Source organism: Lactuca sativa, chromosome 5 (assembly GCF_002870075.4).
Source record: "Lactuca sativa cultivar Salinas chromosome 5, Lsat_Salinas_v11, whole genome shotgun sequence".
In the NCBI taxonomy this organism is placed as follows: domain Eukaryota; kingdom Viridiplantae; phylum Streptophyta; class Magnoliopsida; order Asterales; family Asteraceae; genus Lactuca; species Lactuca sativa.
The window spans coordinates 370160402-370232490 of record NC_056627.2 but is presented as its reverse complement, the minus strand read 5'-3'; positions in this window follow the sequence as shown (position 1 = coordinate 370232490).

Below are 72089 nucleotides of genomic sequence, written 5' to 3'. Positions count from 1 at the left end.
CCTTGGATCCGTCTCATAAGTTTATAGTGTCCTCGACCCATTCTTTTATTGATGTTGGGTATCTTATGTGTGGGGATTTATCTACTCGATGAAATTCTTGGGTTCCTATAAAACTTAATGTCTGGTTGTGGAGAATCAGTCTAGGGAGAATCCCAACGAGAGAAAGACTATCGACTAGAGGTTTGGAGATTGACTTGATTTTATACCTAGTTTGTCATTCTCAATTGGAGAGTATTTTCCATATCTTTATCAATTGTCAGATGCTTAAGGATATTTGGTTGCGACTAATTGGTGGAGTATTGATCTTTGGGGGATCTTACGGTCTTGAGTTTTATCACTCGGGCGGATTCTTTTGTGGGCGCCATCCTAGTCCGCAAGTCCTTTGACGCGGTGGTCATTACAACTTTTTGGTCTTTATGGAGCGCTCGGAATAACTTCGTTTTTTATTCGGTGTTACCCAAGATATCTTCTTTATTTGATGATATTATTAGCATTTTTATTTCTAGGTTTCTAATAGGTGTAAAAAAGCTGAGATCTCGTGGACTACATGGATGTTTGATCCTAATGTAACTTGTATTACTTTGTAATGCTTCCCTAGCTTCTCTCTAGTATTGTTTTTTAATAAAATTATGTCGTTAGAAAAACAAATTAAACTCTAAATGTCTTATTTTAGAATGAATATTGTACTCGTGATGTAATAAATGCCCCTTCTCTATCGATGAGGATAATCTTAAAACGACTCATCTCTAAATATTATTAAAAAAGAACTTTTAATTCTAAACTGAAGAAATCAGAGTCATTGATTGCATTTCAATCTTATATTTTCCACCATTGAATTATTTGCTAACATCATCTTTGTCAATCATTTTACTTTTGTCCACCAAATTTATAAAACGTATATTACGTTTTAAATTAGGAATTTTATTAATGACAATTAAATCTCATCAAAAGTAAAAGTAATTAAATCATGAATTCTAATAATAAAAATTAAATATCACCAAAAATAAAATGAATTAAATTAGGAATTCTATTAATGACAATTAAATCTCACCAAAAATAAAATGAAAAACATACCCCACTGCACCCCTTATTACTAGTACCCCTACACTCTCTCCTCATTTCTTTACATAATCTATCTAACCTAAGTTTTGTACTGGAGAAGAAAATAGGGGAAATAAGAAATAGAATACGTGTGGGTTTCGATCTGTATGGATCAATCTTGTGTTCGATCATCATTGAAGAATTAGGAATGATATAGAGATAAATTTTATTTGGATTCTACTTTAATTTGATTGTAGTTTAGATCGATTTTGGTTAAGTTTTAGATTATGTTTATTTTATTCTATTTCAACTATGAAGTTTCAATCAATAAAACCTTTCGATTTAAGTTTAGATCGATAATGATTACGTTTTCTAAATCTGCTTCGATTTTTCTTCTTATGATCGGTATTGTTGATTTTGATTTTTTAAGTTATAGGTATCTGAGAGCAAAAATATGGACACAATAGCACCACTACCTCTCATCCATTGTTTCGATTTTGAAGATATGCCCACTAGGTAGTGAATTTGTATATGTCAATTTTGTATATTTGTTTAGTCAATGATTTTTTTGTGGCTTATGAAATCGTGAATGGAAGATAACAAATGTCTATAATGCTTTACCCATTTGATCCCTTCCTGGATGTAGAGATGAAATTCAAACGCTTATACCTGTGAGTGATCCACATATCCTACAACTCAGCAAAACCCAGTAGTGATATTTGTTTTGATTTATCGTAAAAAAACATCTTTTTGTAAAAACACAAATTGGGCTCTCAGAAAGGAGTTATTCACCGATCCCTTTTTAATGTTATAAAACATATTTTAGACTCAATAGCAAAGAAAAGACAAAGTTTTAGTATACCATGTAAATTTATTACCTCGATAAACCTTATTGGGAAATGTTTATGATTGATTACTTTTGGTTACTTAGTAGGGTTTTTTTTTGGAAAAATTGTCTTCTAATTAATCTATTACATATTATTCTGTTTTTTCAAATGAGAGATACATAGAACTCAGATTGCTAATTTTCGTTTTGTGTTTTTGGAATACATTTTAGTTGTGAACTTGATGTTATGCAAGTACTTGCGTTGTCTGGGCATGCTGAGAAGTATAATAAGAACCTTGCACAACCTTATTCTTTCGTTTAAGTGGTTTGAATCTTCATATTGAGTTTATTTTTTCAATGATAAATGGGTATACCCTACACTCTTGAAAATATGGTTGAAAACATTGTGAGTATCTAGGTTTTTTCAGCAGTAAGATAAGACATTAGTATAAAAGTTGCAATATAAACCTTTTTTAATTATATAATAATAACTAAACAAAGATATGTGAAAGATTATCTTTATAATTTAAATTGCAATATATAACATAAAAATCGCATTAAATTTTCATTATGTTTCGTTCCATGCCTCACAAACATGTTTCTGGAACGGAATTACTCGTTCTATTATATGGCTTTTATGATTACCTATCATTTCCATTTCTTTGTTGTTTTATTCTTTGCAACCTCACATATCTCAAAAAAAGTAATTCTAAAATCCATCACAAAATAGAAATGTTTTATAAACTCCTATAAGGGAAGAAGAAAGATAAGACTAAATGAGTGTATGGTGTTAATCTAATTATGATGTTCTTTCATCTCTATTTGCATGTTTCTAGCTTGTTCGTAGTATTGTTTATAAAATATTGTTGTTATATTTGAAAGTTCATTTTCTTCTTTTCAACTTTTTTGTGTATATTTTAATCTTTCAAGTTTTTTAGAGTATTTACGGGACCGTTTCTACTTGGGTTTGGGGTGAAGTCGAAAGCCTTAAATCTGGAGGGTAGTTGTATTCAGAACCACTTGAATATTGAAGATTTTTGTTGGCATTAATTTCAATAATCATATGTACCCTAGAAGAGATATAAGAACTATAGTTTATTTTTTTATAACGTTTCTTGTATTTTTGTTAAATGTTCTACAGGTGATGACTACAAGGTATGATCAACCCTATCTATGATCAAGGGTAATTTGGTAAATCTTTAAATATTGCACTTTACTAAAGAGTACAAATGAATATTTTTGACTTTTGGTTCCTTATGAAAGAGGCAAAGGTATAATGGCCCTTTTAATATAAATTGTTTATTTTATTGTTTATTACCTTCTATGTCTACAACATAATTACCACCTTTTGATTATGCTTATTCAATATGTCATAATATTTTGTTTGATCTAAATTTATGATTTTCATTGTCTGGAATTGTAAGTTAGAGACTGTTTTTAGTTTTTTAACGCCATCGATTATTTCAATAAATTTTGAGTTGTAAGTGCTTTAAATGGACAATCGAAGCTTTTGATTATATTTGATAGTGTACTTAAAGGGGGTGTTTTTTTAGATTATTGATTATTATATGGAAACATTTTTTTTAAAATTAATAACATTATCTTTACCATTCAATATGGAAACCATCATTCACGAACCCACTACCATATCATCTTTTCCCTCTCCTTTCCCGTCCATCTTTCCCAACCCACAACACATTAAAACCTTATCTTTTTCAACCCACTCAATTAAAAAAAACAAAAAACTAAGGTATAAGTTTCAAGATACATAGTACAAAAGGAGAGAGAGAGAGAGAGAGAGGGAGAGAGAGAAAGAGAGAGAGAGAGAGAGAGAGAGAGAGGATGAAGTGGGTTAGTGAAGCTACATAAACAACCCACTACTCCTGGCCCACTCAAGTTGGAGTGGTGTCTTGGAGGTACCAATGGTACCTCCCAATTTTACCATGACTCCATCCTCCCTAACCAAAATATATTAATGTGCTTTCATTCTAATGTTTATTAAACGTGGAAAATAACAACATCTGAAAACCGAGTTGCTTCTTTCATTCTTTTCTATACGAATCAAATTTGTAGATTTAATCAGCATGATGGAAGCAACATATGTTTTGCATCCATATTTAATGACAATGAGATTATATAAACAATAAACGATCATTCAGTTATCGTCCATGAACAAAAAAAGCTCAAAGAAGAGTGTGTAAGTATAGAGAAAGGGAGATCGGTGAACTTATTGTTAACGCTATGGAGAAATTGACAAAGAAGGTACTCACTCTATACTATTGTTATCCATTATATAGTATCTTATCTTCTAAAGAATGCTAAAATGTTAATTTTTAGTTTTTTTTTTTAACATTTTGACTATTTTTTATAGTTTCAACCTGACAATTTAGCTGATGATGCTAAAGTCTTTTCAAGTGTTGGAATTGGTTATCGTTTGAATGTATCTTGATGTAAATTTTAAGTAATTATTATTTATAGTCATTATTTTACTTAGAATTTTCTTTCAGGTTTTAGAGACATTGTAGCACATATAATAAGTACTATTAAATGAAAAAAAAAACTTAGCAAAATTAAAACAAAAAAATTGGTGTTGATGTTGTCTATACCATGTAAATCACACTTACAAGAATCAATATCAGTACATATATATGATTAAGATTACAATTTTTAAACAACGTTCTTATCTTCGAAACATTTTGCATGATTAGTTTAAATTAATAATTGTACATTTATGTTATATCAAATATCCACACATACAAAACGTCGATCAAATATTCCAATGTATATATTAATTTTAACTAATCATTATAATTTTGCAAATAAAACATCTATCTTTGTAAATTAATAATTTTTTTGAAAACATTAATTATTTATTAGGATTAGTTTTGCATTTATATGTATTTTTTTTATATGTCCCCCGCGTTATACGCGGGTTATAATCTAGTTGTTTAGGATAATTTAATTTAAGTAGTTTATACTTATACAATCCATTAGAATTTCTTTTAAAAAATGTTTCCAAAATGTTAATCATATGTAGGAGTTTTGAATTTGATTTCTTTTTTAAGTTTAACTTATGAAATAGAAGTCATCTGAGATTTGTCTTCCATGGAGTTGAAGACTTTGCATTATAAAGTGTAATAGATACAGAAGTGCGAACGTGTGTCCAATTGTAGTTGTGAAAAAGAGCTATTTTGAGTGAAGGATAAATTATTTAAAATTATAAATAAAAAAAATTAAAACATAATTATTTATTTGGATATCAAAATTAATATAATGATAACGTGATATCAAAATTAATAGAATGATAATGTGATATTTACCAAAGGGTTTCTAACCCGGTGGTATTCGGTGTTGCCTTTCCTCCTTGTGGTTGAAGGTTCAAGTCTCACATTGGACATAAGTTGAATTAATGATTAGTTTAAGAATTGATTAGATTTTCAAATAAGAAAAAAGATAATGTGATATTTATTTTAAGTGATGACATGGTTTAACGTCGGTCAAAATGGAGACCCAACGCATCATGTGGTTGGTAATGTGTCACCGTAGTGGGTGCAGTGAACACGGTGATGTCCTCCCTCCTTGAGGTTGAGGATTCAAGTCCTAAAATGGATATTGGTAAAATTAAGGAGTAGTAGCAGAGACCCAATGCATCCTGCGGTTGGTAACGTGTCAGCGTATCAACGTAGTGGGTGCAGTGAACATGGTGTTGATCTGGGGTGTGGTGGATTGGTGGCTTGTGCCTACAGAAGATGTATATCACACAAGAAAAAAATGGGTGTTAAGCTCTCAATCTTGATCTTAAGATCTTATTATTTTAAGATCCTACAAGCGTAAAACGATCTCAATCTTAGTAGGATCTATCTGAAGCAAGATCTATAGTGAGATCTTAAAATCTCGGCTAGGATCTTAAGATCTTACACACTCCGATCCCACCTCTTCTTTATTATATAGTCGAGCCTCAAAAATTCGTCTATTCAACTTGAAACTGAGCATTATAGGTTTCAAGAAGCTTCATAGAGTCATCGATTCATTTCAAATTAGGCGGGTTATAGTCATGATATTCATTTTATGATGTTAAGTCTTTAGTTGTATATGATCATAATTATCTTATTTATTTTTTACAATTAAGATGTTTCCTTCCTAATTTTTAGGGTTTGAAACAACAAAAATTATATCTCTAGTTCAAAAAGTTAAAATTAACTTCATATTGATGTCTTAATCAACATCAAACATAAACATAAGGCGGTCCTTGGTAAGATCCTGATCTTAACAATCTTAAGAAAAACATTTCCCACCTTAAGAAAAACATTCAACATTTTGACTATTTTTTATAATTTCAACCTGACAATTTAGCTGATGATGCTGAAGTCTTTTCAAGTGTTGGAATTGGTTATCGTTTGAATGTATCTTGATGTAAATTTTAAGTAATTATTATTTATAGTCGTTATTTTACTTAGAATTTTCTTTCATGTTTTAGAGACATAGTAGCACATATAATAAGTACTATTAAATGAAAAAAAAACTTAGCAAAATTAAAACAAAAAAATTGGTGTTGATGTTGTCTATACCATGTAAATCACAATTACAAGAATCAATATCAACACATATATATGATTAAGATTACAATTTTTAAAAAACGTTCTTATCTTCGAAACATTTTGCATGATTAGTTTAAATTAATAATTGTACATTTATGTTATATCAAATATCCACACATACAAAACGTCGATCAAATATTCCAATGTATATATTAATTTTAACTAATCATTATAATTTTGCAAATAAAACATCTATCTTTGTAAATTAATAATTTTTTTGAAAACATTAATTATTTATTAGGATTAGTTTTGCATTTATATGTATTTTTTTATATGTCCCCCGCGTTATACGCGGGTTATAATCTAGTTGTTTAGGATAATTTAATTTAAGTAGTTTATACTTATACAATCCATTAGAATTTCTTTTAAAAAAAATGTTTCCAAAATGTTAATCATATGTAGGAGTTTTGAATTTGATTTCTTTTTTAAGTTTAACTTATGAAATAGAAGTCATCTGAGATTTGTCTTCCATGGAGTTGAAGACTTTGCATTATAAAATGTAATAGATACAGAAGTGCGAACGTGTGTCCAATTGTAGTTGTGTGTGTCCAATTGTAGTTGTGAAAAAGAGCTATTTTGAGTGAAGGATAAATTATTTAAAATTATAAATAAAAAAAATTAAAACATAATTATTTATTTGGATATCAAAATTAATATAATGATAACGTGATATCAAAATTAATAGAATGATAATGTGATATTTACCAAAGGGTTTCTAACCCGGTGATATTCGGTGTTGCCTTTCCTCCTTGTGGTTGAAGGTTCAAGTCTCACATTGGACATAAGTTGAATTAATGATTAGTTTAAGAATCGATTAGATTTTCAAATAAAAAAAAAGATAATGTGATATTTATTTTAAGTGATGACATGGTTTAACGCCGGTCAAAATGGAGACCCAACGCATCATGTGGTTGGTAATGTGTCACCGTAGTGGGTGCAGTGAACACGGTGATGTCTTCCCTCCTTGAGGTTGAGGATTCAAGTCCCAAAATGGATATTGGTAAAATTAAGGAGTAGTAGCAGAGACCCAATGCATCATGCGGTTGGTAACGTGTCAGCGTATCAACGTAGTGGGTGCGGTGAACATGGTGTCGATCAGGGGTGTGGTGGATTGGTGGCTTGTGCCTACAGAAGATGTATATCACACAAGAAAAACATGGATGTTAAGCTCTCAATCTTGATATTAAGATCTTATGATTTTAAGATCCTACAAGCGTAAAACGATCTCAATCTTAGTAGGATCTATCTGAAGCAAGATCTATAGTGAGATCTTAAAATCTCGGCTAGGATCTTAAGATCTTACACACTCCGATCCCACCTCTTTTTTATTATATAGTCGAGCCTCAAAAATTCGTCTATTCAACTTGAAACTGAGCATTATAGGTTTCAAGAAGCTTCATAGAGTCATCGATTCATTTCAAATTAGGCGGGTTATAGTCATGATATTCATTTTGTGATGTTAAGTCTTTAGTTGTATATGATCATAATTATCTTATTTATTTTTTGCAATTAAGATGTTTCCTTCCTAATTTTTAGGGTTTGAAACAACAAAAATTATATCTCTAGTTCAAAAAGTTAAAATTAACTTCATATCGATGTCTTAATCAACATCAAACATAAACATAAGGCGGTCCTTAGTAAGATCCCGATCTTAACAACCTTAAGAAAAACATTTCCCCCCCCCCCCCCCCCCCCCCACACCCCGCTCACACACACAATAGTACTTTCTGCATAAAAATGTACACACTAAAAGAAAAAAGGTGGTTGTGTGTTACAACTTGCTATTAGTTTTGTGAGGTGATGAAAGGATGAAGAAAAATATAATTAACGTCAGGTGACAGACCAAAAATATAACGAATTGTAATTCTACATTCATCGGTCTACGTCACATACCAAAAATATAATAAGTTGTAGTACCACACTCAACGGTCTAAGATATTAATATTTAATTCTATTTGTCTTGTTTGAATGTAATCGCAAGTTTTTATAACTTTTTTGTTTATATTTTATCTTAAATATTTAGTTAAAGAAACTGATCTTTGAAGCGGCAACAGACCAAAATGTATATTTAATTGAACCGGATGGAATTGATACATAAATATATAGTTAAAGTAATCACATGTTTTGTAACTTTTTGTGTGTGTTTTTTCTATTTTGAACTTAACGGATATAAGCGGCAACATATCAAAATGTGTATTTAATTAAACCGGAAAGAATTTGATTTGATACTTAAAAGGCCTATGTTTCCCATCACCATTCAATTTAAAAATAAGACAAAATTTCTAAATGATCCCTATGGTTCTCATAAAGTTACACTTTCAGAATATCTTTTAAAGTGTTACAATGATGGTCATTGTAGTTTCAAAATCTTGCATCGTCAGTCCTTTTGACTAACTGGTTAGTCAATTGTCAAATGATGAGTTGCATGTTAGTCCTTTTGACTAACATGCTGATTAACCTCACACAAAAAACTCTCTTATACTCACATCTACTCAAAACCCATCGGCCGCCTGCTCCCCTCCTTTCTTTAGATCTAACTGTGTCTATCCGCCACCACCATCTCTATTCCAGTGTCGATCTATCACCACCATTGTTATGTAGTACCCCCATCATATTGGGAATGGATGAAAACATCAAGATTGAATTTATGGAGAGTGGAGGTCTGATCAAAAGTGACCTCCCCCCCCCCCCCCCCCCCCCTCTTTCGCACTGATCAGGGGTGATTTTTGGTGTACTGTGTTTTAGATGGCATCGGTTCAAGAGGGGCGACTGCCCTTCCCTTTCTCTTTCCACTGTAAGATGTTTGCAAATTAGGTTTTTTGTGTGGCTAGTTTGTGTAATTTATATTGTATAATGCTTTCTTGGATCAAGGTTTGATTATTCTACTTTTAGTCATAGAATATAATTTAGTTACTTATATTTGTAAGTTTTCTTTTAGATAGGAAGGTAAGAAGTTTTTTTTTATATATTTTTAGCGAATAAACGAAATGAATCATTAGATGATTCAAAAGATAGATGATTCACAAGAAAAAATTCCCAAAAAAATTATTTTCTTGATTCATTTTTAAGTAAATTAAGAAAAAAATTCATATTTATGACAATTTTAGTGAATACAACAAAATTATTGTATAAATGAATCATCTAGATGTTTTTTTGACAATTTTTTTTGTAAATCATGTTATTTTTGATGCATCTAACGATTCATTTGTTTTGTTCGTCAAAAAAATATGTAGAAAAAAAACTTCTTACCTTCCTACAAATTTTTTTTTACCGGATCTATATATATATATATATATATATATATATATATATATATATATATATATATATATAGAGAGAGAGAGAGAGAGAGAGAGAGAGAGGGAGCAGAGAGAGAGAGAGAGCTAGGTTCAAATGTTTCTTACATCGATTGTGTGCTAAAATGCACCAATAAGAATTTAGTAAAATTAAATTATTATTTAATCAAATAAAAATAGATATTAAATGATTTTCATCGTTATATGTATATTAAATTATACCTATAATTATAATTCATTTTTATGGAAACAAATTAAATTCATCATTAATATCAGCAATAATATTCTTTTAGAATGAATGTATGAGTTCGTATTTTGTTTCATGACTCACTCAATTAATATACAACAAAGCTGCCTAGAACATGAAGAATGAGAGTGTATTCTAGTAGAATGAGAATTTATTTTAGAAGAATGAGAGCATAATCTAAGGGAATGAGAATGTATTCTAGTCAAATAAACTCTCGTTTTTCATATTCCATGCAACTTTGTTGTATTTTAAGTGAGTGAGTCCATAATCAAAACACGAACTCATATATGAAAACCTATATGCAAATTCATTATGAAATAATGTTATTGTTGACATTAATGATCAATTTAATTAGTTTCCATGAAAATAAAATTATAATTATGGACATCATTTAATATACATACAATTATGAAAATCATTTAATATGTATCTTTATTTAACTAATAATTATTTAATTTTAGTAAATTTCTATTGGTGTATTCTAACACACAATAAATATAAAAAAACACATTAACTTAGCCATATATATATATATATATATATATATATATATATATATATATATATATATATATATATATATATATATATATATATATATATATATATAATAACCAGGTGGTGTTCTTTAGTGATGGGTTGGTTTGTGTGGATTAATTTAATTTTCTTCCTTACTTTGAATTAATTCTCTTTGACAACTTTGTCATAATATCCGAATGGGAATGACCCGGATTTGTTAGGGTTGTACGTTCTTAAACTAATTATTTGATAGATAAAAAGTTGCAAAAAATTGATTAGATATAATTAGGTAATGTTGCATTAAATTGCCACACTTTCTTGGTGTCTATAGATTATTAGCAAATATGGATGGTCAGAACATGTGCTAAAAATGGAATCCAACTATTGATAACAACAGAGCAAGAAGATCAACAAATTGTGAATGATTCCTGAAATTATATGTATTTTTTTAACCCTTCAATCATTCTTGTTTCTTTTCACAGTTTTGATATATGTCATGAGGCATTGATGGCATTGATCGAGATCTTTGTTGGTAGCTACTAGTTTGACTTCAAGACTCAAAATAGTCCTTTGACATTTTCAATCTTTTCTGTTTATTTTACCATTTTGTTTACTACGATGTTTTCGTAATGATTACATTGTTAGTTTATTTTTCTATGATTTATAGGGTCAATTGGTTTGAACGAAGTAGATTTGGAACGGACGATTTGCCTAAACACTCATTTAACACAAATATCATAGTTAATAAGACCACGACCCCTCAATTTGCTAGGAGCAAACAACAATCAGATCTTTATGGTAAATGAACAATTAAAAAAAAGACCCTACAAGAACATTTGGTATGATAAGTAGTTGAAAAAAAAGTTTCACCTTTTGCAGTAGAGTTTTAAACTGAGATAATTTCTTGACGACGTGAAAGTACCATATGAGTTTATCGTTGTAGATATTTTATGTTTTATGTTTTATGATTCTTTTGGGGTTTGTTTATATTTTGATCATTAGTAGTTATTGCACTAATTTGGTTGCTAAATTTCTTTTATGTGATATTGATTGGATATTATATGTTGGTGGTAGTAAATTACTAATTTCGTTATGGAAATATTGTAAGAAAATGATTTTTCCTATTTATATTTTGAAAGAAAAATGTTGGTAAATGAAATTAAGCATTGCTGTATTAAATTGTGTTATCAAAAAACCTTGATGTATTTTACTTTTGTTGAAATGAAAAAATCTCGAATTATTAAACTATCAAAAAAAAAATTTGCTATTAAAAATCCTTTTATTAAACTATAAAAAAGAATTTTGAGCTTTAAAATATTAATGTAGTTGCAAAAAAATAAAAACAAAATTGAAAATAAAATAGTGTCACAGAGAAGGTCCTTGTAGTACTTAAAATATTTCAAATTCAGTAAATGGCAAACTTGACATTTTAAAAAATTTAACTGGTTAAAAGTTTGTTTTAACGACCGAGAGACCAATTGTTTGATTTTCAAACCATAGATACCAGCCATGTAACGTTTTTAAGATATTCTGAAAATGTTATTTTCTAGAAAGTAAAGAGACCATTTATAAAATTTTGTCTATAAGTAAATATTGCTCGAAAAGTGGGAGGTTTTAACTTTGGAAACTGATTTGTACACAATAATTTTTCACTACACATAACAATTGGTGTTTTAAAATGTTATATTATACAACTATATAATACATAAATTGTTATGTATGGCAAAAAAAAACTATTATATACTAATCACTCCTCATTTTTTATTATCATCAAGACAAAATAGAAGGGTTGAATGACGACTCCATACTTGCTTTGTCCTTTTTGGAATATTCACGCCCTCTCATTTTCTCACAAATTAATATATGTTTTTATTTGTTCTTTTTCCTATTATAATAAACCGTCTTATTATTAAAGATAAATAGATAATAGACACGTACAAGCCGGATGGTTTATATATTGAGGGGGTGTTTTTTTTGTTATTTATTTCATGTGTTTATTAAAGTATTATGATTATGATTTATTACAATTTGGTAGTATTAATAGATATTTTTAAATGATTTTCTAACATAAAATTGAAAATACATATTAATTTAAATAAAAACTTTACCACATGGCTTCTAGCCCAACGATATCAGGTGTTGTCCTCCCTCATTGAGGTTGAGGGTTCAAGTCCCGTCTGAGACATATGTAAATTTAAGAGTAGTTAGGAGCAGTTTAAGATTATATTATATTTGCCGTTCAAAATTTCTTTTTAGTAAAAACTTTAATTGTTATCCCAAAATTTATTTCAAAGTACTTAGCAAAGTTGAAAACGAAATTACAAAATTATCCTTATTTTAATCCTAAATTAAAACTCATGATCATCGATACACGCCACAACCTTACGTTCTCATAAATTTAGCATATGGTCGGTTGAATTTAACTTGAATGATTGTGTGGTTTGCTTGGTTACGGATATTAAAATTCCGGTGATGCACTCACATTGAAATTGAAATTTTGAGTTTGTGAATATTTTATGGTAAAGAGAAAGACTAATTTCGAGATAGTTCCATGTGCTAATTCCAAAAGATCCATGTGTTTCTATTGTTAATTGAAGGGGCATTGGATGCGAAGCTGCCTAGACTATCCGAAAGATCTTAGAGATAGTAAAGTCAAGATGTATGACTCTACTTCAAGTACATCCACTATATAACTTCATTAAGTTCCTATTCACAGATTCTTAATATATGATGCGATAGTCACATTTTGATGTTTTGCAGAATTTAAGAGAAAGAAGGAAGCTTAAGAAGAGTAAGTTGGATATGATCGTGAGAGATGGATTTCATTCGCATAGTTCGATGATCAGATTTTTGAGCTGTTGCTTAGGAGTTATGATAGATTGTTTAGGAAATATCTAGAAACATAGTTTTCATATATTTGTATTGCAAGGACAAAAATTTTCCGCTCATTATCAATAAAGTGAATTTTTGTTTTTATCTGGTTTACTTTATGTTTCCTGGTAATGGCATTTATGAAAATTGGTGGTTATATTTCTATTATTAGCAATGTTAAATATGAATTTGATTCTTAATTATGTTGTTTGTGGAAATGTCATAATCAACCAAGTGAAAAGGAATTCTCATCACCTAAGTTTCAATTAGATAGAAATTTAGAGTCATACAATTCGTATTGTGTGATGTATGAGAATCTTGATCATTGGAAGGTCATGACTAATTCGTTGATCACATGTTTATGTGAGTCAAGTGAAGGACTAAAGGATCTAGTACACATTGATGTGGACTATTTAGATCCACCACAAAGAACAATAACTCTATTCGTCATGTTTTACTGATGTTTCGGTGAACATGGTTGTGTTTATAAGATTAAGCATAATTCTAAAACTTTAAAAAGTTTTCAAAGTGTAATAGAAAGAATATTAACAATATATTAGACAGAGAGATAAAGGTTTCTCCAATCTAAAAGAAAAGAGAGTACTTTAGTATCATGTTTTACTGATCATCTTAATGATTATGGAACCATGTCACAAATTGATCCTCGAAGAACATCTTGGTAGAATTGTTTGACTAAGAAGACGAATCAGATATTGTTGAAATGGTTCAATCGAGAGATGAGTCATACTTTGTTTCCAATCAAGTTCTAGAGTCATACTCTAGTTACTTCAAATCGTAACTTGAAGCTTATTTCAAACTAAGTAGGTTATAATACCTCATGAAATGTAGAGTAATAATGTTTTCATACTCTGGCACATTTGAAATTGGTAGTTGTGATGTTTGGTTAAAACAAAGGATAAACTAAGACCAATTATATGAAATGTTCTCTTGTCAAGAATCCATACTAACTTTTGGATATTTGTTTTGCTCATCAAAGAATGTTCCTTGAAGAGATAAAACATATATGTCAAGAAGTCAGTGGGAGCCTTACTGATCTTGAAAAGTTTCAGGAATCAATCGAGAATAAACCCCTTTTAGTTATCACTAGCACACGGCCTAAGGTCGATAACCTATCGTTTTCAGTTGACACATTCTTGTTTCTGTGCACCTTCTTGTTGTGTTGGCAATGCTTATGAGTTCTATGGTTCTCATTCGAATGCAAAAGGCAGATCACGTTGGTTGGTGATTGTACATTGGTCAATATAGGTGAGCTGCTTAACAACACGAAAGCATTGATAGGCCCTTGTGCTACCAGAGAGCAAGAAATTAAGAACAAGCAAGTCGAGTCCATGAAAGGAAAAACCTAAAATTGATTTTGGTTTTGTCCTCTACCTTATCTTATGATTGAAGGTTGAAATTGATAAATTCACATGGATAGGAACGCATACACCATAAAATCTAGGTGGAAAAAGGTTTCACTACAATTCATGAAAATGATTATGAGGAAACACTTTAGCTATTAGACTTTAAAGATTTGATAAATATCATTATGATTAGTGGTTGTGATAATTGCATTCTCAAATTCGCAATATGATTACGGCATCCCTTTTCATTGTTCAAATTGTAAGAAATGGCAAGAAATAGTTTGAACGTTCAGGACTTATTGCTATAAGTTATGAAATGGTTTAAACACACACATATGCTATCTAATGAAGGTGTATAAGCTTGAGAAGTCTAGTTGAAGACTTATCGAAGCATTACGTATCAGAAATCTGCACTTTAATAAGAAAGTCAACAAGTATTGATTTCTGGAAGTCCAGTTGATTTATGGATACATGTCAAAGCTAGTGGGAGCATAATTGTTATGCAGATAGAAGCATAATTGTTATGCTAGTTGAAGCGTAATTGTTATGCTAAGTGTTGCAAGTTGGCAATACTATTTATAGGAAACTATTTAAATCATTTAAAACCAATAATTATTACAAATTTGTTTTCAAAATGTTTTCGTGTTAGAGTATCCTATAATCAAATCATAAAAATATGAGGAGGTGCATGAGTACGCCTTCACCTTCCCGCGATCATCAGAAGTACATGAAACAAAATCAACAATTATAAGCCCGAAGCTTAGTGATTTCCCCCAAAATACCAACTCCATACAATCATAACCATATCATAGCAAATAAACAACATGTATAATGAGCCATCAGCCTGACTGGACCGCCTCACAGGGCCTTTAGTCTATCCGAACCGCTCGCCGGGCCTTCAACTTGACTAGTATGCCCTAACCGGGTCTGCAGTGTATTTGGTCCGCCCTGTGTATATTGGTGCATGAACAAATCATGATCACCTCAACCCAACCCCCAATCAAACAATCATTTGCACATAAATATCATACGCTAGCTAGCATGTACAGATAGTCATACAGATCTAACAAATCACTAACACAATATCATCCTATAACCAGGATACCGACCTAACTGGTCACTAACATGGCATCATCCTATATACCAGGATACCGACCTAATTGGACACTAAGCATATCATCATGCAATAAAACCGTATACAAATCCGAAAAGGGTCTGCATTGGTGCCTTCGACCTTGTTAGTATAGTGAGGACAATTCACCTCACAAGTAGCTCGGGATGATAATGTCAAACTCCTCAAATACGGCTCCAAACTCCAACACCTACATCCACCAATGATCCACTTCCATAAATTTCCAAATTACTAAAATACCCTCAGAAGTCAAATTCGTCAACCCTTGGTCAAAGTCAAAGTCAACGATCAAGGTCAGCAGTCCATGTTGACCCAACTTGACGAGTGTAGCCCACGGACTCGCCGAGTTCCTTCAGAACTCGAGAAACCATGAAAACCCCAGTTGACTTGCCGAGTTTCAAAACAACTCGTTGAGTCCATGTGGTGTCCAAAATGTTGGGAAAACCCTAACTAACTCGTTGAGTCATCTCACCGACTCGCCGAGTCCATGTAGAAACCAAAAACATGATGGGTTTTGAGCATTACACCATTCCTATGCTGCACATGCAACCCTAAAGCTTTGGATCTAGGTTTTCACCAATTGTACATGCAATAATCATCCAAAGCCATAAAACCTAATCTAGCATGCTTATTTCGAAATTGACATAATAAACAAGTTAGAATGATACCTTCCTTTGTTGATTGAAGATCTTTAACCTTTGAGAGCCTTAGTATCACAAGTGTAATACCTCTAATCAATCAAAAACACCAAGATAAAGTTGGAGGAATGAGAGAGAGGATAGGGATACTAATTTTTGGCTGGAACTCTTCTTAGGGTTTCAAGTGGCTGAAAATATGATGCCCCAAGGGTTCCTTATATAGTTGAGGTATTAGGTTTTCGGTCAAATACCTAATCTGGTTGTTTATGCCTTAAGCAGCCCATAGGATCCTTCTAGAACACCCTATGGACGAATTCTATGTGAGTTTCCACAAGAATTTCGTACATCACTTAACTAAGGGATCCACATCCCATTTTGCAATTATCTTATAATTACAATATTAGTCCCATTATTTTAATTAATCTCTTTTGATCACAAAATTAATTCTAAATTAATTCTTGACCAATACTAATTAAACAATATGATTTCTCTTTTAATATACTATTCCTATAATATATTAATAAATCATAATTAACCTCATTCTCCATAATTCATCCAGTCATGTTGTTATGGTGAAGGCAACCCAAAAGGACCATGCTACTATTGGGTCAAGTACATACCGAATATAGTTATGGGTTGTGCATTGATAATGTGTAAACGTATCAGTATATCTCGGGTTTAATCCAATCAAGTTTCTATGGGTTGTACATACCAAATATAGTTATGGGTCTCACAATCACTCGTGATTAATTCCATGAAGTGATTCGTCTGATCGTGGGTTTAATCCAATACTCAAATCTTATTTCATGAGCACTCATGAACGTTGCAACAAAATTTTGCTATGTCTAAACGCTTAGACAATCTACAAACCAATTCATGACATTCTTGCCTCAATACTTACTTCCAAAGTATGAACGACTGTGGATAGTTTGAATAATCTTAATATTCTGGAAGTCAAAACATGCAAAATTGAAACAATAGAAAACTGTGAGAACAAGATCGATGTGCAAGGACAAGGTTTGAAAACTCAAACCTTGAGTGAATGCTTGAGATCAATGCTTGCTTGCTAATCGAAGTTCAATTCAAGACTGGAAAGACCAGTCAAGTCTTAGATAATAAGTTCAACAAATGATCAAGACATTAATTTAAGAATGAGAATAAAAGATCAAGGTAAAGTTAATAAATGAATAACAAGAAGAATGTTTTAAATATGACAGAGTCAATGCCAAAAGTGATTGAAAGATCAGTACTTAAGTTGTATTGAATGTTCCTTTATATAGGAGAGTATGTTACAGTGAATTAACTAAGTAACTTACATAGGACCAGACAATAGAACTATTTCTGACATTCTGATTGTCTAATATAACAAAAGATTGAATCCTATGAAATGTTACATCAATACAAGGATAATACATGACAAAAGACAAAATATCATTCTTCCGGATCAGCATGCATTCCGGACGTTAAGATCACTCCAGAATGCATTCCTCTTCCTCTTCAAAATACTCTTCAGCTCCGGACAGGTTCCGGAGCACTCTTTCCTTCGGAACCAACACCCTTTGGAATATGTACTTAGGATTGCTAGAGGTTCACTTTTAGGTTCCAACAATCTCCCCCTAAGTGAACTTAGCAATCCAAGAAGCTTCGATCTTTTCTTCATTAATGAAGGTGTAGGCCCGGAACAACCATTTGCGGACTTCAATGTACCATGCCAGCTGACTTACAAACTTCGCCTTCACATGTTCCGGAGCATCAGTCTTGGATGTACGCGAAATGAACTTCTTTAGAGCTTTGGTAGGAATGAAGTGTTTGTCTAGGACTCGGAAGCAGTCCTTCTTGTTCGTTTTTCTTGTAGTGTAGACATACCCTAGAACATGCTCTTAAATAGGACCATCGGCAAGGAATTCAGCTTCCGGAAGGATGCAATCGATCTTAGGAACAAATTACTTAGTTCCATAGAGATGGGCAAGTTCATAATCTCTTCGGCTGAATTCTGCAACATAATCTTTCAGAAAGCCCAAAGCAGCGTGATAGGCTCCTATACTGAGGTCATCCTTGTGATTCTCTCTGAAGTAGGCGACCAAAGTGAGTATATCATTTGGATTCATTGAAGGGAAATCCGCATCAGTAACTGTCCGGGGAGTGGGCTTGTTCCGGAGAATGTGAAAACGGAACAATGGACAGTGTAGTTCAAACTTTACCATAATTTTTCTGCTGAAGCCATTGACCTTAGTAATCTTCTTCTTCGACCACACTTCCTTGAATGGTATTGCGTTCTTAGAGTAGAAAGTGTCAAGTCTTTCTCTTTCTGTTCGGATGATAACTTCCGGAGGATATGTGGGATGAAGTGAAGCGAACTTGGTGTAGTACTTGCAGAAGGGAGAGAGAGAGAGAGGAAGATCTAGTTGATCAAATTCACTTGTAGGAATGTCATAGGACATAAATGGAACGATTTCATGACTCTGGAGGATGCCTTCACGGCAAAGAGGAGATATCCCACGCATTGGGTCAGGATTATCTTTCAGAGCCTGGATCCAGATGCTTTCTTCAAGAGCTTGATTTATTTCCTCCTGAGACCATCCATGTTTTTGTTTGAGAGGAGGTCCGGAATGCATAGTTGGTTGTTCGTCTGTCATTGGTTTCTTGCCTTTGTCTCTTTGAAGTGCAGAGATGACGAGCTTCATGTTCTCATCGATCGTGAATTCTGGAGTAGGATTTAGAAGTGGTTCTACCGGAATGTCATCAGGGGTCCGGAGAGGAGAGCCTTGATCGATTGGAGCGATTTTTGGTTCTAAAATGGGAGCGGGAGACATCACAGAAAGAGTGGCTCGGAAAGCTTGAGATGTAAGGAAAGATTTGGCCTTAGCCATTTTGACGGTTCGCTCAAAAGCTTCCGGAAAAGAGGATGACCAAGAGACTGTGGACCAGATCCTCTTTTGTTCTTCCGTAATAACCTTCGGAGTGGTTAGTTTTGGAGCTTGAAGACCAAGCACTCCTTTGGGAGCTTCATCCGGAGTATATTCTTCATCGTCTTCACTTCCTTCAGTGATTCCCAGTAGACCAGAGATGATTTGAACATCTTCTTCTTCGGAATCTAGGTCCTCATCCTGGAGTGAGAATTCTGAGGCTGGTTTCCATCTTCTACTTGGGCCTTCTCCCCCTCTTGCATCGGTGAATCTTGAGACCAGTGCAAGCGCTAAGTCTTCCCTGATGTTATCAAGTTTGGAGAAAACTTTCTGAAGACCTGAGGAGAGTTGAAGAGTGAGAGTGCCATAGGCTTCGATAATGGGAGCTTATAGGGAGAGATGCTTGAAAGTGCTGCTAAGGATGGCAATCATCTCATCAAACTTCCTGTTTGGAACATCAACAATGTTCCAAGTTAAGCGCAAGAGTTTAATGAGGACTTGTTGAATGATGAGGTTCATCTCATCTTTTTGCTTGATCTCCTTTTCGAGCCTTTGGATCTGTTTCTCATGGCGAACGTGAGTCTGCTTTATCAGGTCATTGGTAGCAGACACCAGATCATCATGGACCTTGAGCATTGAAGTGATGGTTTAGAGGTAGTTTTCCACTAAGGCGTCGTATTTCGAGTCAACTTGCTCCATCGTATGTTTGAGCCGGATGGAGACAAGTTGATCAAGGTGGGCTTCTCTTTAAGCAACTGATGGTCCGAACTGCTGAGAGAGTGTCTGCAGAATAGTATTAAGTTTGGAATCCAGTCCGGAGACTTTTTGATCCAACTTGGAATTCAGCTCCATTACCGATGTTTCCACAGACGCCACTTTTTGCATCGTGTCAGAGATATTGGTCCGGATCTCCAAGAGGGCGAAGGGGTCAACATAATCACCAATAGATGATTTCGAATCAGAGTCGGAATGTTGCGGAGGAGAGTTGTGAGAGTGAGGATGAGTTGAAGGACCAGGTTTGGTGGTAGCATCATCTTCTTGATGTTTAGAGTTTAAGCCTCCGTCCGGAGTGGTAGAATATGAGGATCCGAAGTCATATACAGACTTAGAACCGGATGGCTTTGATGTAAAGTGAGCAGAAGCCTTGAACGTGTATTCCGGAATGACCCTTGCTTCTTCGTCCAACAGTAATTCTTCGGAGATCTCTTCTTCTAGATCAAATTGAAATGCACTTTGATGGGTGGTGACAGGTGGTTGTTCGGAGTTTAGCTCAACATCTGCATCCTTGTCAGTGGGAGGAACATAGGGCATGTTGCTCTGAATGGCCCTATACCTCATGTAAACTACAGTGGATTCCACCTGAGCTCTAGTTAGGTCCGAACGCCTAGATGCCGCCATGTCAACATAATCTTCCCAATCGGGATCATCAGCACCTGGTCATCCTTTACTCCTTCCGCGTATCAGACCAATTGAGGCATCGGAAGTTGGAGGGACTACTCCTCCTTCCAGATGATTGGGGTCCAGAACAGTGGTTCCAGAGTGTGTACGTGTAGAAGAGATAATAGGAATATCAAATTTGACACGTGAGTGTGTTCCAGGGACTGCAAGGAACTTTGCTCAACAACGACATCACCCTTTTAGGAGGGTGAGGGTGGATTATGTGGAGACTCCCTGTGAGTGTGTGCGAGTGGTTTTGAAACATTGAGGGGTACCTCAGATGAGTGGGTAGATGGGGTGTGCGGATGATGAGAATCACCTGGAATGTCATGGGTGCCCTCCTGTTGAGAGGAGGCACTAACTTTGGTTTTCTTTTTGGCCTTGGGTTTGGTAGGAGAAGCCTTTCATTTGGCTGATTTCTTAATTTTGGGTCCGGAGTTGGCAGGGTCGGCCACTTCCGGAGTAGGCTCAACAGAGACCAGGGCAGGTTGTGTTGGGTCAAACACAACCAAAGTCTCAAGATGTTGTTTTAAATGGGGAGAGCTGGAAGGGATGATGGCTAACATATTGTCCGAAAGACGTCTGACCTGACTAAAAGATGATTGGTCCGGAATTCTATATGACTTAACTGTTTTAAAGGAGATACATACCTCCGGAGGAATGACGTTAACCGAAAGCGGTTCTGAAAGCTCTTTGAAAATTTGTTGAATCGTCAGAGCCCAAAACCTAGGGCTTGAAATCTCGTTCGATTTCCTTTTGAAGTCAAATTTACAGAAGTCTTGCCACAGGACTTCAGGAAGGTCTACAACATTGTTGCGCCCAGAGTAAATGTTGAAGACCAGATTAAGCTAATCCTTGCTCAAAGTATCGGTACCTCCATGCTTTCCCGATAACCCTCGGATGATAAGATGCATAAGAACTGTCCATAGCCCAGAAACAACAGTTTTCGTGAAATCCTTTGCCCTGCAATCTTGCGTATAACCAATGAAGTTCAAAAACGTCTGAAACTCTTCAGTTGTTGATTCAAACACTTTGAAACTAATGGGTTTAGGTGAGACCCCAATCGCCTTGAGAAAGGTCGATTTGTAGACAGGAATGATGCGATCGCTGATAATGGTGGTTTCCAGAACTCCATCCTTAATTTTGATGCTTCTGAATGCTCGATGAAGATGATGAAGTTGTAGGGGTGGATCTGGGACTTTGGTAAGTGGAACGGAGATGGGATGGTTTGCAATGAACTCGATCATCACCCTGATCGATTCATCGTAGTCTAGAGGGTTCAGCCAGAAGAGTTGGGTTGTATCTCTGAGAAAGGGTTCTTGATCGGCATAAGAGGATGAGCCCTTTGACCCTTTTGAGGATTTCTTCCTTGCGATTGATTTTTTTGGACCTGATGCAGTTTGAGTTGGGTTCTTTGAAGACTCCATTGTTGAAGACTTGATGAATGATTGATGAACACGAAGAACAGTGAGAGATTTTTGGAGGTTTGAGAGTTGAGAGAGCGTAAAGAGGTAAAAGGGAATTTGAAAGGGTATTTATGGGTAGGGGAAGGTGGGTCGGGTTGAAAAGGTAATGATGAGGATCCGAACTCAAATGGGTCGCATTGAATGAAATTTTACCTTTTTAGGGTTGATGGGACGGGAAGGTGAAAGGTTGAATGGTTCAAAGCTTAAAATGGAAATATCATCCGGCGATTCGATGTTTGCTTTTAGGAAACATGCAATCGTGGCATGGGAATCAAGGTTGATAGGATAGGAATTGCCACAGGTAACCATGGTGAATGGTTCGTCTTAAAACCCTTTGGTATTCAGGATGAGTGAGTCCGGAATGGTTATGATCCGATTGGCACATTGATGAGTTATGAATATCTTCTTTTGAGATAGTTCCGGAGTGAGAAATAGTTAGGTGTAAGATTTGAGATTCCGGAGCAGTTTTGAAAATTCCGTAGCAGTTTGAAAATTCTGGAGCAAGTTCGAAAATTCCGGAGCAGTTTGAAATTCCGGAGAAGGTTCGAAAATTCCGGAGCATTTTGAAATTTCGGAGTACAGAAAAATTACCTTTCCGGAGTGGAATTTCGGACTTCCATTATGAAGCCAGTTCTGAAACAAAGATTTGAAGATGGTTTGAACTTTGATAATCGTGATGAATAAGATAAGATGTACAACTTAAAACTTAAGTGAAGGTCAGAAAACAAAGATAAATAAGACAATCCTAAGTATCTAAGAGAAAGTAGTTCCGAGATGAAGAGATTTTCAGAGCGGAAGTAGATTTCTTTCAGACACGTCTATCAAAGAGAAAAAGTCTCTTGAAAGAACTGAGGATCTGGTACCATCATACCCATTTTGTTGAGAAAACCATTGAATTTGTTTTCTTCCAATTCCTTGGTAAAGACATCAACAATCTCATCGTCAAATGGAACAAAAATGAGTTCAATGTTACCATTAAGTACTTGATCTTTTATGAAATGGTACCTTATGTCAATGTGCTTGGTCATGGAGTGTTGAATTGGATTATGAGAGATGGAAATGGCACTTTGAGAGTCACAACAGATAGGACTGCGTTGGAAGCAGTAACCATAATCCAAAAGTTAAGACTTCATCCCCAGAACCTGAGAAGTACAGCTGGCAGCAACAATGTATTCAACTTCGGCTGTTGAGAGAGCAATGCACTTATGTTTCTTGGATGACCAACTGACCAAACGACCACCTAAGAATTGATATCCACCTGAAGTGCTTTTACGATCGAGTTGAAGACCACCATAGTTCGAAGCAGAGTAAGCTTGAAGTAGGTGTTGGATTAGATGTCTAAGTCCATAACTATTATTGGTATGTACTTGACCTGAGAGTAACATGTTCCATTTGGGTTGCATATCATCAGGGCAATTTGTTAGGATGGACTTTTGAGAGAAGATGTTATATATGATTTGTTAATATATTATAAGTTATAATATATTAATATAAAATCATATTTTTAATTAGTATTGATCAAGAATTAATTTGGAATTAATTTAGTGATCAAAAGAGACTAATTAAATCTATGGGGACTAATTATGTTAATTAGTTATATTTATATGTGTTGGGCTTATGATCCATGTTGGACCAAGTTTATGTATGGATACATAAAGAGTTGGGCCACATGAACCATGGATCATTAAACCCATGGGTATGTATTTGGGTTATGGGTTATACCCATGACTCTTGGATTCCTCACACATATAAATAGATGCTTCTAGCCAAAAATCGTATTTTTGCTCTAGTCTTAGAGTTCATGGAGTTTTTGGTGCATGGAGATTTTCTCTCAAGTTCATTCTTTGTCCTTGATGTGTTGTGATTCCACTTGAGGCTTCCTCACTATTGGAGCTAATCTCTTAAGGCTAGATACATCTAGTCTTCAAGCTCCAAGATTAAGGTATGTTATCCTAACTAGATTCTTGTGTAGTGTAAGACAATTGTATGCTAGTTATAGGTTTAATACCTTGGAAACACCATTGCATGTATAATTAGTGAAAACATAGATCCAGGGTATTTAGGGTTGCATGAACACCTTAAGAGTGTTAGAATGCTCAAAACCCTACAGTGGTATCAGAGCCTAGGCTTGTTTTCAATTATACTTGATGCGAAGTGCTAAAAAATACTGAAAAAATTGATTTTCGGGCTATCTGGGCACTGGACTCGCTGAGTCCACTGATGGACTTGCTGAGTCCATGCACAAACTCATCCAACTCATCAAGTTGGTTTATGCACTCGACGAGTTGGACCCCCAGACAACATATTTTCGACTTTTAAGGCTGGAATTGGTCTAGAATCATTACCTTAAACTATTTTGGACTTCTAAAACCTGTTTTTGATGTGGTAATGATCATTCTAATCCAATTCAAAAGATAATTGTCAAAATTTTCATGTTTTGTATTTGTTTAATGATTAGGCTAATTACATGAAAATTGCTTGATTTGAATTTTCTTGTTCATATGAGTTTAATCAATATTATGAATATTTCTAGACATGTTTGTGATAGTTGCTTTCAATCCAAATTAATCTAATAGTTAATCATAATATATGTTTTTGTAACTTGTCCTCAAGTTATCTGAAAAGTCTCATTAAAAAGTTATTAAAACCATAGGTTAAGAAACATGAAGAGTATTTTTCGTCATAAATAGTTTTCTGAACTCCATAATTTGTCTTCAGGTTATGTGATGGGAGGTGCCAAGGTCCCCATCCGAGATCAGGAGTTTTCTGGGATTGGTTGGCTACTATCGAAGATTTATCAGGGATTTCTCTAAGATTGTGGTTCCTCTCACCAGGTTGAGCCGGAAGGGCGTTACTTTTGTTTGGGGGCCTGAGCAGCAGGCATCATCGAGACTCTTCGCCAGAGATTATACGAATCTCCGGTGTTAGCCCTTCCAGAAGGAGTAGAGGACTTTGTAGTTTATTATAATGCGTCTATCTCAGGGATGGGTGCAATATTGATGCAAAGGCGTCACGTGGTAGCATATGCGTCGAGAAAGCTAAAACCCCACGAGACGAGGTATCCCACCCATGATTTTTTGTTGGGGGCGGTGGTGTTTGCCGTCAAGATTTGGCACCATTATCTTTATGGTGTTCGATGTACCATATACACAGACCACAAGAACCTGAAGTATCTCATGGATCAGCCCAACCTAAATATGAGACAGAGGAAATGGTTGGATGTGGTGAAAGACTATGACTGCGAGATTCTATATCATCCAGGCAAGGCTAACGTGGTAGCCGACGCCCTAAGTTGTAGAGTCGAGAGTGCTTCGATCCGAGACGTGTGTATGAGGATGACGGTGATGACTCCAGTTCTTGATACCATTCGAGAGGCCTAGGTGGAGGCCATGAGACCGGAGAACCGCAAGAGGGAGCGGGTGATTGGACAGGTGTCCGAGTTTGTGACGGATAGTCAAGGGCTCATGACTTTCCGAGGTCGGATTTGGGTGCCCTATTTTGACGGAGCTCGCTGTATTCTGCTAGAGGAGGTGCATAGATCGAGATTCTCGATCCACCCATGAGCCACTAAGATGTACTTGGACCTGAAGAAATATTATTGGTGGCCTGGTATGAAGAGGGACGTGGCTTGGTTAGTCGAGAGGTACTTGACATGTCGTCAGGTTAAGGTCGAGCACCAGCATCCTCATGGAAATTTGCAGCCACTAGAGGTTCCTCAGTGGAAGTGGGAACAAATTACCATGGATTTTATGACCAAATTGTCGTGGACCGCGTGGGGTGTCGACGTGATTTGGGTATTTGTGGACCGGTTGACAAAGAGTGCTCACTTCCTTGCTATTAGTGAGAGTTCTTCTGCAGAGAGACTGGTTGAGGTATATGTAAGAGAGGAAGTAGCTTAGTATGGAGTGCCGACCTCGATAGTGTCAGATTGGGATGTGCGCTTTACTTCCAAGTTCTGGAAGAAGTTTCATGAGGAGTTGGGTACGCGATTGCACGTCAGTACAACCTACCACCCACAGACGGACGAGCAGAGTGAGCGAATGATTCAGACGCTCGAGGACATGCTTCGAGCATGTGTTATGGATTTAGGTGGAAATTGGGACACATATCTGCCCTTGGCTAAGTTTTCTTACAACAACAACCATAATTCTAGTATTAGTATGCCTCCTTTTGAGCTTCTTTATGGGAGGAGGTGTCAGACTCCTATCTGTTGGGGTGAGGTGGGAAAACGAGTGATGGGTAGCACCTAGATAGTGCTCAAAATGACTGAGCAGATTCAACAGGTAAGATAGAGGTTACTGACGGCCCAGAGTCTCCAGAAGAGTTACGTTGACAGGCGACAATCCGAGCTTGAGTTTCAGGTTTGATATCTTATCCTCTTGAGGGTATCCCCGTGGAAAGGGGTGATCCAATTCAGGAAGAGGGACAAGCTGGGGCCCCGATACATCGGTCCTTTTAGGGTGACCACCAGAGTGGGTAGGGTATCATACCATTTGGAGCTACCTACGGAGTTGAATCAGATTCATAACACCTTCCATGTGTCTCGGCTGAGGAAGTGTGTAGCCGATGAGACGATAGTGGTACCACTAGAGGACATTTAAGTGGATGCGAGCCTGAATTACATTGAGAGACTGATTGTGATCATGGATCGAAAGGTGAAGGTTCTGAGGAACAAAGAGGTACCCCTGGTTCAGGTCCAGTGGCAACATCAGAAAGGGTCCGAGTTGACGTGGGAGTCGGAGTCCGAGATGCGAGAGTAGTATCCAGAGTTATTTTCAGATAATGACTCGAGGGCGAAGTCTGATTCTAGTAGGGGAGGATTGTAACATCCATACTTTCAGGTATATTGTTATTTATTTATTTAATTATTTTGAGGACTATTGATATACTCGACGAGTCGGTGCTACAACTCGTTGAGTAGAGTCACAACACGTGGGGTTAATGACCTACTCGACGAGTCCGAGAGCCGACTCGCTGAGTAGACGCTGGGATGAGAAACCCTAGATCCCCGGGTTTGGGTCCAATTTAAAGGCACTTATAGCCTCATTTGTGGCTATACTTCCCTGAGAGAAACCCTAATCGCCCTTTAAGCTTACAGAGAGAGTGTGTGAGCTAACATTGAGTATCTTGGTGTATCTTTTGAAGAGAAGAGAAGGATTTCAAGCAAGGAGTAAGAGGAGGCTGTTAGATCTATTGTTATGCATCCAAGAGCTCCTGTTAAAGGTATAAAGTTTGTACCTTTCTCATTTGTTTGGGTAGATCTCATATTTTTGGAGATTAGGGCTTCTTTTTTATCTATTATTAGGACTTCGAGGGTATTGAGTTCATATGGAGGTTTGGACTTTAGATCTAGACCTTGTGAGGTCCCTAGCATCCAAAGGTCCCTGCTTTATTCAGCCTTAATGGAATTCTTGAGTGAAAAACACTTTTTAGATCATCTTCGTGGCATTTCAAGCCCAAAGTGCCATGCATGGATGTAAAGTTTGTGACTTTACATGATCATTGACCCTTGAGAGTGTAGATCTAGAGTTTGGATAGGTTTTCTGCCTTCAAATTGTCTGAATGGTAAAAGAGTCTGAATGGACTAGCCGAGTAGAGGAGCCGACTCGACGAGTCGATTAGGGTTTGTCCCGATGAGCTGTCTACACTGTTACTCGGCGAGTTAGGGGCTAAATCGACGAGTTGAACCATCACAAAGACGTCTGTGTAATGACTGCACTCGACGAGTCAAGGCAAACTGGGACTATTGACTCGAGTTGACTTCTGTTGACTTTAGGGTTTGGCCAACAAAAGTAATGGAGACCTTGGAGGGATAAAATGGTCTTTTACCCATTCCAAGAGTTAGAGAGGGAGAGTAAGAGAAACTTTTGGTGTATTTGAGTAAGAGTGGGGTATTGATTAGAGATGCATATCTAATGTGCTAGACTGAGGCTAGTTCGGGATTTCCGAGTACGTGACTGTTACTTGCTAGTTTATGAGGTGAGTCTTCTCACTATACTTACCAAGAGTGGTATCTTTATGTGATTAAGATGTCTTATGTGTTTTTCTGTGTATTGTAATATTCTGCATTATGTCTTTGTGATTTATGTTGAATATTGTTATTATGAGTTTATTGGGCTGGGATCGGAGGGTCCCACTGAGATACATCGACGGAGGGTCTTATTGAGTTATAGCCTAGAGTTTCTATTGAGCTGTGTGTGGCATTTTGGGGAACTCACTAAGCTTTGTGCTTACCGTGTTATGTGTTATGTGTTTCAGGTACTTCTTAGGATCGCGGGAAGGCGCCGACGTGATTGTACACACTTATTCATGATTATGTTGAGGATTTTGGGATTTGACTTTTGTTGGGAATTTATGTTGACAATGAGACACTTATGGTTTTATGAAATATAATATATGAGTTTTGTGTGTTTTAAAATGAAAAAATTGGTTTAAAAATTTATGGTGTTACACTTCATCTTATGAATGAAGGGCAAGTGATGAGGTTTCGGGCACTTAGCAGCAGTGTTATCACCCCAACAGTCGAGGAAGTCTGTATTTTGTATCTCTTGTGTGTTTATGGAATTGTTATCATCAAAGGTTGGATAGATTGTTCGATGGATAAGTGTCATGGTTTTAGCAATCTGTTCAGTTTGGGAGACCTGTCAGGGAGTCAGACCAATTTGATACCCAAGTTCGGATATATAAGGTTGTGTCTTTACATGGGATTATGGGTTGTTCTTCTTCAGGTTGGCAGTTTCTATTTGGGATTGATTGTTTTGGGAAGGTCGTTTATGTGCAGAAATTTCGGGTGCATTCCTCAAGTGTTGTTTTGTTATTAGTGTTAGTAAGGAGAGATGTCGAGGACGAAATCTAACTTAAGTAGTGGAGATTTGTAACATCTGAAATCTTGAAGAGAAATTGATGAGAATAACCCAATTTGTAGGTCAACTCGACGAGTTGGAGGGACCAAATCGACGTGTTGAAAATGGAAGAATCACGGGAATTAAATGAACCAACTCGACGAGTTGAGGAGCCTCAACTCGACGAGTTGGCATCTGGGAAGGAAACCCTAATTTTTAAGGTCTTGCACCTTATTTAGAGGCCTTAAGTCCTTTTTTTGGCCTCCTTATCAGCCTCTATTGTTATCAAAACCCTAAAACAAGTTGTAGCCTCCATTTTCAAGTTTTTTTTAGCCTTAGAAGGAAGTTTGGTGCTCATTTTATGTATTGTAAAGGAATTAAGAAGATATTGAAGTTTCTAGCTTGGAGAAGGAAGTCTTGGATCCAGAATCACTCGATTTCTTACAGTTAATTTAAGGTATCAAGTTCATACCTTCATTTGTAGATGATTAGATCTCCTCATTTTAGTTTTTGCTGTGTTTTGGCGTCTTTTGGGGGATGACGATGGAGTGATGTCATTTAAGGAGTTGTTCTTTCAGATCTGAGTGGGTTTTGGTACCCTTGAGCTTGGTGCAAACTTTATGAGGATTTTGGTGTCATGCATGCATTAAGTCAATTATTAAGTCCATTCTAAGCTGAATAGCAACTTTATGTGGTTTTCCAACTCAAGGAAGTCAGATCTATGTTCTGGAGTCATGTCCTTATGGATTAAGTGCTTGAGGTGGGTTTTTGGCGAACTGGGCGAGTTTGTTGAATAAAATCGGCTAGTTGGCTCCATTTTCCCCGACATTTTTTCAGACTGATAAAGGAAATCTGCAAGTTTGTGGTCAACTTGGCGAGTTGACTTGGTTTTTTTCGATCTGTGCAGTTGATGGAGAAACTCGACGAGTTGGATCAACTTGGACAATTGACTTTGACTTTCGATTTATGTCTTTGACTAAGTTTGTCCCAAGGGATGCTTGAAATAATCTGAATTATAATAAGGAAAATTATGATCTTAGGATAAGGCCCACATGAGGTTGGGCTCAATTTGGAAAATTGGGCCATTAGTTTGTAGATCTTTTGGTTTTAGGCCTCAGTTTTGGTTTATGTTGGGTCAGGGATAAAATGGTCATTTTAACCCAAGTAAGGATTATGGATTATAGCATGGAACCCAATTGCTAAATGGGTGTGTTGCTGGTATTGATAGCTCGGGAAGCCCGCAGGGCAACAACTAGGGATTTCTTCTGAGGAGCTTCTGCATTCAAGGTGAGTTTCTTCTCACTGTACCCGTGGGTCAAAAGCACCAATGTCAGCCCACTAGTTTTGGTTATCTATTAGTAGAGGGATGCTTTAGGGGTAGTATATAGTCATATAGTATAGATTGAGGAATCTTTATCCAAGCTCTCTTACATGTTCGTTGTTTGGTTGTGGTTCTAGAGTGGGATCATCTGTCTGGGAGACTACCTCACCTCTAAATATATACAGTTATGCATTCCTTAGATTGCAGATATTGAGTATGTTGCTATGTTGTTATGATCTGTTAAATCGGTATCTTGGTAGATGGAATGTTGCTATGCTTAGTGACCTATAGATCTATGGAACTGGTTGTAGGCTGTTATATGATTATTTGTTATATGTGCGCATGTTTAGTCGGTGGCTGAGGCTTCACTGCTTTGTGCGTAAGCCAAAAAGCTGGGGCATCCCAACTTGATGGTTGAATGGTCCTGAGGGTATTCCATCCCGAGGTTGATTGGACCCATAGGGTATTGGCATTCCAACCCGATGGTTGAGGGCCTGGGGTATTCCAACTCGATGGTTGAGTGGACCCGATATGATTGAATGATATGTAGTGAGATTGGATTGCTTTGTGCATCAGTCAATAGGCTTGGGGTATTCCATCTTGAGGATGATTGGACCCATAGTGTATTGGCATTCCAACCCGATCATTGAGGGCCTCGCGTATTCTAACCCGATGGTTGATTGGATCTGATATGATTGAACGATATGTGGTGAGATTGGAATGCTTTGTGCATTGGTCAATAAGGATGGCGTATTCCATCCTGTGGATAATTGGACCCATAGTGTATTTGCATTCCAAACCGATGGTTGAGGGACTGGGGTATTCCAACCTGATGGTTGATTAGACCTATAGTGAATTGGCATTCCAACCCGATGGTTGAAGGCCCAGGATATTCCAACTGATGTTTTATTGGACCCATAGTATGATGTTATTTTTTATGTTATTTGTTTGGGTTTTGTTGTTTTTGGGGAACCCACTAAGCTTCGTGGTTACAGTTTTGGTTTATGGTTTCAGGTACTTCAGTGGACCGTGGCAAGGTGAAGGGGTTGTCGTACACATCCCCGCATTTTGGACTTATGATTTCTGGGAAACACTGATAATGTGAATGTTTTGAAAATTATGTTGGAAGAGATTCTGATTTTTAAATAATGTTTTGGGAACAACGTGTAACAACCAAATTTTTCAAAGATATTTTTCATTTTTAATTACTAAACATAATTGCATAAACCATGAAATTCCATCATAATTGTTTTCAAATCCATAATTATTACATCATGTTTAATATTATTCGAGTGTCCCAAACGTAGTAATTAAAGAGAGATAGAGTGCACGCCGCACCATCACGCCTTGCCCTTGCCCTTGGGCTCAGATGTACCTAAAACAAATCCATAAACGGTAAGTTTGGAAGCTTAGTGAGCTCACCAGAGCACACCCACACACAAACACATATAACAAATCAGCTATACAGAACATATAAACCATGCATACTAGCCACATAAGGAAGCCCAGGAAACCCACCAGGGACTTACTCTGGGTGCCATGGGAACCCCCACATGGTCTTAGCCCAATGCCTCGGGAACCCCCCGAGGTCTTTAACCTACGATGCCAAGGAAACCCTCCAAGGTCTTACACCTAAGTGCCTCGGGAACCCCCCCCCCCCCCCCCCCCCCCCGAGGTCTTCGACCTAGGATGCCAAGGAAACCCTCCAAGGTCTTACATCTAAGTGCCTCGGGAACCCCCCGAGGTCTTTCATGCAAGCACAATCACAAAACACATAAATTCATATAACGGATAACACATATATCATAAACACATAATGGGCTGGCCTTGGTGCCTTAGACCCATTGGCTTGGTGAGGAGACTCACCTCCATCCGATGAATACGAATACCGTCCTCCTAGTAATCCACAACCACTAGCGCTGAACAAAATCAGTATTAACCCAAGATTAGAGTTGATCATGGCCAAACTGAAACTCAATCCCAAAGTCCTTTCCGAATGGCCCAAGAGTCTTCCTTAGCTAATGGGCCCCAAGATCCATGTTCAAAATTTATTAATGGGCCACATGGCCCATCAAGGGCCAACTATAATACTTCCGTCCTAAAACTGTCAATTGGACCATTAACTCGAATTATGGTCAGGCCCAAAAATAGCTTAAGGCCCAAACGACTTATGAGCCCAAAACACGTCCAAGTCCATCAGGGGTGCGCACGCCATGCGTACCACCATGGTACGCGCAGCGTACCGAGCTTTTGCGCATTATGCGCGGCGTTCTCCATGTTACACACAACATAGGAACAAATTAAGCACTCTTTCCATTAAGTGCTTAATACTCGATGGTTCAACGTTCCAAAATGAGATCTGAGCACATTTTAACGACCTAGGTCATAAAGTTGGCGACTTTATGACCTTGCATGCTATGAAGGAACTCAAAACGTCACTTCTCACTCTAAGACCTTAAGTAAGAGCTCTCAAATCATGCATGGAGTCTTAGTACCCACCAAGCTCGTAAGTTCATGCACTTAGTCTAAAGAACAAGATGGAAAGGTCACGACTTTATACCTCTAGAAGCCTTCCAAGGTGAACTAAATGCAGAATCTTGAAACTCCAATCCACTCCAAGCTTGCTTAGGATCTCCTTCTTCTTGAATGAACTCTACCAAGACCATAAAACCCACTCCTCATGCTCAAACACTCTCTCACAATGATTCTCAGGTGATAAGGGACGAAAGTGAGGCTCTAGGGATGAATAAAGTCGGGTCCAAAGGATTAAAGGTGTTTAAATATGTGGCAAGACCGCACATTAGGGTTTTGGTCCTCTGCTACGCACGCCCCGCGTACCTTCTGCGTACGCCCCATGTATGCACAGTTCCTTCGCGATCCTTCCATCTTAGTACGCTGAGCGTACCCGTAGTTACGCCCCGCGTACCCACAGGAGACCATTAGCTAATTAATTCAACTTTGAGGGTTTAAAATTAATACCTGACTTGGAGTGTTACAACTCTCCCCAACTAGAACTAGACTTCTTCCTCGAAGTCCATAGCTGAAAACAGATCGGGGTAATGCTACCGCATCTCTTCCTCCGGCTCCCACGTCCCTTCGGAGCCCTTCCGGTGCTTCCATTGCACCTTTACCAACCTCACTTCTTTGTTGCGAAGACCCTTTGTCTTCCTATCTAGGATTGCGACTGACTTTTCGACATAATTCAAGCTCCCATCCACCTGAATGTCATACAAGGAAACAACTACGGTCTCGTTAGCAACACACTTCCAAAGCTGAGACACATGGAAGGTTTTGTGAATCTGATTAAGCTCCTCTGGTAGCTCGAAACGATATGCCACCTTGCCCACTCGAGCTATAATCCTAAACGGGCCTATGAACCGAGGCCCCAACTTTCCCCTCTTACGAAACCTGATAATCCCTTTCCGGGGTGACACCTTCAGCAGTACAAAATCCCCTACCTGGAACTCAAGATCCGAGCACCGTCGGTCAGCATAGCTCCTCTGGTGACACCTTCAACAGTACAAAATCCCCTACCTACCCAAACACTTGTTTAAGCTTTGAAGCACTTAACCACTTAAGTTGTAATAGCTTTGAGCATCATTTAGAGACCCAATTGAGAGTTTACGGCCAGGAGTTTACTCCCCTGGGCCGTAAACTCCAACACACATGGTCTTTGGACCATAAACTCTCGTATGAGGCTTTTCACTCCTTTGTTGCAACCCGATAGCCTCCTAGCACTTGACCAAAGTGTTTTCCTCGCAATATGATGTTTATACATGTTTAATTAGTGGTAAAATCACTAATTGGTTATATACATATGTCTTCATATGTATTTAGGATTATTGTGTGTGTCTAAGTCTTCACTTGACACCAAGCACCGGTCCAACACTTCCTTCCGATCCGCTCACTGCAGGTGAGTTCATACCCCTTGAATTAACCTTTTAAATGTTTCAAATTTTTATAAATGCTTTATGGGGGGGGGGGAATACACGTTGAATCATGATTAGTTATTATATCAATCACATATGATTAATAATTAAACATGCAAATGACTTTACTTTACGTTAACTGTTTTGCCAATAAGTTTTCATCAAATGTTTATCTTGAACATTTTTAAGTGTTTAAAACACTTTATTAAACTGTTTATTAAACACAATGTGTTTCATTTCAAACCCTGTTACATTTGTGGGTCAAACAAAGGTTCCTTTATACTTAAACTGTTGTTATCAATCAAATACTTTCAAATCATTTTATAAATTGACATCAAGTCGATCTCTTCTTAGGTATTAATTTTCCTTTAAAGGTTTTACAAAACTCCTTATATACTTTTATATTGTCAATTTCATGCCGGTATAGGTATAATTATATAATTAATGTTTAAAGGACTTAGGAAGGCTAACCCGCTTTATTTCCTTTTTCCCGTTGGGATGGGGTCTGGTAGGGTATCGGGTATCCGTCCGAAGGTCGTTTAACTAGCAATTATATATCATGTATACATATAGAGACATAAGAGTTGTCCTCAGTCAGTTCAGTACCGTTGGGTAGCAAAGGCATTACTTCAGGTTATACACGTACATGGTTAGTAACTATTATAGGTTTAGTTAAGAGATACCACTTACCATTCCAAGTACAAGGAATCACACAAGAGTCAGTTCATTCACGAGTCTATACTAGTACATTACATGATACATGAGTACGTTTACATAGACACGCTTACATGAGTACATTCACATAGGTACGCTTACGTGAGTACGTTTACATATGCTTACATGATACATGAGTACGTTTACATATGCTTACATGATACATGAGTACGTTTACATAGATACGCTTACATGAGTACATTTACATACATACATTTACTTGTATGCACTTACATGGATAATTGTACCTAGATTCACTAGGATGATTTACTAGTACATTATGTGTAAATTGTCCTGCCTATCCCAGTTCAACGGGATGTCTAGACGAGATTAACCATTCCAGAACCCACCTGTTAGCAACAGTGGTAGATGAACATCTACGGATGCCTACGATTAATACTTATATTAGGAGTACCTTTACGGGACTAACCATTCCTTAAACCTGCTGCAGCTACAGAGGAAAATTGAACAATCTACGGATGTTCAAAGGTTATACATTTCGCTAGTCGCGATGTCGTGTTAATCCTAATACAAAAGGACAACACTTACATGATTATATTTTCCTATTACTTTATTTTGTGATACATTTATTTTGTACGAAAACTCGGCCAGTGGGAGGTACGTATCCCAACTCCCTCCAAAATCCAGTATACACGCTCGCAACATGTCCTCCAGTTTCTGGATCATCATCTCACTCTGCCCGTCCGTCTGAGGGTGATATTCCATGTTGAAATGCAGTTGAGTACCCAGTTCCTCGTGGAACTTTTTCCAAGACCTAGATGTAAACCGAACATCCCTATCTGAAACCACCGACACTGGCACCCCGTGCCTAGCACCACTTCTCGAACATAAATGTCTACCAACTTTTCTGCGGATATACTCTCGGAGATCAGAATGAAGTGGGCACTCTTTGTCAGTCTGTCCACGATAACCCATATAGAATCCACACCCCTCATCGTCCTTGGTAGCTTCGTAATGAAATCCATAGTGATCTCTTCCTACTTCCATATGGGAATGGGTAGCGGTTGAACCTTGTCATGAGGCCGTTGATGCTCGGATTTGACCTTCCTATAGGTCAAGCACCGCTCCACGAACCAGGCGATCTCCCGCTTCATGCAAGGCCACCAATAACTCAGTCTCAAGTCCCTATACATTTCCGTTGCACCTGTATGTATAGAGAACTTGGACTTATGCGCCCCCTCCAGTAGCTTCTGCCTCACTCCCCCTGATATTGGCACCTATACACAGCCACACTGCATCAAAAGACTGCGACTATCCTTAACAAACAAATGATACTGCCTCCGAATCTGCTCTATCTTCTAATTCTCCTTCTTTACTCCCTCGACTTGAATCCCTTAATCAAATCCAGCAGAGGAGAAATCATCGTCATCCTTATACAACGTTCCCAATCGGGAACCCTGCCGTCTTGCGGCTTAATGCGTCGGCCACCACGTTGGCCTTCCTCGGATGGTATAAAATCTCGCAATCATAATCCTTTAGAACATCCAACCATCTCCTTTGACGCATATTGAGGTTCTGCTGATCCATCAAATACTTTAGACTTTTGTGATCAGTATAAATGGTGAACCGCACACCATATAAGTAGTGCCTCCAGATCTTGAGGGCAAACACTACCGCTCCCAGCTCCAAGTCATGTGTGGGGTAATTCGCCTTGTGAGGCTTCAACTGCCTTGATGTGTATCCATTCACATGCCCCCTCTGCATCAATACCGCGCCAATCCCCGAAATCGATGCATCACAGCACACCACTAAATCATCCAACCACTCAGGTAGCACAAGAACCGGAGCCTCACATAACCTTGGTCTCAAGTTCTCAAACGCCATATGTTGATCCTCACCCCACCGAAAGGTCACATTCTTCTTGGTCAAGCGGGTCAATGGCATAGCGATCTTAGAGAAATGGTGGATAAATCTTTGATAGTATCCCGCTAAACCCAAGAAGCTACAAATATCGGAGGCATTTTTCGGTACCTCCCATCGCATCACAGCCTCCACCTTGGTTGGGTCGACCGAAATCCCCCCTTGATTGATAACATGCCCTAAACACTGAACTTCCAACAGTCAGAAATCACATTTGGAGAGCTTCGCATAAAGTTTCTCCCCCCTCAGAGTCTCCAGTACCTCCCTCAAATGATGCTCGTGCTGCTCCCGGGGTGTCTCCTCTTATGGGCTTGAGGGCTGGTGGTTTCAAGGTGGGACATGCTGCTTTAAAAGCTCCTACATGCAAGGTCACAAAACATGAGAAATTATGCATGGAAAATCAACATGTGTTTATACCATTTGTGTTTGATATGTTTGGTTTCCTCGAGTCGGATGCGGTAGAGCTTCTTATTAGAGTACAAACAATCATGCATAGCAATGTTATATCCCATAAATCTATGAATGTGGTATTCAAAAGAATTTGTTTTACCATACAAAAAGGCTTAGCTATTTATCTTGTTGTCCATTTGTCTTCTCACTCGTTGTATTGTGATAATTAAATGATTTTTCATCAAATCTAATGGAATTCACATAACACAAATATAAATAATAAACTAATAAATCTACTAAAACGTTTTTTTAAGACTATGATTTTGAATTGTAATATTATTTTGAAGCCTCCGAATGATCCACTACATAATCATAATAATTAGTCGAGTGTAACTTTAAGTCTTTAATCACATAAAATGTTATTTGGAGACTATGAATTGGTTTTGTAAAATTTGTAATGTGTCACCTAAATATGGTTGACAAATATCAATTTCTAAAGCAATGGAATAAGCCAAAATTTTCATCCAAATATAAATATTATGATTAAAGTTTGGGAAATCTTCAGAAAAGTCCCAATATTTACGGAAAAGTTCACTTAGGCCCAAGATTTTTTTTTTTGAATGAAAAAGTCCTGAAAACCGGCAAAAATTTACGGTTTGACATTTTTTGACCGGTTGAAACTGATACCAAATTAATTTGGGACTATTTCGTAAACTAATCCAAAATATTGGGATTTTTCTATAAACAAAAAATATTATGACTTTTCTGTAAACAAAAAATATTATGACATTTCTGTAAGCAAAAAATATTAGGACTTTTCTGTAAACAAAAATATTAGGACTTTTCTACAAACAAAACCCTTATTATTATTATTATTATTATTATTATTATTATTATTATAATTATTAAAAGTATAAATAAGAATACTATTTTTTAAACTTGTTATTATTAATATTGTTACTAATACATATAAATGCATTAAATGAAAAAAATAATATTAATGACATTGTTTAAGGGTGGAGGTGGAGGAGATGGTGATGCTTTTAGCATTGAAATCGTGAATGTCTGCTTGTATATTTTTACTTTGTATATGGTAATTTCATATTTGTTATTATTGTTTTCAATTCAGAATATTAATACTTAATAATTTGAAAGAAGTTGCATATTAATAGTTTAAGGTAGTAGGGTTTCTCACTTTGTATATAAAATTGTTTAAGGTAGAAGAATTACTTTCCAAATCCAACAAATCCACTACAAACATCTGCATGGGTAACCCATATCAAAATTCAAAAGTATTAATTACAATATTTTGTTTAATAAAAAGTAATAGGAATAATTCAAAAGTATTAATCAAAATTCAAAAGTATTAATCCAAAAAACATGTCCTATTACTTTTTATTAAACAAGATATTGTAATTAATATTTTTGAATTTTGATATGGGCTACCTATGTAGATGTTTGTAGTGGATCTGTTGTGACAACCCGAAATTTCCATTCTGTATAACATATTAAGTCAATAGAAGTTAGAACAGTTGCAGTAAGTTTTCAGACTTTTGGAATAAGTTTGGAGTATTTCAGGATTTACACTTAAGGAGATATCAGGAGAGAGGATGCACTAGGGTTTTGTGCAACTATGTTATTCCAAAACTCTATGATATTAGAGTTCATTGCGTGAATAAAATATTTTCTGCCAAAAATCCCAGGACTATATATAGGATTCTGAGCCATATTTATTCATTAGTTACATTTCCAACTAGAGAAAAGCCGAATTCTCTCTCAAGGATCTTCAGACTGTCGCCCCATAACGTGACTACCTCTATCTAGTTGTATTATATAGCTTAGAGTGTGCTTAATAACATCAAAATCATATCAAAACAACAAGATTTGAGAGTTTACCGCCAGAGAACATCTTGGACCGTAAACCCTCCTTTAAGGTACAAATGATGCCTAGTCCTTTCCTTGAGCAATGAAACTAGTTTGGACTTGTACCCTAGCTAATGTGTTTAGGACTAGAAAACAACCTTAGAACACCAAGAGTAAGGTGTTCACGGCCCAAGAAGTTCCAGGGCCGTGAACTCCTAACAAAGGGGCCAAAGTGTGCTTTACAACCTCCTAAAGCCTTGGACACTAGCTTGGATTAGTTCCTAGTTAAATTAGGGACTTGGAAATCACCAAAAACACCCTTCCAAGGGAGATTACGGCCGTAATCTCCAAGGGGTTGGTCCCAAGGCCTTGAACCCCTCAAAGGAGTTAAAAGGAAGCCCTAACCCTCTAGCAAGCCTTGATTTTTAGCATTTAACATTACACCATGGACCTAAGGACAAAGATTCACGAAATGGTACTCCTTACCATGAGTTTGATGGGCTTTGGTCATAAGACATCCTATGTGCTCATACAAACCCTAATGCTTGGATCTAGGTTTCTCTATTGTACATGCAAGTTATCCAAGGCTATAAACCATAATTCTAGCATATGGAAATCGATATTAACATATAATTAGGTTTAAGATATTACCTTGATTGTTATGTAGCAATAACAATCCCAATTCCTCCTTGAATTGACTTTGGAAGGCTTAGAGTCACAAGTGTCACTCCTCTAATGGCTCACAAACACCATAAGCAAAAGGATGAAGAGGAGAGAGGTTAGAGGCTGCCCAAAACGTGTTCTAACCCTAGAAAAGAAGTTCCCCCATTTTTTTAGCCTTAAGGGTTCTATATATAGTGAGGCTATAAGGGTTATCTAACAAGGAAACCCTAATTTGGTTGCTTAAGCCCTAAGCAACCCATAGACTCCTTTAATCAAGCCCTTGGGCGATTTCCTTATGGGCTTCCCATAAGAATTCGTCCACCTCTTGATTTAAGACAATCCATGGCCCAAATTGCAATTATCTTATAATTACAATTCCAGTCCCTTAAGTTTAATTAATCTCTTTTAGTCACAAAACTAATTACTAATTAATTATTGACTAATATTAATTAAACAATATGATTTCTCCTTTAATATATTATTCCCATAATATATTAATAAATCATATTTAATCCTTTCTCTCCATAATTCATCCTATCAAGTTGCTTTGGTGAAGGCAACCCAAAAGGACCATGCACCATCGGGTCAAGTACATACCAAAATAGTTATGGACTTAGACACTAATCCAACAGAGTTTACGGCCACAAACTCATGGGGGAGTGGTCGCAGGGCCGTAAACATTTAACAAGGCCATTTTAGGGCCTTAAACCTACCCAAACACTTGTTTAAGCTTTGAAGCACTTAACCACTTAAGTTGTAATAGATTTGAGCATCATTTACAGACCCAATTGAGAGTTTACGGCCAGGAGTTTACTCCCCTGGGCCGTAAACTCCAACACACATGGTCTTTGGACCATAAACTCCCGTATGAGGCTTTGCACTCCTTTATTGCAACCCGATAGCCTCCTAGCACTTGACCAAAGTGTTTTCCTCACAATATGATGTTTATACATGTTTAATTAGTGGTAAAATCACTAATTGGTTATATACATATGTCTTCATATGTATTTAGGATTATTGTGGGTATCTAAGTCTTCACTTGACACCAAGCACCGGTCCGACACTTCCTTCCGATCCGCTCACTGCAGGTGAGTTCATACCCCTTGAATTAACCTTTTAAATGTTTCAAATTTTTATAAATGCTTTATGGGGGGGGGGGAATACACGTTGAATCATGATTAGTTATTATATCAATCACATATGTTTAATAATTAAACATGTAAATGACTTTACTTTACGTTAACTGTTTTGCCAATCAGTTTTCATCAAATGTTTATCTTGAATGTTTTTAAGTGTTTAAAACACTTTATTAAACTGTTTATTAAACACAACGTGTTTCATTTCAAACCCTGTTACATTTGTGGGTCAAACAAAGGTTCTTTTATACTTAAACTGTTGTTATCAATCAAATACTTTCAAATCATTTTATAAATTGACATCAAGTCGATCTCTTCTTAGGTATTAATTTTCCTTCAAAGGTTTTACAAAACTCCTTATATACTTTTATATTGTCAATTTCATGTCGGTATAGGTATAATTATATAATTAATGTTTAAAGGACTTAGGAAGTCTAACCCGCTTTATTTCCTTTTTCCCGTTGGGATGGGGTCTGGTAGGGTATCGGGTATCCGTCCGAAGGTCGCTTAACTAGCAATTATATATCATGTATACATATAGAGACATAAGAGTTGTCCTCAGTCAGTTCAGTACTGTTGGGTAGCAAAGGCATTACTTCAGGTTATACACGTACATGGTTAGTAACTATTATAGGTTTAGTTAAGAGATACCACTTACCATTCCAAGTACAAGGAATCACACAAGAGTCAGTTCATTCACGAGTCTATACTAGTACATTACATGATACATGAGTACGTTTACATAGACACGCTTACATCAGTACATTCACATAGGTACGCTTACGTGAGTACGTTTACATATGCTTACATGATACATGAGTACGTTTACATAGATACGCTTACATGAGTAAATTTACATATATAAATTTACTTGTATGCACTTACATGGATACTTGTACCTAGATTCCCTAGGATGATTTACTAGTACATTATGTGTAAATTGTCCTGCCTATCCCAGTTTAACGGGATGTCTAAACGGGACTAACCATTTCGGAACCCACCTGTTAGCAACAGTGGTAGATGAACATCTACGGATGCCTACGGTTAATACTTATATTAGGAGTACCTTTACGGGACTAACCATTCCTTAAACCTACTGCAGCTACAGAGGAAAATTGAACAATCTACGGATGTTCAAAGGTTATACATTTCGCTAGTCGCGATGTCGTGTTAATCCTAATACAAAAGGACAAAACTTACATGATTATATTTTCCTATTACTTTATTTTGTGATACATTTATGTAAACGATGAGGTATACTTTAGTTTTATACTAATAGTTAAACAGGGAAAAACCATCACATTTACAGAGATGCGTACTTTCAAAATAGTATGGTCTTGGTAGAAGACTTCTTTCATAGGGATCATAGGGATTTCTAGGGTTGGTCAAACGCTTTCCATTACTTACAAACATTTACATACTTATATGAGCTTTCTTTCAAAACAATGTTAAGACTTCCATTACAAGTTTTACACATCAAAGACACATTAATGCTTATGAATTCACCAACTTCTTGGCTGATACTCCCTTTCAAAATAACTTGTATTCTCAGGTCACACATAGACAGGTACGACGACCAGGTTTGTGAAGACGGAGCAGTCCATACTCGTCTTATTCTGATTATTCATTTTATTGTTGTACATTATGAAAGAACACACTTGTAATTAAAATTCATACTATTAATTCAATGGATGATGTTGTTGCTTGTTTACTACTTTACTTTGTTGTGATACATTACATGGCGTCCTCCGCCCCTGAACGTTTCCGCCGTTCTCGGTTTTGGGGTGTGACAGATTGGTATCAGAGAATTGTTTATTGTGAATTAAGTATATCAACCCATAAAAGATATACTAACTATAAATACATTGGGATTAAAACACTGTCTAAGAGTTTATACTTTTAAATAATAAAATATTTAACAAAGTATACGTGTCCACATTCATACTAAAATCCGTGTCACAATGACAAGAACAAAAGTATTACGATTGTTGAATATCACAGGTAAGCTCGGGGATGTATGGTCAGCCTTGGGAGTGGCATAGCCTGATCAACTATGCTGTTCCGAGGAGTGATTAACACATGCCCAAGAATGGTTGTGATGTGTCAACAAGTCTAAAAACTTACCAACATTACCACAATGAGAACATTATAACAGAACCTAAGTCTAAAATACCATAGGGGTGTTTTGTGTTACCATAATTACTTACTTGAGAACTAAAAAGGGTCTTCATTACTAAGTTGATAGTTGCTAAGTGGATACACTAAGGCTATATGTAACTAGGATGTTATAGACTTAGAATCGGTGAAATTTTTGCTTTACCCCTATTCCTTGTGAATTTGGAGTTAAGGTCACTTATTCGAAGGCCTATCCTGTGTTGATTACATATAACTTGTATGCACTTTACAAATAGCGATGTAACTAATGAAGATTTTCTAAATAATTATCTAGATAGTTCGTCTAATAATTATTTTCTTACCCCAATTCTCGTGTAGATAACATGACTGGACTCCATTCCCACGGCAACCAGTACCTTCCGAATGAGGTCATTTCTGGATGGTTTGAAGAAGAGCCAAAGAATGTGTTGGAATAGTGTCCAAGGCTGCAACTATATTAAGCAAGTATTTGACCCGGTTATGCATGGTCCTTTTGGGTTGCCTTCACCATAGCAACTTGATAGGATGATTTATTAAGAGAGAGTAAATATTATTAGTATATTATGAGAATAATATAAAGAATAATATATTGTTATTTGATTAATATAAGTCATATAATTAATTGGAATTAATTTGGTGCCTTAAAGAGATTGATTAAATAAGAGGGTATAAACTGTCAATTGTTTGATAGTTAAACTTTAGACTGTAAATCCATATAGATATGTATTGGACAGATTCTAGAAGCTAAAGGATAGCTTCAAATCATCCAAGGGGTTATCTAAGGAATGGATTTGGATGGTTTTAAGAGAAGATTATCCAATTAGGGTTTAGATTGTAACCCTTAAGGAGTCTACAAGTATAAATAGGCCCTATGGCAAAGGGAAATCAGCACTTGATCTAAAGTAGAGAAACCCTGGCCGAATTTCCTCCCCACTCCTCTCTCCCAAATCATCCTCCTTCGTATTTGGTGTTTGTAAGCCATTAGAGGAGTGACAATTGTGACTCTAGAAGCTCCAAGACAACAAGATCAACAAGGAATTCAAAGGTATGATTCTAGATCTGTTTCAATATTGTTATTACACCTAAATAGTCATTAGAAGTCTTGGATTCAAAGCATGTTTAATTAGAAAGCCTAGATCCAAGCATTAGGGTTTTGCATGCGCACATAGGAAAGTTCTTATGGCTAAAAAACATCAGTGGTATCAGAGCCTAGCTTGGTTTTCATTAAATTGTTGCTTATTTGTTTAAAACTTGTTTGCAAACTTCGAATTTTGGGTTTCTGAGTCGTAAACTCGACGAGTCCCATGGTGGACTCGACGAGTTGGCCTAACTTGACGAGTCCAGTTGGGAACTCGACGAGTTCTAGCGTCAGGAAAGGCCAGATTCGGGATTTTTCCATACTTATCTTATGGAAACTTACCTTTATCATATTAGATCAATCCTAATCCGATTTTTTGATATATATATATGACTATTATCTTGATCTAATTAAAGATATTTATCAACTAATAAAATATTTAATTTCCTTATATGATAATTAATTAATTATTTTGATTAATTTGGTAATTATCTTGCAATAAATCTTGAATAAATCAAATATAGATAATTAGGAAATTAATTGTTAATTAAAATTATTTGTTATTTGATCCTCCATGTTTTAAATGTTTAAAACTTGTCCTCAAGCTTTGAAATTTATATTTTGTGATTAAAGGTTTTAATTTAGACAATTTAAATTTCAAACCCTAGATTTTAAAATGTTTAAAATACAACCCTATACTAATATAATATTACAAGATTAATATATATATATATATATATATATATATATATATATATATATATATATAACTAAAATGCTAGTCTTACCGTTAGTAGGCCTCATTCACGAATCCGATCTATAAGGTGGGTATAAGGTTGCGGCCTATAAAATGGCGCTTAATGGGTGTACACTCACACCCACCGCTTGCTTGATCGGTGGAGGGTCGTTAGTCGAACGGGTAGGATAGGGCAACCTCATCCTCTCATTAAAAGTATAATAAGTAATACAAAGTAACTACACATATTTTAAACTTCCCAATCTTAGTTACTTTAAGAAAAGTGAATTGATGCAATCCCATGAAATTACACTTTGCACCCTTGCTAAGAAGTTAGTGGAGCGTGTGTGGTTTACCGGCACACTAATTGGTTCTAAGCAAAGGTGGCAAAGGGTGATTCATTGTTTATCATAGTTCGATGGAGCGTGTGTGGTTTACCGGCACATCGAATAGGTGATCGTTACAATGAAGGCACCATGTGAATTTGCATGGTAATTCACACCCGCTTTGTGATCCTCGGTATCCCAGTCACAAACTAGAGGGGCATATCGAGATTTAAAAATGCCATTGAATAGTTTTCAATGAATCTCATCCGAACCTAGGAATTCTCAATACGTTTAGGACTTATAGTTAGTTTTTTGGTGGAGAATTAGTGAATTGTCATTCACTTACCTTCAATTTATTTGCATGTTAGATTACGACATCCCTTTTCTAATATGTAAATGTTGTTGTTGGATCCTAGCCCTAATTTTTTCTTATTGGGTGATAATTAGGGATTCATATTCTAATCTATCTTTGTCTTTTTCTAATTGTAGATGTCGAACGCAAACAACGCTGCTACTAGTTCTTTCACGTTGATGAGCCTTTGCCAAAAGGTCACCTTCGATGGAACGAACTTTAGCGAATGGATAAGATACATTCACACCATTGCTCGCTATTAGGATAAGGAGTATGTCCTCGATGAGAAGCTCGAGAAAATCAACCCTGAAATCGCTACTCCGGCCGAAATTACCGCTTTTGAAACTCATGAGCGCGATGCAACGAAGGTACATTGCATCATGATAGCCACCATGAACTCCGAATTCCAAAAGTCCTACGAGGACATGTACCCGTATGAGATGCATCAAGACTTATTGGAGAGATACCAACAAAACACGAGACAAGAGCGTTATGAGATTTTCACAAACATGATTTCCTCTAAGATGGGTCATGGAGAGTCTCTTACCGTGCACCTGCAAAAGATGCAAAGGTATGTCGACCGCATTCGCAAGTTAAATGTTGACTTTGGGGAAGACTTGGCGATCGACATGGTGCTTCACTCTTTGCCTCCGATGTACAATCAATTTAGGATGACCTACCACATGAACAAAGAAGAGGTCACCCTAAGCAAACTCCAAGGTCTCTTGAGAGTCGCTGAGAGCAACTTCAAAGACAAGTCTGTTGCACCAACTCCCAATTCACCCGCTGCTCCTGTCTTGGCTATTGGTCAAGGAAAGGGAAAGAAGAGGAAGGCTTCGTCTAAGAACTATCGCAAGGTTAAAGCCCGAGATGGTGCCTCTTCTAGTAGGACCAAAGTTGATCCCGCTAAGCCCTGCCCTAACCCTAAGGAGGCAGAGTGCCACCACTGCCACAAGATAGGACATTGGAAGAGAAGCTGCCCAGAATACCTGCAAGCCATCAAGGAAGGAAAGATCAAGCCATCTTTCGCAGGTATATACACAATTAGATCTAACGATTCTAATCATGCTATTTCTTGGGTTCTTGATACCGGTTGTGGTTACCACATTTGTTCTAATGTGCAGGGACTAAGAAGAAGTAGGGATGTGGAGCAAGGAAGAATCAATCTAATCATGGGGAACAGAAGATCGTCGCCTGTGAGCAAGATTGGAGTGTATTCTTTAGTGCTTAGGAATAATTTGTGTTTATATTTGAACAATTGTTGCTATTCGCTAGAAATGGCTAGAAACATCATTTCATTTCATGGTTTATATAGACAAGGTTTTAGATTTTCTTTTAATAATGAGAATGGTTCTATTTTGGCTTATCTAAATGGTGTCTTTTACTTTGAAGCTATACCATGTAATGGAATTTATGAAACTGTTATGATTGTGGATAACTTAGGAAATGATGTTTTGAACATAGATTCTTCCACTAGTATGGATAAAGCATCCTTGTGGCATTCTCGTCTTGGACATGTCAACAAGAAACGCATAGCTCAACTCCAAAAGGATGGAGTGTTGGAGTCATTCGACCTTAGGGAAGATGACACGTGCGAGTCTTGTTTACTTGGAAAGATGACTAAATCACCCTTCACGGGTACGTGTGAAAGGGGTGAGGGTCTATTGGACCTAATACATACCGATGTATGTGGACCGTTTAGATCAACCACGAAGGATGGGAACCGCTTCTACGTGACTTTTACCGATGATTAGTAGATATGGGTATATCTATTTAATCAAGCAAAAGTCAGAAACCTTTGAAAAGTTCAAAGAGTTCAAGAATGAAGTGGAGAATCAATTGGGCAGGAAAATCAAGATGCTTCGATCCGATCGAGGAGGAGAGTACCTAAGTCTTGAATTCCACGATTATCTCAAGGAGTGTGGAATAGTTTCACAATTGATGCCTCCTAGGACACCGTAGTTGAATGGTGTGGCAGAAAGGCGTAATCGAACCTTATTGGATATGGTTCGCTGTATGATGAGTCTTGCTTCACTACCTATCTCTTTTTGGGGGTATGCCTTAGAGACTGCCGCCCATATCCTTAACCGAGTCCCTACTAAGAAGGTTGCCAAAACACCTCACGAGATGTCGACAGGGAAAGCTCCCTCGTTAGCACACATCAAGGTTTGGGGTTGCGAGGCTTTCGTAAGACGAGATACTCACGACAAGCTCGAACCTCGAAGTGAGCGATGTATTTTCATCGGCTACCCGCAGAAATCCTTTGGATATCTCTTCTATAGACCGAAGGACAATGTTGTCTTCGTTGCGAGAAGAGGAGTTTTCCGAGAGCGAGAACTCATAAGCCAAGGAGACAGTGGGAGGCAAATCGAACTTGAAGAGATTCAAGAGTCGATAGATGAAGGAACCTCTACCGCTGGCACTCAACCCCGAGGAGGAAACTCCGGTTGAACCAATTGACGAATCCTTACCTCTTAGACGTTCCGATAGAGTTAGAGTTCTACCCCAGTTTTATGGTTTTCATATTACTACCGAAGGGGACACGTATATTAGTGACGGTACACTAATAAACTTTGATGAACCTAATAGCTATAAGGAAGCCATGGCAGGCCCGGAGTCTGCGAAATGGAAAGAGGCAATGGATAGCAAGATCCAATCCATGCATGATAACCAAGTTTGGAATTTGGTTGATAATGTGTCCGGACGTAAGACCGTTGGGTGCAAATGGATCTTCAAGAAGAAGACCGACGTGGATGGAAACGTACACACATATAAAGCGCGATTGGTTGCGAAGGGCTTTACTCAAACTCTCGGAGTTGACTATGATGAGACCTTCTCACCAGTTGCGAAGATAAAATCTATTAGAGTGATGCTAGCTATTGCCGCATTTCATGATTATGAGATTTTGCAAATGGATGTCAAGACCGCTTTCCTTAACGGAAGGTTGGCTGAGGATGTTTACATGGCTCAGCCAGAGGGGTTTGTGGATCCGAAGCATCCGAATAGAGTGTGTAAGCTTGAGAAGTCCATTTATGGACTTAAGCAAGCGTCTCGCAGATGGAATCTTTGTTTCGATGAGAAATTCAAAGAGTTTGGATTTGTACGAAGCGAAGATGAATCGTGTGTATATGTCAAAGCCAGTGGGAGTATAGTAAGCTTCCTCTTTCTATATGTCGATGACATATTACTCATAGGAAACGACATCCCGACTCTGCAGGAAGTTAAGTCCTGGCTCGGGAAGTGCTTCGCTATGAAGGACCTCAGAGAGGCTTCTTACATTTTGGGAATAAGGATAGTAAGAGAAAGAAGTAAGAGGCTAATTGGACTTAGTCAGAACACTTACTTAGAGAAGGTACTAAAACGTTTTAGTATGGAAAACTCAAAGAAGGGAGAATTACCGATACAAAGTAATGCCAAGTTGAGTAAGACTCAAAGTCCGAGTACCGAAGCTGAAATAGCATAAAGGAGTCGAGTACCATACGCTTCTGCAGTTGGCTCAATCATGTACGCTATGACTTGTACTCGCCCTGATGTAGCCTTCGCTTTGAGCATGGTTAGTAGATATCAAGGGAACCCTGGCAGAGGCCATTGGATTGCGGTGAAGAATATCCTTAAGTACCTTCGGAGGACGAAGGAATGGTTCTTAGTCCTCGGAGGGAGTGATGACTTGAAGGTGCGAGGGTATAGTGACGCCAACTTTCAGACCGACAGGGACAACTACTGTTCGCAGTCGGGCTGGGTCTTTACCCTGAATGGAGGAGCAGTGACATGGAAGAGTTCCAAGCAAGAAACCGTAGCTGATTCAACGTGCGAATCAGAGTACATTGCAGCAAGAGAAGCGTCGAAGGAGGCAATATGGATGAAGAACTTCATCGGTGATCTTGGGTTGTACCTGCCATAAAGGAGCCCATGGAGATTTTCTGTGATAACGAAGGAGCGGTTGCCTTGACCAAGGAACCGAGGGATCATGGTAGATCACGACCTATCGACAGAAAATATCACTTCATTAGACATCGTGTAGAAGAAGGACAACTCATAGTGAAGAGGATATCATCGGAAGATAACCCAGCAGATCCGCTTACGAAGGGACTGAGTAGGGTTAAGCACTTGCAACATGCTAGGAGTATTGGACTGAAGGATGATATTAGCATATATTAGATAGTATTAGAAACAAGTAATAGATAAATGTAATTAACATTTGATGATTAAATAAAGGAATTTTATTTATAAGTAATGTTACTATCTTAAGTTAATTGTTTAACTATTGTTTCACTTTGCATGTTTTGACTTCCATAATAATTGAGTTTATTAGGAATAATCGAATTATTCAAATTGTCCACAATCGTTCATATGTTGGAAGTAGATATGAATGAAGATTTTCATGAATTGGTGTGTAGATTGTCTAAATGGTGTTAGACTTAGCAAAGGGTTGCTGCAACGTTCATGAGTGCTTATGAACTGGTTTTGAGCATTGGAACAAACCCGCGCTTGCTGGAATCACCTTATGGAATATGATATAAAAGGGTGATCGCAAGACGATAATATCATATAGTCTTAAAACCTAGATATATGGTTTGTTATTTGTTAATTGATTGTACATTGATAATGCGAAAACGCATCAGTAACTCGGTGTTATAAAACGCATTGTTGTGTATAATTGGTTAATGAATAAGTAAATGCATATAAGTTGAAGTTTATCTGTAACTTTTATCTAAGAAGGTAAAAGCGATATCTCGGCCGCTCGATGATTTGATTTGACTTATGTGTCGGGCCCGGTCAAAACTGAATTGATGTGTTCGATTAAGTTCTATGTCGAATAAATCAGAGATCGAGAAACCTAAATGCTTGACTAACCATTCCATAGGATTGTCAGCATGATATCTAACAGAGGACTGTACAATCCCTTATCTAAAGGACAAGATTGATTAGATCAGAGTTTGACAGCGTCTTTGAGAGCTACGATTGCAAACCGAATTGTACTTGTGCATATAGTTACTAGACTTATCCAAGTGGGAGACTGTTGGAATAGTGTCTAAGGCTGCAACTATATTAAGCAAGTATTTGACCCGGTTGTGCATGGTCCTTTTGGGTTGCCTTCACCATAGCAACTTGATAGAATGATTTATTAAGAGAGAGTAAATATTATTAGTATATTATGAGAACAATATAAAGAATAATATATTGTTATTTGATTAATATAAGTCTTAGAATTAATTGGAATTAATTTGGTGACTTAAAGAGATTAATTAAATAAGAGGGTATAAACTGTCAATTGTTTGATAGTTAAACTTTAGACTGTAAATCCATATAGATATGTATTGGACGGATTCTAGAAGCTAAAGGATAGCTTCAAATCGTCCAAGGGGTTATCTAAGGAATGGATTTGGATGGTTTTAAGAGAAGATTATCCAATTAGGGTTTAGATTGTAACCCTTAAGGAGTCTACAAGTATAAATAGGCCCTATGGCAAAGGGAAATCGGCACTTGATCTAAAGTAGAGAAACCCTGGCCGAATTTCCTCCCCACTCCTCTCTCCCAAATCATCCTCCTTGCTATTTGGTGTTTGTAAGCCATTAGAGGAGTGACAATTGTGACTCTAGAAGCTCCAAGACAACAAGATCAACAAGGAATTCAAAGGTATGATTCTAGATCTGTTTCAATATTCTTATTACACCTAAATAGTCATTAGAAGTCTTGGATTCAAAGCATATTTAATTAGAAAGCCTAGATCCAAGCATTAGGGTTTTGCATGCGCACATAGGAAAGTTCTTATGGCTAAAAAACATCAGAATGATCATCCTATCCCTGTGAATGATCACCATGATGAAGACCTTTCAGACGGTGCTAACTCCGAACCCGAGGTTGAGAACCTACCCCAAGCAGCTCCCTTTCAAATTCCTAACCCTCGTCCGGCTTTTCATGGCCCGACGCCGGAGTGGGTGGAATGCTTGGAAACATGGACCCAAGGACTAGATCAGCCCATGCCATTTATTGGTGACCGAAGCTTTTATGACCTGAACAATGGGGGCTCGGCAGATAGGATCTTGCCAATCTTAGTCCACAGAGTGGCCCGAAATGAGATTCAAGGCAAGACAGCCCTACATCAGATCACCGAAGTTGTCGCCGATGCGAGAATGCATACCCTACGCACCATTCGTCTAGAAGATGCTCGTGAGAGATCTGAGAGAAACCATGAAACCCTGCTACAAGCACTGGCTGAATCAAGAGCCAAAGTCATAGAACTCCGCGTACGCCAGAGGGTGTACGAACGACACCTACTTGATGTGGAACGTCAATTGGCTGAACTGAGAGTTCACCAGAGGGATGATCGTCGCCAGTAGAAGATACTTTAATTTCCTTCTTGTTTTAAAAGAACTGTGTTCCTGTCTATGTCCTATGTGGCATTTTTCTATGGAACTGCCTTGTACTGTAGGTACTTTTAGTTAGGCCTTTATACGGCCAAAACTTTGGATACTCCGGTTATGATGTAAGACCTGCTTCAAGGTCAATTTTTCCTGAACTTATTTCATCTTAAACATCGTTGATGTTGACAGTCGGCTAAATTCCGTGTCACTTTTTTGTTCAAATACTCTCATCATACTTTCATTGGAGTCTATCTGAATCATGCTTTAGTCAAGTCATTGGACTATAGTAATTTAAATCCGGAGACATTTCCGAGTCTCTTTTAGTGGTTGGATCATATTATCCACCAACCCATAGTACCTCGGCACGAACGACAAACGTCTTGAGACCACTGTATGAGCTTACTTCCACTTTTTCTAGGACTGCATCATAGGGATGTAGGTCAAACCTTCGTGAACATGCTTCCATTCCGTACTATGACTGCATCATAGGGATGTAGGTCGAACCTTAGAGAACATACTTCTATTCTTTACATGAGCGATCGAACTACATCTAGGTTCAACCATTCTCGCTCACAAATTCATTTTTCTTTCCGTGTAACAGAATCATGTCGCCAAAGAAAAACGATCAGCCCATCAACCAAACACCAACTCTTCAGATTGATGCAGCTACCTTTCAAGCTGCAGTCTCGGCTGCCGTGTCAGCTATTCTGACCCACCTTAACGCTAACAACGCGAATATTAGCGGGATTGTTAACAACAATTTCAATCCAGGTAATAATCAAGTACCTCAATGAGCAACAAACTACCACGATACCCCGAGTTCCAAAACCAAGAGTAACAAACGGAAGTTTTGGGCTAGAGCTAAGGACAAATCGCTTCAAGGAGCGAACAAGAAACAACCATCGGTAACAACTTTCATAGCCACGACATCTGTACCTCATACTACCTTTCCTTCTGGTATCCCAATTGCCCTTAACCCAACCAGACAGTATGCTGGGAACTTACCGAAGTGCGATAAGTGCAACTTCCATCATCTAGGAGGGTGTCGTATACCGCACTGCTTTAACTGCAATAGAGATGGGCATACTACCCGTTGCTGCAGAATTCGGATCCAACACATTACTTCGACCACCAATGTCGAAAACTCTCGGATATGCCATCTATGTGGCGAGATAGGGCACTTCAAGAGAGACTGCCCATCAGGGCAGATTGATGATGGAACAAGAGGAGTTTGACCTCAGAATGGAAAGAGGCAACGAAGGAACCTACTATAGTATAGGTTCACTTCCAATCGTCAATATTTTGTATGCTTTTAAATCATGTTTAAAAACTAGTGCAACTCGAGTCTTATCTTTTGCGAGATCCTGTCAGTTAAGGGACTCTCGTGCTGCGTATACTTGTCTTTTGTAGTTTGTTCGCAGCAGTATTCCTATAGTTACTCTAAAAGTATTGTAACCCAGTTAAAAGTTGCACCGTTGTGTTTTATTTATAACGCTTTTATGTTCAGATCTAAGTACATCTCTTTCTCAGTAAACGTCTTTTAGCGAAGCCGTCATATCAGAACACCGAAGTACTCATGCATGGAGTACCTTGTAGTCCTTTTCCTTTCCGAAGAAATCCCCACAGTATCACTCGTACAGTATGTCAAGTTCAATCCAAAGATTCATACGGTTGATCTATCACTGAAGAATGTATACATGAGGGTGATATGTAATCAAGGTTCTACAGGTTTAGAATTGATGATTCCACTTTAACTTCTTTTCCCTCGATGGGATGTGAGCTTAAAGAAGAAACAGTTATTTGACTACATTTTCAATCTTAATTATATATGACTCGTATACACGAGATTGTGATCGTTGAACCATGTATGAATTCTAATATGAACTCCAGGACGGAGACTGCCCAAGACTACGAGTAATTGCATTGGCATGTGAACAAACTTAGAACCCAGTATGACTCTTATAACCAGATCGCCTTACAGTCTAAACACCTATGGAGATACAAGAACAATCCGGATGGCTTAGCGATCTACTAAGCAATAGAATTGGAAGACCAGGCTTCTCACCCTGGAGAGCTCCGGTCTTATTCTTCCAGAAGTCGACGGATTGCATCATATGTACCTCGACGATCGGGGACTCCGTTAAGAGTTCCTTTAGAAATCGTTATCTCTGGCTCGCATAGATGAGATGGTTGAGCAAACGTAGGGAGAGAATTACTTTCAGAAATGGACCTGAGATCCGAATATCACCAGTTCGAGTGTTAGGGAAGGATGTCCTGAAGACTACCCTCCGAACTCGATGCGGGCACTTTGAGTCCGTAGTGATACCCCTCGGATAGGACCAATACGCCCATAGTATTCATGAGCTAAATGAGTAGGATATGTCTTTCTTACTGGGATCATTTCTTCATTTCTGCATGTAATGACTTACTTATCTACCCTCGTAGTAAGAAAGAACCCATGGAAACATTTCCTTCGGAGATACTTTTCGCAAGGTTCTCTGAACACGAGTTTTGGAATTAAAGAGTCAAAATTTCCTAAGACACATTATTAGTGATGTGGAAATTCTTGAGTACTCTGGCAATTTATCCAAAACCGTTGGGAATTTGTCGGTACCGTAGACACCTACAGAAATTCACCAAATTCTACGTCCTACAGACCTACTATCGTAGTCCATTCAGAACTCCTCGCAAATTACAGAAACCCTTACGACTTTGACCCAGCAAGGGGTGGCCCTTGACTAGGAGGTTAAGCAAGAGAAAGAACCTTTGGGATTCCAAGTGAGAGACCAAATTCTTTAGGAAGTCTCACTCTGGGAATGGCTTAATACGCTTCGTAAAGCGTGGAAAGCTAAATCCAAGATAGATAGGACCTCTGAAATTCTTACCAGAATCGGTCTTGTATCTCGCAAACTAGACCTACTCCGTGAACTCAGTAACGTACATTTTACCCTTCGCGTCTCGATTTTGAAACCATAACTTTCCGTTAGGACTCTCGTAAGCCCACTCGACGAGATCGAGATTAACGAGATCCTCGCCTTCGTATTAGAACCGTAGTGACCCTCGACCGAGTGGTCAAGCGGACGAAGCAACGCCGTCGCCCGTTAGTGAAGGTTCGTTGGAATGCCAACCGAGGACCCGAATTCACTTAGGAGCGTGAGAACCAATCGATTAGGAAGTTTCCACCTCATGACTCGATCATTCATACCTACTTCCTTACCTAAATTCTAATTTCGGGACGAAATTCCCTTTAACAGGGGGATGATGTGACAACCCAAAATTTCCATTATGTATAACATATCAAGTCAATAGAAGTTAGAACAGTTGCAGTAAATTTTCAGACTTTTGGAATAAGTTTGGAGTATTTCAGGATTTACACTTAAGGAGATATCAGGAGAGAGGATGCACTAGGGTTTTGTGCAACTCTGTTATTCCAAAACTCTATGATATTAGAGTTCATTGCGTGAATAAAATATTTTCTGCCAAAAATTCAGGACTATATATAGGATTCTGAGCCATATTTATTCATTAGTTACATTTCCAACTAGAGAAAAGCCGAATTCTCTCTCAAGGATCTTCGGACTTTCGTCCCAGAACATGAGTACCTCTATCTAGTTCTATTATATAGCTTAGAGTGTGCTTAATAACATCAAAATCATATCAAAACAACAAGATTTGAGAGTTTACCGCCCAAGAACATCTTGGACCGTCAACCCTCCTTTAAGGCACAAATGGTGCCTATTCCTTTCCTTGAGCAATGAAACTATTTTGTACTTGTACCCTAATGTGTTTAAGACTAGAAAACAACCTTAGAACACCAAGATTAAGGTGTTCACGGCCCAAGAAGTTCCAGGGCCGTGAACTCCTAACAAAGGGGCCAAAGTGTGCTTTACAACCTCCTAAAGCCTTGGACACTAGCTTAGATTAGTTCCTAGTTAAATTAGGGACTTGGAAATCACCAAAAACACCCTTCCAAGGGATATTACGGCCGTAATCTCCAAGGGGTTGGTCCCAAGGCCGTGAACTCCTCAAAGGAGTTAAAAGGAAGCCCTAACCCTTTAGTAAGCCTTGATTTTTAGCATAGAACATTACATCATGGACCTAAGGACAAAGATTCACGAAATGGTACTCCTTACCATGAGTTTATGGCCATAAACTTATGGGGGAGTGGTCGCAGGTCCGTAAACATTTAACAAGGCCATTTTAGGGCCTTAAACCTACCCAAACACTTGTTTAAGCTTTGAAGCACTTAACCACTTAAGTTGTAATAGCTTTGAGCATCATTTAGAGACCCAATTGAGAGTTTACGGCCAGGAGTTTACTCCCCTGGGCCGTAAACTCCAACACACATGGTCTTTGGACCATAAACTCTCGTATGAGGCTTTTCACTCCTTTGTTGCAACCCGATAGCCTCCTAGCACTTGACCAAAGTGTTTTCCTCGCAATATGATGTTTATACATGTTTAATTAGTGGTAAAATCACTAATTGGTTATATACATATGTCTTCATATGTATTTAGGATTATTGTGTGTGTCTAAGTCTTCACTTGACACCAAGCACCGGTCCAACACTTCCTTCCGATCCGCTCACTGCAGGTGAGTTCATACCCCTTGAATTAACCTTTTAAATGTTTCAAATTTTTATAAATGCTTTATGGGGGGGGGGGGGGAATACACGTTGAATCATGATTAGTTATTATATCAATCACATATGATTAATAATTAAACATGCAAATGACTTTACTTTACGTTAACTGTTTTGCCAATAAGTTTTCATCAAATGTTTATCTTGAACATTTTTAAGTGTTTAAAACACTTTATTAAACTGTTTATTAAACACAATGTGTTTCATTTCAAACCCTGTTACATTTGTGGGTCAAACAAAGGTTCCTTTATACTTAAACTGTTGTTATCAATCAAATACTTTCAAATCATTTTATAAATTGACATCAAGTCGATCTCTTCTTAGGTATTAATTTTCCTTTAAAGGTTTTACAAAACTCCTTATATACTTTTATATTGTCAATTTCATGCCGGTATAGGTATAATTATATAATTAATGTTTAAAGGACTTAGGAAGGCTAACCCGCTTTATTTCCTTTTTCCCGTTGGGATGGGGTCTGGTAGGGTATCGGGTATCCGTCCGAAGGTCGTTTAACTAGCAATTATATATCATGTATACATATAGAGACATAAGAGTTGTCCTCAGTCAGTTCAGTACCGTTGGGTAGCAAAGGCATTACTTCAGGTTATACACGTACATGGTTAGTAACTATTATAGGTTTAGTTAAGAGATACCACTTACCATTCCAAGTACAAGGAATCACACAAGAGTCAGTTCATTCACGAGTCTATACTAGTACATTACATGATACATGAGTACATTTACATAGACACGCTTACATGAGTACATTCACATAGGTACGCTTACGTGAGTACGTTTACATATGCTTACATGATACATGAGTACGTTTACATATGCTTACATGATACATGAGTACGTTTACATAGATACGCTTACATGAGTACATTTACATACATACATTTACTTGTATGCACTTACATGGATAATTGTACCTAGATTCACTAGGATGATTTACTAGTACATTATGTGTAAATTGTCCTGCCTATCCCAGTTCAACGGGATGTCTAGACGAGATTAACCATTCCAGAACCCACCTGTTAGCAACAGTGGTAGATGAACATCTACGGATGCCTACGATTAATACTTATATTAGGAGTACCTTTACGGGACTAACCATTCCTTAAACCTGCTGCAGCTACAGAGGAAAATTGAACAATCTACGGATGTTCAAAGGTTATACATTTCGCTAGTCGCGATGTCGTGTTAATCCTAATACAAAAGGACAACACTTACATGATTATATTTTCCTATTACTTTATTTTGTGATACATTTATGTAAACGAGGAGGTATACTTTAGTTTTATACTAATAGTTAAACAGGGAAAAACCATCACATTTACAGAGATGCGTACTTTCAAAACAGTATGGTCTTGGTAGAAGACTTCTTTCATAGGGATCATAGGGATTTCTAGGGTTGGTCAAACGCTTTCCATTACTTACAAACATTTACATACTTATATGAGCTTTCTTTCAAAACAATGTTAAGACTTCCATTACAAGTTTTACACATCAAAGACACATTAATACTTATGAATTCACCAGCTTCTTGGCTGATACTCGCTTTCAAAATAACTTGTATTCTCAGGTCACACATAGACAGGTACGACGACCAGGTTTGTGAAGACGGAGCAGTCCATACTCGTCTTATTCTGATTATTCATTTTATTGTTGTACATTATGAAAGAACACACTTGTAATTAAAATTCATACTATTAATGCAATGGATGATATTGTTGCTTGTTTACTACTTTACATTGTTGTGATACATTACATGACGTCCTCCGCCCCTGGACGTTTCCGCCGTTCTCGGTTTTGGGGTGTGACATTTGTTGGATTTGAAAAATAATCTTTCTACCTTAAACATTTTTATTTACAAAGTGAGAAATCCTTCTAGCTTAAACTATTTATAAACAATTTTACAAATATGGAATTTCTTTTAAATTGTTAAGTATTATTATTCTGAATTGAAAACAATAACAACAAATGTGAAATGACCATATACAAAGTAAAAATATACAAACAAACATTCATGATTTCAATGCTAAAAGCATCAACATCTCATTCACCTCCACCCTTAAACAATGTCATTAATATTATTTTTTTAATTTAAATGCATTTATATGTATTAGTAACAATATTAATAATAACAAGCTCAAAAAATAGTATTCTTATTGATATAATAATAATAATAATAATAATAATAATAATAATAATAATAATAATTATAAAGGTTCTGTTTGTAGAAAAGTCATAATATTTTTGTTTATAGAAAAGTTTTAATATTTTTTGTTTACAGAAAAGTCTTAATATTTTGGATTAGATTACGAAATAGTCCAAAATTAATTTGGTATCGGTTTCAACCGGTCAAAAAGGGTCAAACTGCAAATTTTTGTTGGTTTTTGAGACTTTTTCGTTAAAAAAAAAATCTTGGGACTAAAGTGTAACTTATGAAAATTTTATGAAGATTTCCCTTAAAGTTTTCATCAAATATGAATTATAAAATGATTCTTCACAAGAATCCGACAATTTTAAGATATCTTTTGGTAGCATGTATGATTCTTAAGGATCTTGATATAAAATAATATATAAAGTTTAGAAGAAGTCAAAAAAAAACATGTAAAGACAACAAAGATGTGATCAGAGATGATGTCAATTTGATTTGCAGCAAAAGCTCATGAATACTCGTTAAGCGGTGCACTGTCCCTTTCATGCATGACTAGTGACTAGCACCAACTTAGTAGGGTAACTAGATGTAGAGTCGTGTTGGAATGCAAATTTATTGACATTAATTTTAATGCCAAATTTGAAAAAACAGTTTTGTCTTCAAAATAAAGTATGTTTATTATCGGATGTGATCATTTCGATTCATTATTTATAGATAGATTATCTGTCGGCAAACATCATACGAGTGTACAGTTTTTATCTCCGACATACAAGGAAGGAAGTATTAGGAATTACCGAATTACTTATATTTTATTATTCATCGATGAAATTACTATTACTAAAATATATTAAATCTTGCTATAACAAAATGGAAGAAATATAAAGAAAGAGGGACAATGTGTGGCTGGAAGAGTACATCTTTTTAGAGCTAGAGGTTTTTTTAAGAAGTCAAATATTAAAAATCAACTAATAAAGTATTTTTTTTTATCATGAGAGTGAATATTATTTCAGGACAATAATATAAACTAATTTTCTTATATTAAATGTTGTATACATATACACATTCATATAATACAATAATATAATTAAAATATTAACAAATATTTATTATTAATTTAAAAATAATTCTTATACTTATTTATTATAACACATTCTAGTTATTTTAAATACGTAATAATCCTTCTTAATAAATGAAAGTTTTTTTTGCCACATGTCAATCTCTCATGAGTTTTGACACTTGTCTTTTTGTGGTATTTTTGAAATAAATATTATCCATTTGTCAGTTTTTGGTTTGTTTCAATATTTAATATTAAAGTCATATATTTATATATGTAAAGTATTAAATATCATATATACACGTTTCTTCTTTTTTCTTATTTTAAAGTTATATATTAAAATAATTTTTTGTTTATATTTTAATGTTTTTTTTTTAAATCAACTACACGGGTTTCACACCTAGTATACATTAAAACAACATGACTTAATAGTCGTTATCCGTGAATTGAATATTAAATAAATTTTTTTATTCATAGTTTTTTTAAATAAAAATATTTTTTTATTTATAGTTATTCTAACTACTATTTGCTAATCAGAAAAACATCATTTACGAAGCCTGCAAATTTAATATTTCCATATAGGTTTATATTTAAAAAAGAGTTTCATATCAATTTTTTTTATTAATTTGACATTTCAATATAGGTTTAATTTAACATCATATTTGAAATTCTATTATTATAAACGAATAGATAAGAAACCCCGTTTTGCGGGGATTGAATTTGCCAACAATATGAGATGACAAAGAACACAACGTTGGGGGTGTTTTTAGTATAATAGAATGAGATGACAAAAAAATAGAACAAACATCCTAATTAAGATTTATAATTTCAATTTTCAGTTGTTACAAATACAAAAACTATCCATTCTCACAATCTAAAATAAAAAAAATTATATATAGGGAAATGATCAAATGAGAACACCTAAAAGGTTGAGAACGCGAGAACATGTATATTCAGTTGTGATTTCATGTATTTATTTGTGGAGAAACGATAATTTTTTACGCGCAATCAACATGAATATACTTTTTCTCTTCAATTGAAATTAAAGGCGTAAAAATTTATCATTTTTCCACAAATGAATAAATGGAATTACAAATGAATATACTTTGTTCTCGCGTTCTCAACCTTTTTGGTGTTCTCATTTGATCCTACTCCTATATATATATATATATATATATATATATATATATATATATATATATTCACAAAGATTAAAACTTTCAGAAAATAAGATACTTACGAAATCGATATTTACGATTATTAATTGATAAATGTTTTACCCAAATGGATGGTGGCTGACGACGGTGGGAAATCGAAGACGGAACCTACAACAATGGTAAATGAGTAATTTGTAATTGTGCAACAATTTGTGTTTTAATAAAGTTATAGCGAGAAACCTATCGGTTGTCGATTACTACGGCTAAAGAAGCTACAATAATTTCTTTAAAATTAGTGTAAATCCATTCCCCTTAATCAGATAAAAAATACAGTCAACTTTAGACGATTACAAGAAAAGAATAATTTTTTGCGGGGTAATGACCAATTTGCCCTTAAATGGTCTTAAATGAGATTGTCCTTGATTCTAATGTTTTTTGTTTACATCAATTATAAATCTATTTTTAATAAACGGGATTTTAATATATCTAAAATACATTGCTAACTTAAGATACTCGAGTAATTAAGGCATTTATATAAAATTTTCAACTATAAATACTTTGCACTTTTTAATATTTTCAAAAATCATAAAATACTGTTTCATTTATTAGATGAGAAATAGATTAACTTAGACAATTTGTTGAATGAGAGATGGATTCTTTAAGGAATAGACATCAATACAAATTCCCGTTAAAAAAGCAAACGATAGAGAGGTAATGGTGAAAGATTTGATATAGAAAACAAACAAGTTTTTTAGGAAACCATAAAACAGGAAATGGCTGTAGACATATAAACATAAACGTACCAACTGCAAAATCATTCTAAGTTTCTGATGAACCCTTGACCTCATGAGTCATGACATCTCTTCTATCTTCGTTAATTAAATAGAAATTTAAAAAATTAAATCTTGATAAATATGAAATTAAATAGTACGTCGCTATACAATACTTATAAAAGATAAAATGGTAAATGTTTCGTATTTTTATTAATCCAAAATGTATATGTACCGAAGTAAAGTATGTTGCCATATAATGCAAGCAAGCTCACACAACAATGTTGAGGAAATCATCCATAACAACTTTGCTAGTGGGTAATGCTGAAATTGCCCGTCTCTCTGTCACAATAACTGCACCACAAGTATTTGCAAAACTCAAAACCTTTCTTAACCTGTTCTCATCCTGCAATAGTGACAATGCCCTCTTTATGGACAAAATAACACTACCACCTAATAACACATACAAAAATATTTTAAAAAGTAATCAATTATATTATGAATCAAGTAGTAGCTGGAACCAGCCTATAAAGTGATGGAAATATGAAAATGCCACTTTATGAGGCAGAACAATAGAACTTATGCAATGAGAACTACACTTGCAAACACATACATATATATACACACGAAGATATGTTTCCATAATCTAATTTTTTTTTTTACACTTTTGTCCCTGCTATAGCCATGTTATCCTATAAGAACCAAATAATTCAAATTTTCAAGGCATAAAATTGAAGGACCATTAGTGAATAATTAATATAATAATGTACAGTAATCTGTTAAATGTATATAACATGTTTATATTCGCCGTGGTACACATATCTATAGACTTTTTTGGTTTTTAAATCTAATAAGAAATAACAACCAAGACTCCATTGATATTTATTGAATAATTGGTCACATATTATAATTTGTGTCTTCAGCCCATTTAGAGGGTGTTTGGCTAAGCTTATTTAAGCTCATTTTTTAACTTATTACCAGTTTCGCACCGGTATAAGTTAAAAAGAGTATTTGGATAGAAACAACTTATCAATGTATCATACCGGAAATAAGTCAAAATCTATAAGTAACCCCCCCTAACTTATTAGCTTATAAGTTATAAACTATAAGTTGAAAAGTAATTATGAAAAGTCATAAGCTCTGCCAAACACCCCCTTAATACGGATTTACAAAGATAAGAGTCTTTTTAAAAGGCGATATGACCCCATGATACATCTATGAACTTCACAAATTTGAAAGGATACAATATAGAGAGTGGGTCTTTTTTTTTTTGCTATTTTGCATTGGAAGCCTAGTATTCGGTTTGCTAATGTGAGAGTAAACATATGTAAAAAAAACTTAATCAATCTGGTATATCCAAAATAATTTTTCATTTTCTATGTTGCACTTATGAGTTTAACAGTCCTAGTATTGACTTCAGTAATGCGCAAGTAAAGCAAACATATATAATTTGTTTAACCAAAAAAATATTCTTGTTTTATTTTATTTCATGTTTACCGGAAATTATCTGATATTTAAGATGCAGACTTAAAACTGCAATTTACATGATATTTAAGATCCAGACTTAAAATTGCAATTTACATGACAGTGAAAACAAAACTAAGGGTTTATGTGAAATATAGAGAATTGAAGACAAAAGACTGGCTTACCCCTCCTTTAGAAAGTGCTTCAAAGTTGGCTACACTTTGTGTTGTGAGGAAATTGTATGCGATCTTCTTCATTCACTGTATATCACTAAAAATTTGGAAATTCGAATACCGCCTTATTAATTCAGAAAGATTATAAAAATATGTATATAAACAATGCATGAAAGTTTACCTCTTATACTACAATAATGGGAAAGATAAACAACCTGTAAATAATGAAAAAGGTAAAATCAGTCTAAAAGTGTATATAACATCATAACAGGAATGATAAAAGTGTAAGAAAACTTTAGGGTTTGTAGTGGAGATCTGGATGCCGACTTGGATCGTGATTACACTTTCCGAACTGATATTTCTAACCTATGTCTGGGTTGCAAGAAATTCAGCCTAGGATAATCCAAGTGGACACTTATGATTCTAGGCACAAAAATCATAAGCTAATTTGCTAGAGAGATTTTATGAGAGTTTGATAAAAACGAGAGCTAAAATTCGTCACCCTCTTTTGAGAAGGAAGAGTCGTTTATATATATTAAACGAGATTAGGGTTTTAGTAGGGTTGGACCATCATTGGATGCTTTGGAAGAAAGTCAGGATAATTCGGATTTAGGGTTATCAAAACTAACGAGTTTTGTTAGTTTTACCATAATCACCCACAAGAAATTGAATTTTCCACGATGTTCCCATATGTAAAATTCGATGAGGTTTTGGGACTCCAGCCAGGGGCTCTGCCCCTTGGACCCCACTAGGGGCGCTGCCCCTAGACCCCGCCAAAGGGGCGTTGCCCCTTTAAACCCCAGACCCAGGGACGCTGCCCCTGGACCCCCCAACTAGTCGTCGAACAGGCTTCTAATTCGATCTTATACATGCGTGCACTTCGTACAACCCTGTATATATATATATATATATATATATATATATATATATATATATATATATATATATATATATATATATATATTAAAGTACAAATTATGAAGCCCTTTAGCTCACATGTTAGTTCCAGTTACTTAAAATGACATGGTGACACTAAAATCACCAAAAATCCTCCCCCATTTTAGTGTAACCCTTGAACAAACATAACCTTATCAAACAAACCAAACTAGTACATAATGAAAATATCGAAACAATTGAATTTCCACTTAGTATCATACATTTGCAAATAATCGAGAATCAAGGTGTTCTAAGATTTGAACTCATCAACCCATTTGAATACCAGAAAGTAAAATACATACTAGTTTATTGAATTTCTAGCAAAATACAACTTGACACTATTATAAAGTCGTGTGTCCCAATACTCTCATGATCGTATCAAGGTCAAATCTACAACCTTTTGAAATGCAGCTACACTTCACAACCACGTAGGTAACTCCTTTCCATGTATGTGTGCATACATTTATCAAATGAATTATTAAGAAGTTAAACTTCAACCTGGCTAACTTGTAGAACCGAACACATACTCAACATGAATACTTCATGTGTTCCAATCTATAAGTATGAGCTTTCCACATTGAATTCAACTCCTAACATTATATTAGGAGGGAATTGGGTGTCATCATTACAGAATTAAATGGACTTTAATCCCATCCCAATTACAGACTTGTGCAATATGTCTCTTGTCAGACCTCTAGTCAAGTGATCTGCCAAATTTTGTTGCGATTTCACAAACTCAACCGAAATCACACCATTCATGATTAGTTCTCTATTCATACTATGTCTAGCACCTAGGTGTCTAGACTTGCCATTATAAACCTGGCTATATGCCTTAGCCAAAGCGGAAGCACTAACACAAAGGATAGAAATAGGTGCTATCGCTTTAGACCACAAAGGAATCTCATAGACTAAATTCCTTAGCCACTCTGCTTCTTTACCAGCAGCTGCTAACGCAACAAACTTAGATTCCATTGTCGAGTTTGTAATGCAAGATTGCTTCTTGGAAGCCCAAGAAATGGCACCTCCCCCAAGCAAGAATACCCAACCAGAAGTTGAGGAATGGCCCTCGATGTTGGTTATCCAACTTACATCCGAATGACCTTCTAAAACCGAAGGACTTCCCAAATAACTCAAGCCATAATCCATGGTTCCCTTTAGATACTTGAACACTCTATTTACTTCTTGCCAATGTTGAGCACTAGGATTACTCGTATACCTGCTTAAATTACCCACATCAAAAGCAATATCAGGTCAGGTACTTGTCATGGCATACATCAAGCTACCAATAGCCTTATAGTATTCCAACTGCAAAATAGGAACACCATTATTTGGCATTAGTTTCACACTTGGATCCATATGAGTACTCACAGGAGAATAATCAGTAAAATTAAACCGTTTGAGGATTTTCTCAATGTAATGACTTTGATTCATCACCAAACCTTTGTTCATCCTCTTAATTCTTATTCCAAGAATTACATCAGCTTCTGCTAAATCTTTCATGGAAAACTTGGATGATAACAATTTCTTTGTTTCATCCACTTGATTTTGGTCGGTACCAAAAATCAACATGTCATCTACATATAAGCAAATGATCACTCCAGCTATAGTAGCATCATAAAATCTACTATAAACACATTTGTCACATTGGTTTGTCTTGAAACCAAAAGACAAAATCACCTCATCAACTGGTGCCATTGTTTTGGTGCTTGTTTCAGCTCGTACAAAGATTTGACAAGTTTACAAACCATATGCTCTTAACAAGGTATAATGAAACATTCTGGTTCTTTCATGTAAACTTCCTCATCAAGATCACCATTTAAAAAGGCTGTTTTCATATCCATTTGGTGAATAACAAGATTGTGGATACTTGCCAAGGCAACCAACAATCTAATAGTAGAAATACGTGCAACTGGAGCATACGTATCAAAATAGTCAATACCGGGTTTTTGTCTAAAACCTTGAATGACTAACCGGGATTTGAATTTGTTAATAGCCCCATTAACATTTATTTTCTTTTTGGAAATCCAGTTGCAACCAAGAGGTTTAGAACCGGAAGCAAATCAGACAACACTCATGTATTGTTCTCAAGAATTGATGACATTTCATCATTAATTGCTTCTTTCCAAAAGGCACTATCATGAGACTCCATGGCCTCTTGATATGTCTTAGGATCATCTTCAATACTATAGCAGTAAGAGTATTCAAGATTAATTTCATCCCTTGAACCTTCCACCAAATACAGTTGGAAGTCGGACCTGAAATTTTTCGCAATTTGGCCTCTTTTGCTTCTACGAAGCTCTTGTGGTTTTTGCACGATACCACCATCTTGACTTTCTGAATTTTGCTCTTTACTAGCACCAAAAGCCAGATCTATAGGCATTTGAATCGATGAAAACCGCATCTCATCAAAAATCGCATCCTGTGATTTGATAACAATGTTAATTGAAACCGAATCATTAGTTTCTATTACATAAAACCTATATGCCTTGGAATGTTCAGCATATCCAATGAATATGCAATCAATTCCACATTCTCCCAAATTTTTGTTTTTGGGCTCGATAAGTTTTACAACTGCCCGACACCCCCACACCCGAAAATAACTCAAATTCGGTTTTTTCTTAAACCAAAGTTCATATGGGACTATTTTGTTCCTTTTATTTGGAACCCTATTTAATAAATAGCAAGCCGTTAACATGGCCTCTCCACAGAATCTTTCACTCAATCCTGAGTATGATAACATCGAGTTTACCATTTCCTTTAAAACTCAGTTTTTGCGTTCAGCAATACGATTTTGTTGGGGTGTGTAAGGTGCCGTGGTCTCATGAATGATACCCACTGACTGAAAATATATGGGATCCATATATTCACCTCCCCTATCAGTCCTGAGATGTTTAACCGGAATGCCCAATTGCAATTCCACCTCGGTTTTGTATATTTTGAATTTATTTAAGGCTTCATCCTTAGAATGTAACAAATACACATAGCAAAACTAAGTACAATCATCAATAAAGGTGACTACATACTTTTTATTTCCCAAAGAAGGAGTGGAGTGAAAATCACACAAGTTACTGTGGACAAGTTCCAAAACAGTTGTATTTCTAGTGACACTAGGAAATGGTTGTTTGTTACTTTTGTAAGCATGCATGTTTTACATTTATCAGATGTCATATCAAAAGATGGGATTAATCCATCTTTTGACATCTCATGCATCCTTCTAAATTTGACATGACCTAATCTTACATGCCAAAGCATAGATTTATCAACATTAGAAGCAGAAGATACAAATGCAAAATTATGAACAGGTAATAATTTGTCAACAATATTCAAACAAAACATTCTATTATTTACATATCCAAAGCCAATAAACATTCTACCCTTAGACAAAACAAATTTATCAGACTCAATAACGTGTTTAAAACCATCAGAATTCAAACAACTAGAGCTAACAAGATTCTTGCGAATCTTGGGAACAAACAAAACATCAAATAACCTAATTGTCTTTCCAGAAGTAAATTCAAGACACATGACACCTAAACCACAAATATGAATAAAAGAATCATCTCCCATTTTCAGCACCGACCTGTCTTTAAGCGGAGTTAATGTTTCAAACATCTGTTTATCCTTGCATACATGGTTCGTTGCTCCGGAGTCGATCCACCAAACAACATCATCATCTTGTACATAGAATGATTCAGGGATAAATGAAACATAATAACATAATTCTGATTAGAATTATCAAAGTTAGTCAACAACTGACCTCCTTTAACTTGGGATGAAGACCCGTTCACTTTCCCATTGGCTCCACTGTTTCCAGCACCATTGTTGCCTAAATTCACACGACAATCACGCTTGTAATGCCCAACTTGATTGCACCTACAACAAACCAGATCTTTTCTATTTTTGTTGGAGTTGCTTGGGACATGTTCCTGCTAGCGTTTTCCATGTCCTTTGTGGTTCTGGTTCCTTGGTTTATTTTCAACCATATAAACCGAGGGTTGTCCAGGTTCAACTTTTCCTTTGGGTTTTTCAAAATTGTCACTTTCCTTCGCACGAAGAGATTCTTCAATATGAATGTGACTATCAAGTTGAACCAAGGACAGTTCCTCCTTTTGATGTTTCAAGTTGTGTTTGAAGTCTTTCCAAGATGGAGGCGGTTTGTCAATGATGGTTGACACAGCTGTAACACCCCGTTCTTGAAATATCTAATTTTGGGTTCCCGAGAGTAAGAGTAAGGGTGTTTCGGTCCTTGATGTGGATATAGGGTTTGGCAAGAACGGCTCATGATGGAGGAGAGGTTGTAAATTAAAGATGTGAGCAGCAATGGCCCCTAAAGGGGGAAAATTAGCAAAGGAGTCCCATGCATGTGTACTTGTGTTTGGCTGGGTACGCCCAGCGTAAGCTGGACGTACGCCCAACGTAGTGAAGTAAAGGAACACGGAGACCTCTCGGCGTACGCCCAGCGTATGTCTATCATCCAGAAACCCTAAATTTAGGGTCAGCCACTATATAAGGAACATAATGGTTCTTACCCTAGCCTCCATAAGCACTCTCTTAACCTCAGAAACCCTAGATAGCCGTCCCACCTCCATTGTTGGATGTGTTTGGCCTTGGAAAGCTTGTTTTGGCAAAAGAGAGTCTTGAAGAAGAAAGAGGAAGTTGTCAAAGAAGGAGTTGTGTGGCTGGAGCTTGTAGATCTGGAAAGACATCATATTCTGAGGCTCTTTTGAGGTAAAAAGTCTCTAGCTTGACAATCATTTTGTGTAGATCTATGTGTTGTGAAGTTTTGACATCATTCTTGTCCCAAAAACCCTCATCTTGATGCATGTTTCGAGTTGGTTGAGATTAGCTGTCCTTTTAGACCTTAAGAGAGGTCTTGAGTAAGAAAAATGAGGTTCCAAGGGCTTTGGTTGTCTCACATGTGTTATAGATAGGTCTTAATGGATTAAGACCTTGGATTAAGAGCTTTATGAACGTCCCAAGTAATAAAGTTTGAGACTTTATGAATCCTAGGCATATTTGGTCTATGGATCTGAAGTTTGGACTTAAGAGCTAAAGCCATTAAGATCTTATGAGAAGTTGTAGTTCAGCGGAGTTACGCCCAACGTAACTGGGAGTACGCCCAGCGTAGTGGGTCTGTGTCCCGATTCCGTTTCGCGAGCATCGTTGTACGCCCAGCGTACTCCCTCTGTTGGGTTTTCATTTTGGGCCTTATGAGATTGGACTGTTATTGGGCTACTAGATCTTGGGTCGTGACTAGACATTATGGATGGAGTATTGTGGACTCACTAATTATTATGGACCTTGGATCTAGGCCCATTTGGTGAGGTGGGCCCAATTTAGTAAATTGGGCCAATATTGGGCTTTGCTTCAGACTTTTGGTCTTTGGGCCATTAGTGGGCTTGAGAGCTTATCTAGTGATGGGCCTTTCATATTTTGATTGTGGGACTTAGTCATGGACCGGATTGAGTTAAGGGTAAATTGGTCAATTTACCCTTGGAAGGATATTGTGTTTGGTCTAATGGTTATTTTGCTGCTTCGGATAGTTCGGGATTTTCGGTGAGGCGGTGATTCGGGAATCTGCTTCTTCAGTTCTGAGTTTCGGCAGTTGCGAGGTGAGTTATCCTCACTATACCAACAGGGTCTAAGGCACCAAGGTCGGCCCTTTATCGGATTGTGATCCGGGTATCGTTGTTATGTTATCGCTTTGCTATGTTTACATCCGGGTAGTTAGGATGGTATTATGCTAGAGACCGGTTAGGTCGGTATCCTGGTTAGGATGATGTTATGTTACGTGATCTGCTAGATCGGCTTGATTGAATGAGAATTGTTATATGATTGAATGGTTATGTGCACATGGTTGTTGGACTGGGGTTGGGTTGAGGCGGGTCCTGCTTTGTGCTGTAGGCCAACATACCCAGGGCGGACCGGTTGTACCGAAGGCCCAGCGAGCGGTCCGGATAGGCTGTAGGCCCCGATTGGGAGGACCAGACGTGCCAAGGCTCGGTGAGTGGACCAGGCCGACTGAAGGCCCAGTGCGGGCGGACCAGTCACACTGTGGACTCAGAGAGTGGACCAAGTGGATTCAAGGCCCGGTAAGGGCGGACCAATCACACTGTAGACTCGATGTATGTAGTGACAAAGAACATGGTTTGGCATGCGGAATTAAAGCTTGCACAATTGAACTTAGTGATTTGGGTGTTTAAGAGATATATTGAATGTATATGGTGTTACAAAAAAGATCTAGATCTAGACTACATAATTAACACACACTTACACACTCACTTCTAGATCTCTCAAGCACACCTCTACAAGTGGTATGAACCCACTATTTATAGAGGTGTTTACATGTCTCTCTCTCTCACTCTAAGTAACAAATGGGTCTAAAGGCTAAAGCACCACATGCAAGTGGGTTTTACGAAAAAGAACGTGCTTTATTCGGAATTTTTCATGTTAAAACTCCCCCTTAACATGTGGTATAAACTTTGTGCTTCAATCCGAAAAATCCAAAAAGTACTGAATTTTTAGATTCGTTCACGGATCGCCTTTGACAAAATTTCTCAAAAATGGGTAGAAATTGTCAATTTCAAAATTCTGCAGTGACCCGTTGCTCCAAAAACAGTCAAATATGCGAAACACACCCCAATTTGCGAAACTGGGTAGAATGTGTAAATTCGCACAAACTGCAGGGGCCTGAAATGCACAATCTTCAATTTTCAGCAAAGACAGTCCTTTTTCGAATTTGGGTGAAAAGTGTCAAACATGCGAAATTTGAGTTAATTTGCGAAGTGTAAAATATTCAAAGGTTCAGGGGCCGTTTTCGAAACTTCTTCCCTTTTGTTCTCCAAACATGCGAATTGTAGGCTTTTTCATACGAAATCATTTGTCAAACAAACAAAACTTTAAGGGCCAGTTTCGTAAATTCGACTTTTTCTTTTTCAATTCATATAACACGCTTCGCATTAATCACCTTCGCATTTTAATCCACATACCCTTCGCATCTTTCAGCCAATATCACCAACTAAACAACTATGCGAAATTGATTGTGATCCAAATGCGAACTCAACAGAACTGAACGAACTTTCTATTTGTCTTCCAAAATGCGAACCATTTCACAATTTTATATGCGAAATTCAAAAAATGCGAACTACCCAGATGCGAATTCGCACAAATCAATCACAAAATTTTATCAACAAATGCGAACTGAATATCACCATTAAATTCTCTTCGCATTTTATAGATGCGAACACAATCCAGATCTCCGACTCCAAGCTTGCGAACATTGATTACAATTGACTTCCCAATCACAAACCAGTATTCTTCCCAGTCGACTTCGCTTTTACAGACCCATCGACTATCGATCCCAAATCAACCCTTATGCGAACTGAAATACAGTATTAATCAACTTCGCATTCTCCGTCAATTTCCAAAATCAAAGTTTCGTTCTGTTGTAAACATTGATTTCCCAGTTCGCACATTTAAATCAATTTTCATCTCCTTCCATATTCCCATACCCTTCGCACATTGAATTCAATTTCTTCATGTCGATGAACTTGGAAAGCGACGAGTTCTGTTACTGAATCATCCGAACCTATCGACATCATAACTTCCGTCATCAAGAACAAGAACATCGACCTCAAT